This window comes from Chamaea fasciata, unplaced genomic scaffold, assembly GCF_029207755.1.
Source record: "Chamaea fasciata isolate MVZ Bird 193981 ecotype frontalis unplaced genomic scaffold, bChaFas1.0.hap1 SCAF_15, whole genome shotgun sequence".
Taxonomy (NCBI): Eukaryota; Metazoa; Chordata; class Aves; order Passeriformes; family Sylviidae; genus Chamaea; species Chamaea fasciata.
In genome coordinates, this window is record NW_027094100.1 from 13641006 (window position 1) to 13711629 (window position 70624).

The 70624-nt window shown below is 47.5% G+C and overlaps 2 protein-coding genes across 2 annotated transcripts; both read right to left on the reverse strand.

Annotated features, from left to right (window-relative positions):
• Positions 1 to 25900: 25900 nt before the first annotated feature.
• NSG2 (neuronal vesicle trafficking associated 2) lies at positions 25901 to 56507 on the reverse strand. Its single transcript, XM_066197254.1, has 5 exons — positions 56389 to 56507; positions 55604 to 55754; positions 43904 to 44023; positions 29285 to 29395; positions 25901 to 27739 (listed from the first exon to the last, which is right to left on the reverse strand). Exons 2-5 carry the CDS (start codon positions 55730 to 55732, stop codon positions 27548 to 27550), a joined length of 552 nt encoding a protein of 183 aa, XP_066053351.1. The 5' UTR covers positions 55733 to 55754; positions 56389 to 56507; the 3' UTR covers positions 25901 to 27547.
• Positions 56508 to 65368: 8861 nt separating this feature from the next.
• Positions 65369 to 70445, reverse strand: CUNH5orf47 (chromosome unknown C5orf47 homolog). Its single transcript, XM_066196811.1, has 5 exons — positions 70208 to 70445; positions 69541 to 69629; positions 67943 to 68045; positions 65785 to 65831; positions 65369 to 65395 (listed from the first exon to the last, which is right to left on the reverse strand). Exons 1-5 carry the CDS (start codon positions 70443 to 70445, stop codon positions 65369 to 65371), a joined length of 504 nt encoding a protein of 167 aa, XP_066052908.1.
• Positions 70446 to 70624: the final 179 nt, after the last annotated feature.

Consider the following 70624-nt stretch of genomic DNA (forward strand, 5'->3'; position numbering starts at 1 on the left):
CTCCACCGGGCCAGATTTGCTCTCTGGCTGTGTTTTCTGAGGCCTTTTGAGCAGCGGTGATTCCCCCTCCTGCTGTCTGACCCTTGGGTCACTCGGAGCCCCGTGGGCAGCTCAGGTCCCTGGCACACACTGGCCACCAGCTACAGATAAAGGCACCAGCTTTGCTTCTCTGGAAGGGATTAATGTGCCTCCAGAGGAATGTCAAATCCATCCTTTGTTCTGCTCCACTTCATGCACATGTGTTTTTGGAGGGCTTTATATAAAAAAAAAAAACCAAAAAACTAAAGAAATTTTAAAAAACCCATCAAACTCCCCCCCAAAAAACCACAAACAAACAAAAAAACCCCACCAAAAACCAAAAAACCCACCCCAAAACCCAAACAAACAAACAAGCAAAAGAAAGAAAAGAAAAAGAAACAAACAAACAAAAAAACCCCAAACCAACCAACCAACCAAAAAACCCAAACCAAAACAAACAAAAACCCAAATAAACGACAACAACAACAAAATCCAAACAGCAGGGGAGGGGGAGGAAAAGAGCCAGATTGCTCTGCTGTTGCCTGGAATTCTCTCTCCTCGACTTTCTGGAGGGTGGAGTGGAAGCATCAGTGGATTCTGTGGCTGGTACAACCCTCACCCTTCTGTGAGTCGGTTGTTAATAATTATTTAATAATTCTTTAGCAGTTCAGTGTGCAGAGAAAGGAGTTTTGTTGGGAGGGGATGGAGGGGGGGAGAAACTGAATTTACATGCATCACTACAGTGGCCTTTAAAAGTCTTAGCATGAAAAATGCATGGCTGCCCATGCATTATTTATCGGGCAATGAATAGAATTTCCCCGAGATCAGACTGGCAGGTCAAGAGTGACAAATTTGGCAGAATGAAGCCTCGTGTCTGTCAGCCCAGCAGCAGAAAAAGAGGGAACGGGGCTTCAGGAAGGCACAAACCTGCCTGTGGAAGGACGGGCAGGGTTTATCCCAACCAGCCCTCCCTTGCCAGGCTGTGTTTAGCAGGAGAGTTTTGTTTTCCCATTCATCTGGGTTCACATTGGAATCGCTGCCTTTCTCCACAATGAAAAGCCTTTTTTTTTTTTACTGCTGAGTATCTGCGGCTGCAATCTCGTTGCTTTGATCCACGGAGCACCGTTTGTTTGAGCTTTCCTTGTGTTTACTCTGTCATCAGCTTGAACGCAACCTTGAGGCCTTCAGCTGACAAATGCCCCCGGAATTCTCTCCATCTCTCTCGTTTTTGCCTTGCCAATTGCAATTCCCGTTTGAAAATAATTTCGTGCAGTCTCTAGCCCAGCTGCCTCTGGAATACCAATGAAGGACATCTGAGGGAGCAGCTCCTGGGTTTGCTGCCTGCCCTGCTCCTCATTTGGAGACTCTTCCAAATGCTTGTCCCCCACCCCACACTCTCAGGAATGCTGTCATCCCTCCTGGAATGTCACTGCCACTCCAGACCAAGCTTCCAGGCAACGGGGAAGAGCTGCACCTCGGAATGAGGGGATGGTTTTGGAGCTGGATGCTCCCAGCCTGGCATTGCCAAACCCCCTCAGCTAATAATTGGGAGAACAGGTGGAAAGACACCTCAGAAATGCTGGGAATTCTCTCCCAGCTCAGTTTTTCACTCATCTTAGCAGCTGATTATGAACAAGCACGTTTAACTCATGAAGGTCCCATCACAGAATCATTTTTTAACCCTTTTTCCTCTGAGCTCTGCTGGGGAGACCCTTGGTGTAGCAGAAACTTTGGAAGTGCAATAAACAGCTGCCCACTGCTGGAGGGAGGAACAGATCTGCAGTCACAGTATTTTCTTGCCTGCCCAGAGTTTTGAGGCAGAATTGTCCCTCCTGGAGCTGCTCCAGGGGGTCTGTCCCAGCAGGACCCCACTGCACAGGGCAGACAGACCCTGCCACCCCAGCAGCACCCAGGGGAGGAAAATATTCTGGGGATGGAAAGGCAGGACTTAGATGGAAATCATCAAAATTTCCATGGCAAAAACCAAGCGGGGCAAAGAAGCTGAAAAGGCAGGGAGGGACTGAAAGGGAGACAAGGAAATCTGGGGGGTGGGAAGAAGGGCTGAGAAATGAGCAGGGGGTGCTGCTGCTCCTCAGGCTGTCCCCGTGGGCACAGAGGGCTCAGGGACAGGTGTGTCACAGGAAGGGACAGCAAACGCCCCGTGTCCTGCCCCTCCTTTGTGCAGAGGGGTCTGTAGTGTGAGCCCTAACTCTGCACCCTGAAAGGAAATGTAAAACGAGGTTGTGTGGAACACACACACTCTGAGGAAGCGCAGAGTTCATTAGCTTGGCACACTGTTATTCCTGGGTAAGGCCGGCGAGGTTTTCCCCACCATCACCCCTCTCACAAGTGCCATAAGTGCATAATAGACATCCTACAAGTGCAGAAGCATCTCGGTAGCAATCTACTCTGGAGCTTGCTTGGAAAATTGCTGTTTGCTGTAACGGTACCCAGGGGAGCACTGCTCTCTAATATTTGTTTAAAGCAGACTGGTAAAAGTAAAGTAATGCCCTGACTCACTTCTCGAGGCAGGCTGTTCCCCAGAACATCGGGCAAAATTGGATTGCTGCAAGAGCAGCAGCAAATGGCTCTGCTCTGGAGTGAGGGACCCTAAACCAATCCAAACGTGCAGGTAGAGGAGCAGAGCCTTTGCAGGAGGCAAATCACAGCTGGCGTTTGGCAGGATGCTGACGGCAAGGCTGAACGTGAGCTCAATCTCAGCTTGTTGTGCTGCCTGGTTGGGATTTGGGGTTTCAAACACACTCATGGGCTGGTGAGAGCCTCAGGAGAGGGAGGAAGATGAGCACTGGGGAGTCCCAGGGTCTCAGTGCCAGTGGGAAAGCCCAGGGTGAGGTCACTGGACTGGCAGGGATTTCTGTGATGAGGCTGGCAGGAGAAGCAGCAATTTGGGATTTCCTGAGAGGAGCCAGAGGCACAGTTCCCCATACACAGAGCAGCGTGTCCCTGCACTTCAGCGGGTGGGGGAGGTGATGGAAGGGCTGCTCCACCTCTCACTCCTCCCAGGGAAGGGTGAGGAAAGCCTGGGCAGTCCCTGCTGCTCTTTACCCACCTCCCAGCAGTGTCCAGAAAATAACAATAATCCTCCATGGCTAAAACACCCTGTGCATGCTGAGCCTGCCGCTTTCCCACTCTCACAGTCCCTCTGATGGAGGGGACACAGCTCCTGGCACAGCAGTGGCTGTTCTGTGAGTCAGCCTCTCCTTTTGTCCAGCTGATGCCTTTTGGGGCCACCTGAAACAAAATTAAGGGAATAAAAAGCAGTTCTGTTTATTGAAGGGCCTTCAGGTACATTTCAGGCGGACGATGCCCAAAAATCGACAACAGGTCACGGGGTTTCACACTTTTATTGGTTTGGTCCTTTTGCATTTTGGTGGTTAATCTTCCAGTCACAGCTTCAGGTTATGAAGTCATTTACCACAAGTTTGCTCTCCCCCCCAACTCACTTTTATTTACCTTTCTTGAGGCCTCAGGCAGTGAGGTGTCCTTGACTGCCAGGCCTGGAAAGGAATTGCTGCGTCTGACTAAAATGGGGAAGCAGCAGCTCACACTGTGTGTGGAGTTTAGAATTATGCATTAAACAATTACAGGAGTACAAATATATGAAAAACATAAAACCTGAAGTCCTGAGGCATCAGCAGACCTCTCACTGGTGAGATTTCCCCTCACAGATATCATGTCCACCCTCACTGATATCATGCCCACTGTCTCTCCTGTCATGTTTACCCTCTCTGATCTCAAGTGCTGCCCTCTCACAGAGGCCCCTCAGGCCCTCTCTGCCTTTGGAACATCAGCAGAGCTCATCCCTGGCAATTCCCCAGGACCGTGTGTGCCTCTCAGCCTTAAGGTTTGCCAAGTGCTCGGAGATCCCAGCAGGGAAATTGCATTCCAGTGAAATATTGAACTACACACGTCCCTACAACCTTGCTGGTAATCACTCAGTGACCTGAGAGGTTTTTGTTCCTCCCCAGCCTCCTGGTTTCTGTGTACAAACCACGGTTCAGTGGGCACAGGATCATCTGCAGCTCACTTGTAAGGAATATCTCCACGCCACTTCCAGGCAGGATAATAGAATGTGATGCGAAATCTTTTCCTTGCTCCGGTTGTATTTATCATCAATTCAGCTCCCATTTACAGATGCGAAGGGAGAACTGAAATGACTCTCTTTAAAAAAAAACAGATACTGGTGGAAACAATTCTGGGCATTGTTATTGCCATTGCACCGTGCTGTGCTCGTTGTTACCCAAATGTTTCTGTGCAGCTGCTGGGGCTGTTCAGGGCCATTTCCATAATTCACTTCTGACACACGTCTGCTGCTGCTCTTGCAGTGGATTTTCCTCCTCGCCTTTCATCCTTTGGGTGGTGCATTGCTTTCTCTGCACCCTCATCATCCCAGAACAGGTACATATCCCTCCCCCCCTGAATGCAGAACTTCTGCACATTCCAGGCAGCTGTGGGCTCAGGAATTCTCAGTTTATCATTTCTGTGTTGCACCTTGGGTTCTTTCAGGGCTGGGTTTTATTAGGTTATGCTGCATCACAAAACCCTAAAAACCAACTTTTTGGAGGGGAAAGATTTCTTACAACGATTTCTAGATAACAAGTTCTACATGAAGATCTCCAAACGTACATCACCAAACGAGGTTTTTGGCACTCCCTGGACGTGCATAAATATAATTATTGTCACTTTATGGGTAGAGAATTCAAGTCATGAGGGGGAGAGGTGACCTATCTAAGGTCATGCCACAACTACCTTGAAGAGAACTTGATAACATGAAATCAAATATAGCTCTGACCTCCGCAATCTCACTTCATTAATTTTAACCCTGAATGATGCATCCAGAGGGCTCTCCATGGATGTATCACCACTGGAGCTTTTTCCTGTGGATCAAACTCTGTGAGCCACGCTGAGCCTGGCTGGAGTTCTGTGTCTTGGCTACTTAATGGTTCAAAGCACAGAAATCGGTTTTCTCTGGTTGAAAGTGTAATTTCTAACGTAAAGAACACTGAGTCATCCCCAAAAAAGCTCTTCTTTCATGCATTCAGTGAGATGCGGCTGTTGTCTCTGCTGCTCTGAGATCTCTGAGCTCAGGTAACCCCAGAGCTCTCCTTTGAACCCTGCAGAGCTGAGAGCCTGTTTGTGTCCCCACGGCCAGAGTGAATCAGTGCACTTTAATTCCGGAGCTATTCCTTTTGTGTCCACCTCTTCCTAACCTTCAATTATGTCTTCATTCTCCCTCTGTAATTGCCCACAAATTCAGTTGTGTGGCCCAAATCAAAGGCAAAGGCAGGGAGCTGTGTTAAGGTCAATTATCTCGTGCTGCAGTTCTCCTGCAAAGTGAGCAGCTTCTGGTGAACTCTGTTATTAAACAGGAGCTCATTCCATGCTAAACCTGCCCTGAGTGTGCTTTTTTCCTCCAAGGAACACTAACAGGTCATCAGGATTTCAGCCTTGGAGGCAACAAGGCAGCTCAACCCCATTGATCGGGGCTGGGAATTCATCAGAAAGGAATAGTTGATGGTTTTATCTGCTTTACAGCCACTTCTTCTGGAGGGTCTCACATCTGAGCCTATCAAAGGTCTGCAGTATTAATTAAGCCATCCAAGACCCTGTCAAATTAGTGAGCATTTCCCAAATGAAAATGGAGCCCTCGGGGTCCAGTTTGTCCGAAGCCACTCTGAACATCAGTGGGCAAAGATCACAAAAGCCAAGGGAAGGGAAAATCCTGTGGGAACATCCAGTCACTCCCCTTTTAATGTGGGATTATCCTCCAAGAACAGTAGGCTGCACTGTAGGCAGCAGAAGTCTTTAAAACTCCTTAAAAAAAAAATTAAAGGCCTTTGGGTGATTTTTCTGTGCTGCCAAGTGGGAAATCTATCTGAACCTTTATTTTATATCTAAAACAAAAAAATACCCTAGAAACAAAACCTCCTCTTGAATGTGGGGGACTGTTGGGTGATTAGGGAACTTTGTGAGAGACAAATTCTCCCTTCTGGACAGCAGCAGAGATTTCAGCAGCCAGCAGAGGATTTCTGGATTGCATTCCTGAATTGCACCACGTTGCCATGAGATCCCCAAGGAAGAGCCAAAGCTCGTGTTGAACACGACACCCAACAACCCCAAACCCCCTGAGCTGATGGTTTCCATCCCCACCAAGCCCCAGTGATGAGGAAGTTTTTGTGCAAACTGGATTTTGGGGAAAGTAGTGATCAGGGAGGTGCTGGAGCAGCCAAGTGATGGTTTCTGTCTGAATTGGGATCAGTTTGCACCTATTACAGATATTCTTCATCTCTGCTGCCTTCCCAGCTCGGTGCTTGGAGCTCCAGATGATTTTCCTGCATGTTAAAATCCCTTGCTGCGTGTGGCCAGGCAGTGGGGTTTATTTATCAGCTGGAAGCACCTGCAGGGAGCAGCTGCATTTCCCATTCTGCTGTGCTGGGAAGTATCCTTCAGATTTATTCTTTTTAATAAACATCACACAGATGGGGGAGGAAAAAAATCCACATGGAAAATGCTGCTGTTTTCATTTACACAGCCCAGTGCAGCAACTTTTAAGAGAGAGATAAGGAAATTGTACCACTGTGTCAAAATCTACTTGGTAACGGAATCAGAAAATAATCACAGTTTAAGGGAGAACTGCATCAAATTCCAGGAATAAAGGGCACCTTTTCATGAGCTGAAGGTCTCTGAATAATCCATTATCTGGAATCTGCAGAGGATTCAATAGGAGAGCCACTGCTGCATTTCCTTTATACTTACTGGAACTCAATTTCGCTTTGTATTCTTCTTTGACATTAAAATATTGATGTTTACATCACTGCTACACCTCGCTGCCAGAGCTGGGAATGGGAAGACAGTGGACTGCAGATAACATGTAAATTAGGGGGAAAATGAGTTCCCTTCTGGGAGATTTATGGCTCCCAGTGGTTTGTACTGCTTAAAAAAGGAATCTCCCGTTTTTACAGCTCAGGATGGGAATCTGTTTAGGATTTCAGACCTTGACTGAGAGAGCCTTGCGCTTTCTTTTTAATTTCCTCACAGTCGATGTTTCTGGTCAGGATAATCCTGGAGCTGACAGGGCCAGGAAGTGTCGTCTTTGTGACAGGAGAATTCAAATTCTGTGTGATCCACATCAAACCTCCCCACCAGCCACTGCCAGCTCCCCCAGGCACTTCAGAGTGCTCCGAGCAGGGCCCATCTTTCCAAGGGATCACCTGGGATGGTGGGAGGTTATTAAATCGTTATTAAATCATCCCCCTGCCCACGGGATGATTTTTGGGGTCTCCCTCCCAACCCAAACCATTCTGGGATTCCACGACCAGCAGTCAGCCCCCAGGTCAACCCCTCCTGGCCCTCAGCCTGAGCAGCTCTGGGAAAACAGCACATTAATTCACCTCCGCCTGATTTAAAACCAGCATTTCCTGACTGCCTTAATCACTTGTTACAGTGGTAAAGTGCCCTGCTTTAAATAAATAATATTAATAATTTTTATTTCTAATTTAATTTTGCTAAATTCAACTGGTAACTCAATGCCTTTGCCTGTTAAAGGATCCTCTTGTATCAAATGTTCTCCCTGTGTAGGTACTCCCAAACTGTGATTAAATTGTCTCTTAATCTTCTTTCAATGAGCTTAATTGAACATTGTGCTATCAGCTGAATCTCCCAGAAAAAGGCCACCTCTTGACAACTGATTTTCCAAAGAACCTTAACGCCACAAGAGCAAGGGAAGTGTCCCAGTTCCTCCCTCTTCTTTTCTATTTCTGGCCTCCACTAAATAAAAACAAAATACGTGGCGAGGATGTTTTTTCTCCTTTCCAAGGCAGGTTGATGATCTGAGGAGTCAAAACATTGGAAATCCCCCATGGAGCCAAGGCTGGCACTGAATTCAAAATGAACAGGAACAATGAAAGAAATGGAACAAACTCTGAGAAATGTGGAAAGGAGATGTCCTCAAGGATCTCTGGGAAGAGCCATTAAATGCTGACTGGTTCTCTATTAGCACTTCTCCACCCTGTAATTGCTTTTCCCTCTTTGGGGCTGATTTAAGGGATCTCTGTCTCCCTTTCCCGGTGGCAGGAGAGTTCCTGGTGGCTCTTTCTCCTCTCTGAGTGGGAAAATCCTTCCTGGGGATCCTGAGTGCCTCTGAATCCCTCTCCTGGGATTTCCTGGGCCAGGAATCGCTGCCCTGGCTGGGCTGAGTCTGCAGCAAACAGCTGGAATCCCAGTTTAATCCTCAGTTTTGTGGTGTGGCAGGAGCTCACGGCTGGTATTTTATGTTCCATTTCCTCAAGGGCTCACAGGTGCTTTTTCTTCTTCTTTTTTTCTTCCTCTTTTTCCCTCTGAGGTCTTTGCAAAAGTCTTTCTTTGTAAGAGACTCCAAGGCATCAACCGCTGTGTGTTTCCTCCTCTGTAATTCCGGGTTAAACACACGATGGAATGGGATGTAAACATCAGGAGAGCTTTGATTCCCCAGAGAGAACACAGCTCCCAGAGACTCTGCCAGGTGTTTTGTTGACACCTCACCAGGAGGAGCCTCAGCCCAGCAGCCTGCTGACCTCTCCCATGGAAAATCCATCCCATATCCGTGCTCAAAGCACGGAATTCCAGGATTGGTGAGGTTGGAAAAGAGCTCCAAGGCCAAGCTGTGCCCATCCCCACCTTGTCCCCAGCCCAGAGCACTGAGTGCCACCTCCAGCCCTTCCTGGGACACTCCAGGGATGGGGATCCAAACCTCCCTGGGCAGCTCCTTCCAACCCTTTCCATGAGGAAATTCTTCCTGAGGAAGAATCAGCTCTTGAGGAACGTCCCAGCCCGGCTGCAGGGCTGTGAACACAGCTGCTGCAGACATCTTCCTGTTCTCTTAAAAGAGTTTTGTTTGTTGGGGTTTTTTTTGGTTTTTATTTCAAATTTTCTCTTTTTGTTTTTCAAATCTCCAGATTTTCCATTTCCAATCTCCCAGCAGTAAGAATGGTGAAACGCTACCAGTGCCAAATAAATCAGGAACTTGGGAGCGATGCTGAGCAGCAAAATAAAACTTCCGTTCCATTTCGTTGGAATGTTCTGCATGCAAAAGCCTTGATGGAAAAGAAGCCGGAATTGCAGGTCCTACATCTGTGCAGCCCCAGGTGGCTTTGAGGGCAGACTGGGCCTTACAGCTGGAAAAAAACCAAAACCAACCAAAACCAAACCAGCTGTAAACATTGAAAAGTCAAAGATGTGCTGCTCTGAAAAGTTTAAGAATATTTAGAATAAATTCAGGAACGTATCACTGCACACTGGTATCTTTTTTCTTTTCTTGCTGACATGTTTCTCGTTGCCCATTCATCTTCTAATTATCAAACTGGTGGAATAAATCATTGTTCCCAGCAGCCTGGGGTGCAGCTCTGGAGAGAATGGCCTGGAAATGCAGCCCAGTGCTGTTTATCAGGTATTTCCCATCCTCTGGAAGACAAAGAAAGATTCCTGGAAAGGGTTGCTGGGGGTGTTCAGCAAAGTTGTTGCCCATTTTTGGGGGGTATTTTAAGCTCTGAATCAGCCACGCTGCGCCTCACTGCGTTGTTGAGGCTCCACTGCTCATCCTCACCTCTGGAAATATTATTTTTATCCCAGCCGCCTTAAAACTACAGCAGCTGAGAAAAGGGGAAAGCAGGATTCCCAAGGGAAGGGCTGAGGCCGGTTCCTTTGCACTGCCAGTGTCCTTCAGGAAATGAGGATTTGAATCTCTGGTTCTTGAGGGAAACATTTCATCACAAGCTTAAATGCTTTGCTGGGTTTTCTGATTGAGGGGGCAAAAAAAAAAAAGGTGGGAGGAAAGAAGACAGCACTGAGGAGTCCAAAATAATAAAAGAAAAAGGGAAAAAAAAACCCTCAAGGATGACACACAGAAGAAATACAGAGCTGCAAGGAGAGATAAAATGTTGGGTATTAGACTGGGGGGGGAAAGGAGAATTCAGACAGAACTGAAGGAAAATAAGAGCAGCACAGGCCAAAAACACTGGGAATCAAAGACAATCTATCCCTGTCTTAAACACTAATTAATATTCCAGCGAGTGAGAATAAATTATTTGTACTCCACGGCCCATTTCATGTTTTCCTGATACGCACCCGGAATGCTCATGGTTGTTATTGTTATTGTTATTATTGCCATTGCCGGGAGCAGGAGCTGCTTTCTGGGGCTGTCCTGGCCCTTCCTCCTTCCTGCTGTGCCTCTGCAGGAGGAAATGAAAGCAGGGAATGAGACCAGAGGCGGGATTTCAGCCCCACTGGTGCCAGCCCAGCCCTGGAGTCACCCAGGGGTGGTGACACCGTGCTGCAGTGTCCCCACACCTGAGCAGGTGTTCCCAAATCAGGAAAAGAGTTCAAGCCTCACCCTGAGCTTATGAGGAAGATGAACCAGAAACTTCTCAGGTCAAAAGCACCTGTTGGACCTTGCTGTTCCTCAAGGCCTGTAGCTATTTTCTGTATTTTCTATGGAGCAGCAAAGCCAAAAACCTCCCCAAGATCACTAAATACTTAAGAGAGAGCAGGAATCTCTTGGGGCATTTTTGGGGTGTCTTAGCAGGTGTAAGGGGCCTCCCTGCACTGTGCATGGCTTTTACTCTTCTGTTTTCTATGGATTGTTATTTTCTCTTTGATTAAAACCTTTTTGCTTTTTCAGAACACACCCGCTCATTCTGTCTCGCTGATTGCTCTGAAGCCATTCCTGGGAGGTTGCTGGACACCCTCGGAGTGAGTTGAACCCTCCTGGGGCTAAAAACAACTCTGGCCCCACACAGAAATCCATCTGCACAGAGCTCTGGTGCCTTTCTGGTGCTGCTGAGCAGGAGCTGAGCAGCCTGTGCTGCTCCTGGCAGTGTCACTGCTGTCACCAGGGCCGAGGTGGGTGGCACAGCCTGGCCAAGAGCGGGATGCGCTCGCTGCACTCTGCCCGGCAGGGTCACCTCTGCACACCCAGGAGCAGCAAATGCAGGAGCAGGGCTGGAAATGTCGCATTTCCAGGGCAATGTGGGGTGCTGGGAGTGGCACAGATGGGATGTGCAGGGTTGTAGGAAGGGAGGAGCAGCGAGAACACCCTGTGAGGGAATCCTTATAGGAGGGCAGAGTGGTTTGGGTTGGGAGGGACATTGAAGATCTTCTCATCCCGCCCCCTGCCATGGGCAGGGACACCTCCCACTATCCCAGGTGGCTCAGAGCTCCATCCAGCCCGGCCATGGGCACTGCCAGGGATCCAGGGGCAGCCACAGCTGCTCTGGGCACCCTGTGCCAGGGCCTGCCCACCCTCACAGGGAAGAATTTCTTCCCAAATCCCATCTAACCCTTCTCTCTATTAATGTGAAGCCCTTTCCCCTTGTCCTGTCACTCTTGTAAAGTCTCTCTCCATCTTTACTGTTACCCCTCCAGGCACTGTGAGGCCACAATTGTGTCACCCCAAAGCTTCTCCTCTCCAGGTGAACAATCCCAGCTCTCCCAGCAGAGCTGCTCCATCCTCTGCTCATCCTGGAGCCTCCTCTGGGCTCTCTCCAGCAGCTCCAGCTCCTGCCTGTGCCGGGGCAGCAGGTCCCTGCTCCTAGAGCAAGGAAAAGGGGCTGGGAGAGCTGCTGAGGAGCAGAGGGGACGTGCAGGCTGCAGGTGGGGGGGCAGAGCTGATTCGGGGAGCTGAGCAGGGCTCAGGTCAGCAGCACAGGGGGTGAGGGGGGACAGTGCCCTGTGGAAGGAGAATTGTTGGTGATGCTCCCGTTTCCAGGCTGGAAGCTGGAGGATCCAGGTGGTGGAACAGCGAGGGAGCCAAGGCCATCCTGTCCCTCCTGCAGCTCTCAGGCTGCAGCTTTGCCACAGGCAAGGGCACAGGGACACGGGGCAGCCCAGGGACCTTCATTCCAGCACCAACCTGTTGGGTTTTTTATCTTCTTTTCTTCTGTTAGAGCCGGAATTCAAGCACGGGAGTCACAGTTTTGTGTTCAGACTCAGTTCTTTATTAAATCTTATCTAAAATAGAGCCTCACCAGTCGTGAGCTCTAAATAACAAGGAAGAAAATGGCTCTGTCTCTAATTCTTTCCGAGGTTATTTAAGCATAAACTATCCAATAACGAGGTGACATCTATATTATTTATACTTTTAACACAATAATTGACCACCCAAGGCCCACAATCCAGACCTTTTTCTCCCAATTAGAAAGAACACCTGAAACCAAGAAGAAGAAGGTGAAGAAGAAGGACTTGGACAACGCCCTAAATCCCCCATATTGCCCCATATATATTACTATATACCAAAGCCCCAAACTGTAAGTTTTTCACCCTGTGAGATCACACAGTGCTATTCAAACTCCACACCCACGGACCCCCGTGCTGTCACTCAATTTCGGGAGCCTGTTCCTCAGGTCAAATGCGGTGCTGGCTTGAGGGTCAGTGCCGTTTAGCCCAGAAAGCCTGAAATTCTCAGCCTCCGGGGCTCCGACACCAACCTGACCCTCCCGGACACCAAAACACAGCAAACACGAAGGGTGAGGAGCCGATCCAAAAGTCTGCAGCACCGCTCAGGGCACAGGAACTGGCACAGGGCTCTTTGCCCCGGGGGAAGGAGCAGAGAAGGACAAAGGAAAAAAACCGCTCCTCTCAGCCAGGAATTTAATTACATGCCATCTTTCCAGCCTGTCCCATGCCCTGCACCCTCGGGGGGCTTTGCTGATTGCTTTCCTCATTGAAACTGATGCCGATCACTTTGTTTGGATGGTTTAACTCCTTGGCTGGCCCCGGTGCCTCCTTGCTCCTGCCAAGAGGCCGCTGCATTCTCGAATTCATGCTCATGACAGAAGAATCCTGGTGATACAGATGAATTTTCTCAATAGACAAGAGCAGTTGGGCAACCAGGAGGGCCCACCAGCGGCAAAGAGCAGTGCCAGATGGATTGCAGGGCTGGAGGGTGGCCTGGCCCTGGATGTTTCTTTTTTCCAGAGGGTAAATGCTGTTGGGAAACAGAAAATCACGTCCAGGGGTGTTTCCCTTCCTTTCCTGGGGGTTTGTTCTCAGCCTGCCCGTGGCAGCACCAGGGGTGGCTGTGGGGTGCCAGGGATGTGCTAAAGGTGCACAGACAATGTCTTTGGTCTGAGGAGATCAGGGAGACCTTTGGTGGCACCTCCCAGCCGGGATCTGGGGCTGTCCCCAAGGAAGGACAGGGAATTCCTGTCCTTCGCTGCTGCCCGTGGGAATGCAGGTGATCCCTCACTCCTCACAGGGACATGGCTTTTGTGCAGTTTCCGTCCAGCAATCCTCGCTGCAAACCCTGCACGGCTGCGGGTTTGTCCTTGCTTTGGCTTAAAATGCAGAAACTCCAGCTCTGCCCAAAGAAAGGAACCACCTGGGGAATTTTTCCTCTGGGATCCATTAGTGAGATCTTTCCAAGTGATGTTTTGGGCGGATTAGTTCCCAGCTAATGTCCCAATTAGTGCGAATTGGCTTCCTCTGGCCCTCCCAGCCTGGTCCTGGCTGTCCTGCCTTCATCCTCTGCTCCCTCAGGGCACAGCTCTCATCACAGTCCTGGCTTGGGCTCCAGTTTTTGCTGGAATATGAGAAGGGAGACGCCAAAACCTGAAATCCACGGGCCAGGGAACACGTGTGACCTCTGCATTTGTCCCAGCTGCTCGGAGGAGAGGCTGCTGTTTGCTTCATAGCTGTGACAATCTCCTCCACTGGTGGCCAAAGCCTTCCACCAGCACAGGAGAGAATAATTGGATGGCCCCTTTTTTTAAACTGCGCGTAACCAACCATATCGAATTTATCACTAAATGTCACATTTTATCATAATCTAATCACCAGAGAGCAAGAAAAATGAGCAGGCTTGTCCCCATCAATAAACAAATGATTACTCAGACAATAACCAGGTTTATTTTCTTTATTTCTGTAAATGTTTGAAGTCTTATGAAGACGCTCGGGAGGAAGGATTATTATTTATTTTGGCAGCCAGACAGTTCAGTGATGGGAGGTTTAAAAAAAAAGCTGAAGATGTTGATTTAGAAAGGATCCTAAAAGTCTTAACTCATTTTCATGCTGCAGGAGGAATCTGGGACATCAGATTATTTATCAGATTAAAAATGCACTGCCTGTTCCATCTTGTAGCACGCAAGTCCTGTGCAGAATGGCACCTCTGGAAAGCCAGGGAGGGGGACAGGGCCAAAATTTCTACTTCAGCTTGCATTTTTCACCCCACACGGCTGTTCTCCTCCTTCCACATCCCGTTTTTGGAGGTCACGCAGCATCAATTGCTGGTGTTGCCAAAGGCAACCCCTCCACTCACAACAGGAAAAATAGATTTGATCAGCATCAGGGGAAAAAAAAATTGAAATTATAAAATATGGCCACAAGTCTTTAGGATGCTCTGTCATGAGGAAAGTCCTGGCTTGTCCCCAGGGGGGTGACAAAGTGCAGCTCTGGTGGCTGAGCAGGTCTGAGGCCACCTCTGCTGTGGAACTTCACACCCACACACGGCCCCAGCCAAGGCTGGCTGAGCCTCTTGTGGGAAAATAGAGATGTCAGGGAAGGAAAAGCATTTTCCCCATGGTCCGTGTGCCCTCAGAGCCATTCCTCACACCCCCAGACTCCAAGGAACTCTGACAGGCACCAGGAGGCTCTGGGGGCGTGAGGAGGAAGAGTTTGAAGAAGGATTTTTGTGGCAAAAAGAGCAATTCCTCAGCTGGGGTGAGGCACAGCAGAGAAAGGGACTCGTTTTTCTGGCTCAGGAAGAGACACCAGTGACAGCAGTCCCGGGAAAATCGGCCAAATTTGGCTACCAGAGTGCTGGCAGGGCATTTCTGGGTAAACAGAGACACAGGGAATGGGGTTGGGACCCCATTCTTGTGGGGGTTTTATTTCTTGTTGGAACCCTGGGCACTGAGAATTTTAGACTTTCTGTGCTGACAGGCACTGACCCCCAGGCAAACACTGCACTTGACCTGAGGCCAAGTGGAAAAGGCTCCAAAACTGAGTGACAGCACTGGGATTGTGGGGGTGTGTGCTTTAAAGACCTTGGAAAGAGACAGAGACGGAGCCGTTGTTCACTTTGTTAGCAGAACTCACAATTTGTGAGACTGTAACACGGATAAGAATGAATAAACATCCGAGCCCAAACACAAACAGCATCTCTGGAGCATTTAATCCGGGCTCTAACAGAAAAGAAGATAAAGAACCCACATTTTCTCTCTGAGAGCATTTCCCCTCCATTTCCCTGGGAACACAGGGGAAATCCCAGGAGCTCCTCACCCATCCCCAGTGTGTGTGTTCACACCGAAACCCTGAGCAGGAACAGCTTCAATGCTTCCTTCTCTCCCCACAAGTTCTGTCTCTCCTGCCCTGAATTTTGACACACGATCCCAGCCTCAGTGATGGGAAAGAGCAAAAATGACTCCTCCATGTCCCTGCTCTGTTTTGGGTTTTTTTTTTTTCCCTATTTCAAATCTAAGAAGTTCTTAGCAAGAAAAAAATGTTGTTTTTTTCAGTGCTGGTGTGACATATCAAGACTGTTGTGTGTATCTCCTCCTAAGGTTCTCTGTAATTTTCTGTGATTCTGGTTTTCCTGGAAGCTGGAAAATAGAGCCATTAGTCCTCACAAAAAAAGTGAAATTAGAACTGAGGGGAAATTGAAATCTGGGTCTAGAATAGGGTCCAGATTCATGGCTGGGGCTCTTTGAAAACAACCTTTAACCCCTTTAAAACATTCATTTAAAAAGCTTCTGGTAGCTGACATTTCTGTGCTAACATCACTGCAACATTTCTCCTAAAACAGCTGCTGGCTGCTCATGGGGTCTTGGTGGCCTAAATGCTGATTTTTTTGTGCAGCACTGACCTGCAAACAGCAAATGCTCTGGATTATTTTACACTTCCTACAGCCCGGCTGGGGGGAAGAGGAGAAGGGGAAATGGTGACAGAGAAAGGACAGGAATCCTGCCCCAAGAAGAAGAGCCTGCACCTCACCTGGACCACCAAAACAAGCACCAAGAGGGTTTTTCTGTTCTCCTCTTTTTAATTCCTTCATGCAAAAATGAGCTGGATGTCCATTTGATCTTCCCAGGGAACAATGCTTTTTAAAAAGGCAGACTGTGCTTTCTTCTTGCCTTTTTCAATTAAGTTTACAACTATTTTCTACTGCATTTACAAACTACTTCAAAAGCTTTCTTGGAATTCATTCACCCCAGAGTCGTTTGGCTGTAGTACAAAACCCAGAAATCAAGAAAAAAAAAGAAGTGCAGTGAAAAAATAATTTAAAACCCCCCAACAACTCGCAGGTTAATAAGATTTCAGATGGTAGAAAAAAGCAATAGCTCAGAGCTGCTGTGTGAGAGACTTTGGGCCTGTTTATTTCTGTTCTCTCCTTTCTTATTTTAATGCACCAGAGCTGAATTAGCCTTGGCAGAACTCACAGCCCTTTGGGTTTGCTGAGTCTTTAAAGGCCCAAGTGGTGCTGTGACCTCAAAGCTCTCCAGGGCTGCCTCCCTACAAGAATTTCTACGGATCAGATGAGACCTGGGGTCCCCTCTTCTGGGTGGTGTTCAGTAAAATCCTCTGTCCCTGCCAGGCTTCACGCAGGCCTTTGCAGGGTGAGACACTGGGTGAAGAAAACGCCCAGAGTCACCAAGCTCCCATCCTGAACCACCTGGAAAGGTGCAGGAGGATGGTTCACATTTTGGGTCCCGTTTTGACATTCCCTCCCTTCCTCTTTTCCCCTCTTTTTTTAGGAGAGTTCTGGTGCTTGGCTCTGCAGGGCTGAGCAGTGAAACATCAGCCTGGTCCTTCCTAACCCGGAGGGATTGTCCTGAGCAAAGGGGGCTTTGGCATGAGGGGTTTTTCCATAATGGACAGCCCTGCTCAGAGGCAGGGAAAATGTTTGAGGCTGGAGCATATCCAGGGCAGGGAATGGAGCTGGGAAGGGGCTGGAGCAGCTGAGGGAGCTGGGCAAGGGGCTGAGCCTGGAGAAAAGGAGGCTCAGGGGGGACCTGGTGGCTCTGCACAACTCCCTGCCAGGAGGGGACAGCCGGGGGGGTCGGGCTCTGCTCCCAGGGAACAGGGACAGGAGGAGAGGGAATGGCCTCAGGCTGGGCCAGGGGAGGCTCAGGGTGGACAGCAGCAGGAATTTCCCCATGGAAAGGGTGCTCAGGCCTTGGAAGTGCCCAGGGAGGTTTGGAATCCCCAATCCTGTCCAAGGAAGGGCTGGAGGTGACACTGTCCCACCCCAGTCCAACTCCAGGCTGTGTCCTATCCATCCCTGGGGTTAAATGGGAGAGACAATTTGGGGCATCCCCCGTTAAAGAAAAGCACAAATTCCTTTTAAATACCCTGGATCTCATCCTGGTACAAGGCAGAACAGGCTGGAACAAAAGGCAACCACACAAAAAAATGAAATTCTCTTTTTCCTAACCCCCCGCTGGGAGTGGGTGGAAGCGCTAAACTTTCCGGCACTTGGGGGAAAAAAAAAAAAAAAAAAAGGGAGAACGGTGATGTGAAAAGGAGAGTGTCAAAGAAACATCCTCCATCCCCAGCTCCTCCCCCGGCTTTGTACCCCCTTCCACCGCCTCCGCCCGCCGCGGAATCGCGGAGAACTTTCAGGCTTAAAAAAACGAGAGATGTTCTGCTAAAAAAAACCAAATCAAACCAAACCAAACCAAAACAAAACAAAAAACCCCAAAACCCCCCAAAAAAGGTAGTGGGAGGTTTTCCCCGCAGAATTTCCCTCAAGTGCTGGGACTGCACATCCCGGTTTGCCACGGCAAAGAGGAGGAAGAGAAGGCTCCATAAACTTGGAATTTTCGCAGCTCAGTTCGAGACTGCCGCGGCCGCAGCGAGGTCAGGGGAAATGTGTCGCTCCAGGCCTCATCAGCGCTGGATCCTTTCAGTGCATTTCCCCTCTGCAACGCCAGAGCTTTAACCTTGAACGCTAATGCAATTAATACGGGATCAAAGCGTTTGCTCCGCTGCCTGGTGTTGGTATTTTCACAAAATGCAGGTGCTGAGAGCAGAGAATAAAAAGACTTCAAGGAACAGGAGGAATAATTGCTCCTTCTCCTAAACCTCTCTCAGTTAAATCATTTCCTTTCAGTTTTCTTAGCTCTCGAGTAGGAAGATTGCAGAAAATGGACAAAACTATTAAAGAGAGTTATAGGTGGCATAAAGGGACCTTGGAGGGCAGAAATGATGGGGCTGCATTAGGAAAACAGATCCGAGTGCAGCCCAATTTGGGTTTGCATCATAATTTGCAAGAGCTGCAGGTGACTGCAGGAATACAGGCGGGGAAAAAAATCAATGGTGTGAATTATTAAAAACCAGAGGGCCTCTATTAATATGAATTCACTCGGTCCTCAGCATTGCTGGGATACACAGAGTGCTACAAGGAGCAAGACAGTTTTGAAGGGGAAGACAAGAATGAGACAAGAAACTGACTCGCTGTGATTTGGGGTGAGCACAGAATTCGTTAGCAGGGGAGCTGGGGGGAAATCATCCTGACTCTTCCAACGAGCTGAAAATTTCCTTCAGCCACTCTGCTTCATCACACACATCGTGTGCGGCACCAAAAACAAATCTGAAAAATGTTCTGCAAAACTGAAAAGAAATCCTTTGTGCGATTTGCCTGTAAAGCCTGCAGCAAGGCTCCTCAGCATCAGGCAGCAGCCAAAGAAAAGCGCTTGAAACGCCTGAAATTACTTTAAAACCAGCAGTTTTGTACCTGAAAATCAGGCAGGAAGGAATCTGGGGGGGTTTCAGTCAATGGAGGATTTGCTGCTGATCTCAACACATCCAAGAGCTGCCCTCAGGGAATTCCCCTTCCCACTGGGGTGGAGATTCAGGGATGCTCCTTCCAAAGGGTTCAGTTCCCGCTGGGCAGCAGGACTGATCCTGGCTGTCCAGGACCTGAAAATTGTGCCCTTCCAGGACCTGAAGGGAGCCCACAGGAAAGATGGAGAGAAACTATTTACAAGGGATGGAGGGACAGGACAAGGGGGAATGGGTTCAAACTGACAGGGAGCAGGTTTATATGGGATATTGGGACAAAATCCTCCCCTGTCAGGGTGGGCAGGCCCTGGCACAGGGTGCCCAGAGAAGCTGTGGCTGCCCCTGGATCCCTGGAAGTGTCCAAGGCCAGGCTGGACAGGGCTTGGAGTAGTTTGGGATGAAATGGGGTTACCTTGGGATGAGGTGTGGTTAGTTTGGGATGCAATGGGGTTATTTTGGGATGCCTTTGGCACCCTCTGCGTGCAGGGGGGTCAGACAGGCACATCCTGCTTTTCCTCTGCAGTTCTCCCAAGCCAGGCCGGGCTGCGGAGTGTCCTTTGTACGGGACAGGCTCATTACGATAATTAATCCGATATTGCCTCTGTGTCTGCTCTCAAGGAGCACACAGCCCGAGCAGGGGGCCATTAACACCTCCCTGTCCTACAGCAGGACAAAAACTCCCCTAAACTTCCCTCTCCTCCTGCCAGCCAGAATTCGCAGCCAGCGGGAAATTATGGGGAGTAAATCGGATTTTTTTTTTTCGAATTCTGGAGCCAAACCTTGTTCTTATGGCGTTCCCAGCCCAAGCAGGTGAGATTCTGGGCTGGAAAATCAAGGAGGGGATCCCTCTCCTTCAGCTCCGTGCTGTGAGCAGCCCTCGGAACTAAAGGCACACACCTGGCAGCCTGGGGATGGAAATGGTCGTTCCGTGTCTCACAAGTATTAAAAAATGAAGTCAAAATTAAGGAAATCTCAGGGGAGAGCTTTCAGCAGGATACCCCTGGTCTTCCCCAGGGAAAGGACAGCAGGAAAACCCCTGATCAGGTCACCCTGCGGGAAGGAGGGTTTGGATCAGACACAGACGCTGAGTTTGTGTTTTCTCATTCCCGTCTAAAGGAATCGGTGGCCAGAAGGGATTGGGACTGAGAGGGGCTCTTTGCCTTCTGTTCCTCGGGCTGTTTTAAAATCCTGATGCAGGGAGAGGGAGAAGAGCAGGCTCACAGAACAAGGGGAAGGCAGAAGTGATTTCTGTCAGAGCAAGTGGGACCGCGCAGCAGCGGGGGAGGAAAGTAAACTGGAAAAGAAAAGGAAGGAGAAGAAAATAAACCAAAACAGACGGAGCATTTAATCTCAATTCCAGCGTTCTTCTTCGCAGTGGAAGCTGAAGCGAGTGGCCTTCAAACAGCCCAAAGAAATAGAATCCAAAATGAAATTTTCTATTCCCTGCTGGCAGCCTGTGCAGGCAGCTGCTGTGGCCGGAGGGGCTGTGGCAGCCCCCCTCTCCTGCTCCTGCTCCTGCTCCTGCTCCCAAGGCAGCCCTTCTAAGGCTCTCTCAGCCCCCGGGAGCAGCGATCCCTGCGGCACCACGAGCCTCGACCTTCCCCTTTAACCTCGAGGTGTGTTTCTTCACCAGGAACCACTGTGGAATCAGGGCTGCTTCCTAAACCCGGGTTTCTTTCCCTCAGCAGGAAAATCACTGGGATTCCCCAGGAAAAGCCGCACCCCGGGCAGCCAGGGATGCCGGACCAGCCTCCTCCCCGCCCCAACTCCGTCCTGGCGCTCAATTACAGGCTGTGAAATGCTCTCCCTGAAAGTAATTAGCTTGTCTTGTGTAGTCCCTGCTGATTACAGCGAGATCCTCCCTCGGCGCTCACGGGTGTCCAAGGCCAGGCTGGGCAGGGCTTGGAGCAGCCTGGGACAGTGGAAGGATGGAATGAGATGATCTTTGGGGTCCCTGCCAACCCAAACCATCCTGGGATTCTGTTATTAATACGTGCCCACACAAAAATCACCAGCTTCTCCATCACGTAATGCCCAAATTTCCCTGGAAATAAAAGTGCTGAGGTGCCAGGCATCCCTTTTTCCCAGGCAGTCCTGGCTGTGCTGTCCAGATTGGATGCAGCAGGGAAAAGCAATAAACCCGGAGCTCAGAAAGGCACGGAATAGATTTTTCTCCCTTTCTTTGTTTATTTAGCTCGGGGAGGTTAAAGTGGCATGTCTTAGTCGGTTGTTTTGTTGGTTTTTTTTCAGGAAAAAGCTTCACTGGTATTTTTTTAAGCGTGGCCAAGGCACAGAAGGGAGCAGATCGTGGGGTGGGCTGCAGGGAGGGGGGACAGCCTGCACACATTAACGCAATTTGTACGAGCCAAAGACTTGAACGTCTTAATTACTCATCTGAAGGTCTCAGTGATTATGCCAATTGATCAAAACCACCAGAAAAAATTCGCCTTCTCGAGGGATGACATGGAGCAAGGAGGGAATGCTGCATCTTTAAACATGAAGTGACTGCAGTGAACCGAGCCTGAGTCAGCTCAGCTGAGCCGGAGCCCCGCGGGACCCTCTGCTGCTGACAGAGCCTTTTCCTCGGCAAAAATCCCCCAAATCTGCTTCCCTCCCTCTGTGGGGCTCCTCCAGACCTTCAGCCTGAGGAGGAGATGGGTAAGAAATGGGTCCTGTGGAACAGCCTTTACTCGAGGCACTAAAAATGAGTTTGTGCCACCTAAAACCTGCCGGGAGCATTGGGCACCTGCCAGTCCAGGCTCTGCTGGAATCCTTGTCCCCAAGGATGTCCCCAAATCCCTGCTCAGATTCCCCATGGATCCACCTCCCTGGCAGGAATACAGGAACAGCCCTGGCACCCCCAGGGTGGGGTCACCATCAACACCTGGGGGGACGTGGCTCATTTACACCCCTGGGTGGGTGAGGCAGCCGGAATGTGCTCAAGGTAGAAGGGAAAAGTGTTGGGAATGTTGGTGCGTCAAATGTTTTTGGGAATAGCCAGGTTCAGCTTCCCCTTGAGATATGAATTTATGAAAACGTATCTGAAAAAAAAAAAAGAGGTGAAAGAGGTGTTTTCTTTTCTCACTGTTTAGGTACTTTCATTCCTACTACTATAATTCCAAATTTTCCCTTTTCATTTTCATTTTTTTTTTCCCCTCAGCATTTATACTTGTAAATTCCCAAAGATCCTTCAGCTCTACCACAAAAATCCTATTTTTAGCAGGAGAAATCTTCCTCCTCCCTGCTGCAACAATTATTCCTTTTTTTAAATTTTTTTTTTATTGATGGTAGGCAGAAGTTATTTTTCCAGCGAGCCAAAACCCCATAATTCACCCAGTAATTCTGCTATAAAAGTAGCCCCATCCTCCCAGTGGATTAAGCTCTCTTACACACCAGACCAGCCAGTCCGGGCTGCTGCCAAACGCTATATTTACATTTCCAAACCAAAATCTGTTTCTAATACGTTTTTATGGGGAGTTTTGACCCTTTATATTTATTGTTAATGAGCTTTCATCTCCATAATAGCCTTTCATCCCAAAGGATCCCGAAGAGTAATTGTAATAACCTGGCATACAAAACATCCACAGAAATCAATTTACCCAGCAGGGAAATGTGGCCACGGCTGGAGGGGCTGGCAGGGAGGGTTCAGGAGAGCCCTGAGCTGCTGCTGCTGCTGCCACCCAAGTGACAGGGACAGCTCGTGGCTCTGCTCCAGGTGAGCTGGCGGCAGAGTGTGGAGAAGGAATTTGGTGACTTCAAGGTTTGGGAGCTTGGATTTTGGGGCTCCGAGGCCACGGGGAGGCACACACTGAGCCAGCAGGGCCGTGGCACTGGAGGAGCCCCAGCTCCAGCCCTTGGGTGTCACCTGTGCTGGGATCTGCTGGAATTGCTGCTGGCATTGCACCATTCAGCCCAGGAAATCCTCCCTGCACTGAGCTGCCACTGCAGCAGCCTCTGGCACGGAGCTGTGTAGGCTCTTGGTGGCTGGTTCTGGCCACTTGTGCTGTCCCTGCACAGCCTGTGAGGATGGAGGGACAGGGAGCACTGAGGGACAATGCCACCATCCCTCCCTCATGCCACGGGAAGCCTCCACAGGTGATTTGTCCACAACTGCCCGTGCGGGGTCAATATTTTCCTGGGGGCTGCTCAGTTTGCAGGTTCCCACTCCTGCCGACCCCAGTGGGGCTCACGCTCTGTCAGAGCAGGGGAAGCCCCAGAGCTGCTGCTTCTGCCCCGTGGGGAGCCCTGGATGGAGGCAGCAAATCCAGCACCCAGATCCTGCAGATCCAGCGGTGGGATCGGGATGGGGATCCCCGCTGGGGCAGGGCAGGGCACCGCCTGTGCCAGGATGAACTGTGTACCCTGCTGCTAAGAGGCTTTTCCGTGTCCCCTCTCTCAGCTTTTCCCCATCACCATCTGCCTGCTGCAGGACAAATCCCCGCACTAATCCTGCCCAGCCTTCCCCAGCAACAGCGCTTCAGCACTTCCCACCCTCCCGTGCTTCCCGGGGATTATTTTCCATGAGGAAGCAACCCACAACCTCTCAACTGACTTGTCATCCACCCTCCCCGCTGAAGAAACATTTTAAATCAAAAGGATTTGAGCTCTTTTGGCCCTCAAAGGGCACCGGTGCTGGTGAGAAGGGGAACTGAGTGCCAGACACCCCAACCCTGCTCCCTGTGGGATCCCTGTAGCTCCCCCACCACTGCTGGCATTTTAAAAAAAATCAAAGGCCAAAGAGAAGGAAGGAAGGAGTCTTTCCTTCCCCCAGCTCCTCCCGTAAGTCATTTTCCCTGGCCTATTTTACAGGAACTGAAAATCTATTAGAGCAATGGCTTAATCCGGTTTGACTGTAATAATTAGGGTGCTTTAAACCCCCCTGACTAATCGTATAAAATGTGATTGTAGACAGCTCAGTGCACGACCCTTACACTTATCACTGGAGGTATTCTTACAAGCCAGGAACAGCTGGCAAGCACGGGGGAGGATAAAGGGAATGAAAAATCACATGCAAAGGGACGGGGACTGTTCCTTTTCTGATCTCAGGGCAGTGCCTTGAGCTGTGTCTGGGATCCAAAGCACAAAGTCACCTCCAAGACCAGGCACAGACAGAGCTCAGCTGTTCGTGCCCTGTGGGCACCTCCTCTCCTCGCCCTGGTTTCGCAGCAGTCCCAGAGGATTGGAGTCAGCGCTGGAGTGGTTCCCCCCAGGGCACTGCAGATGTTCAGAGAGGCTTTCCCAAAACCAGGCAGGCTCCATCAGGCCAGGAGGATGCAGCGGTTCAGGGTCACGGGGTTACAGCACAAAAGCAGCTCCTGCTGCCACGTGCCAATCTCCTTTTCTCTTGCTCTGCGCCTTTCTCAGCCACAGTTCCTTCCTTCCCTTCTCCTTCCAGGGCTGGGCTCAGCTGAGCTCCCACCTTGCCATCACCACCCCTTTGCCGGAGTTCCTTATTTCCCCCTATTTCTGGTAGTCCTTCCCCAGGATTGCTGCCTGTCCAGGACGCCCTGGATGCCAGCTGAGCTCATCCCTGTGCTGCCAGCTCTCCTTCCACCCTTCCTGCCACTCCAGTGGGGCAGACAAACAGCCCAGCCACCCATCCCTGCAGGACTGACAGCTCCTCCAGGCCCAGGGGCCCACAGGGGAGTTTTTGGGGGGGAGTTCAAACTCTACCATAAGGGAGAAGATCCCCTAAAGAGATTCCTGCTGCAGCAGGGTCAGGCACAGAGTGTGGAGCTGGAGCTGATGAATTTGGCCATCACAGAAATGTTGAGAGGCACAGGGAGGGCTCCTGTTCCTCAGATCACCCTCACCCAGGCACAGCTCAGGAAAACATCGCTCTCCAGAGCCCCTCGAGAGCCTCAGGCTGCACAGAGAGCCCACAGCCCTGATGAGCCCGGGCTGTCACCAACACGCTCTTTAATCAGAGCTGAAAACTCATGATCAACCTTGAAGGAGGCTTTTAAAGACTGAAATAATAAGATGATGCACTACAATTCCAATTTTCTCCCTGTTGCCCTGATTAAAATATGTGGCTGAATCTTGGAAGCTCAACTGCAGCTTGGAGAGAAGCTGTAATAACAATATTCACAGTGGTGAAACTTGCAGCAGGAGTTATTTGGTTTCTTTTACTTTCCCCGAGTCTTTCTTGGTTGTTTTTTTTTATTTATTTATTCTGCTCTATCCAGATTTTGTTCTTTCCCATATTAAATAGGAATGGTTATCCCCACTGACTCACTTATCTAGTAATAGCTGGAACCCTTTTAATTCAAGTGATTTGATTCCTGCGTTTTTCTGATTCAAGTAAACACACAGAGCATTACTGGGCAACTGGCAATGGAACTCCATGGTTAAATTACCCTGTGACTCAATCCTGCACAGCACTGGATCCTTTTAATATATTTCCCAAGTACTCGGTGCTGACCTCCAACACCAGAGTGGTTTCTCTCCTGTGGTAGCTCAATTTCACAACTCTGAATACACTTTTTTTTTTTTTTTCCCCTGAAGAAAAGCTATCCAAAGGTTTTTATAAATTGTTCTTTAGCCTTTGGGAATGAGTCAATTTAATGCCAGGCTATCATTCCATTTCAAAGAAGGATTTGAGGCAACACAATCTTGCTTTCTGAAGTGTGCGAGATGAATACAGCTGTGGGTTTGTTACAAATCAAGCTGCGGAGTTTGGGGACAGAGTTCAACTTTCCCAAAGTTCAGCTGTGGCCCTTGGTTTGTCAGCTGGATTTCCTTTAACCCTCCATTCCAAGGAATGCTTGGCAAAGGAGGCATGGCTGCCAGGAAAAGTCCCTGTAATCCATTGGTTTTCAAATGGGAAGGAAGTCCACTGGAAGGAATTCCCTTTGCCATGGCAATGGAGGTCCACTGTGAAGCAGGAGAAGATGAGCTGCAGTTTAATTACAATTTTCCTATTGGAAATGAGTGAGAACACAGGGAATAAAATCCAGGCATTAAAAGGGGAAAATGGGAAGCTCTGGAAATGCCTCCTGAAATCCAGAGTCACCTTGGGGCTGGTGCAAGCTGCAGCCTCTGCCTGGCAGCACCACACAAATCCCATCTCTCAGCCCAGGGGTGCCAAGAAAACCCACGGGAGCCACGCTCGGTCACATCGAACTTTATTTTAATCCCGTCAGAAAAGTTCAAGAATTACACCAAAAAATACTTCAGTCTCTGCTACCTACTGACAAAAAATACACCACAAAATTATAAACTGTTCAGTGGTTTTGCTGGAGTTGGGGGTTGTCGGTTGGAGGGGGGGTGGTTTGTACATTTTGAGTGAGAAATGAATTTACAGGTGGAAAGGGGAGGGAGGAGAGGGAGTCAGACGATGGCGTTTGGCACTACAGTTTTAGCTACACTATACAGTTATTTCTCATGATGCCTGCAGGGCTGAGGAGTTCTGCCCTCACACACTGCCCAGTGTCTCTGACATGGAGGACAAAACCGCCCAATGCGAGGGAAGAAGGGGCCAGTTCCTAATTTCCATCCCAGTCTAGCCAAAAATCTGAAAAAGCAGCTCAGGCCAAGGTGAGCCTTGCCCTGCCTGTGCATTTTGCTCCTGCTGCTCAGCTCTCCCTGCTCTTGCAGCTTGGAAAAAAGAGAATCCTGGGGGTTTTTTAAAATCCCACCAGCCTGCACTAATCCCGGGTGCCATTTGTGGGGAGAGGATGTGTTACTCTGGGCAGGGCTGGATTAAGCTTGGGGTCTGCTCTGGGTTTGCAAGCAGAGATTTGATTTGTACCTCTCTCTAGTGACCTGGAATGACAGGAAATGCTGGAGGAGCTGAAGCTGAAGGAGGGAAGCAGGAGCATCCCGTTTCATGGGAAAATTAGGGGCTGAAAAGTCAGAGGCTCAATACTAGCAGCATTTTTGAGATGCTCTTCTGATCATAATGGCATTTCTTTGAGTTTTGGTGACCCTCAGGAGAGAGGTCCCAAAGCATGAAGCCTCATGGAAATGGCCAAAGCTCATGCAGGGAATCTATGCCAGAAGCAGAGTCCTGAACTCCTGGCTCTGAGTCCTGTGCTCGAAAGTTTATTCAAGATTTCACTACAGCAGCCTCTGCCTGCTCCCATCCTGCTCCATCTCCAAGCAGCAGCCTGGATTTCAGCCTCAGAGCCTGGCCAGGACCAGCAGCGCTCTGGTGGCTCCTCAGGAACACCAGGAATTTTGTGGATTTCCTTGGGGCACTGCGCAGGGTTTGTGTTTGCACGTGAGCCTGCCTGGGGAAGGAGGGGATGCTTGTGTTTCTCTGTCAGTGAATGAACACTGACACTGGATTCAATCTGACAGCAAAATATCTCCCCTTTGGCAAACCAAACAGCACCAACCATGCCTTTGTACCAGGTTCTCTCTACCCCCCTCGAAAGGATTCCAGCTCTTCCTTCACTGTGTGTGGAGCCTCTGTCCCAGCTTTCCAGCACTGACAAAACTTGGTGGCATTCCCTTTGCTGCTTTTATCCTCTCTGGCTCTTTGCCTAACTCGCTTTTTTTGTTTTTTAATTTATTTTTCTAACAAATAGTTAAAGCAATGATTTAAAAATATTTTTACATCGTTAAGGTACAGTCAACATCAAACATGCCTTTGTACAAAGAGCTCGACTCGGTTACAAATCAACGAGAACAACGCACGAAAAGAAATGACCCACGGAAGCTGATCCCGCAGGCGGGTTGGATTCACTCCTGCTCCGAGGGGAGGCTCAGCCACGCCGGTGTTGTCCCCCCGCCCTCCCGGCTCCGGTTCCCTTCAATGACCTTCAGTCTTGGCAGCCTTGTTGTCGTGGCTGGCCGAGGCCGAGGGCAGCCAGGGGGACACGGCCCGGGAGCTGGTCTGCTTGGCCATGCTGTAGTGGCTGATGACGGTGTAGAACCTGCCCCGGGAGTTGGAATCCTGTGCCGAGTAGTAGGCGTCCAGCGAGGCGGGGATGCAGCGCTTGTGCTGGGAGAGGGGAAAAGCAAGAGAAGGAGAGTGATGCCAGCGGCTTTTTTCAGGGGCTGCTGTTGGCAGTGACATCGCTGCAGCTGCCTCTCGGTGTCCTGGGGATGCGCCGAGCCGGGCTTGGCCTTCCAGACCTGTTGCTATTGGCAACCCCAATGGCAGCAGATCTCAGGGATCCGGGATGGCAGCGGGGCTGTCAGTGAGGAGGGGCTGGGCTGAGCTGGGCTGGGCCGGGCTGAGCAGCTCTGCTCACCTGCCGGGCAGAAATTCTGCAGCTCCGAGGCCACAGGTAATCCCCGGACAGGCAGAGGCAGCAAAAGCTGCTTTGTGCTGCTCTGTTAGACAGGGTTACCCTGAGCTGTGGGATGAGCACCTGGCTGGGGATGGCACAGCCCACAGTCAGCTCTGTTCACAGGTTTGGATTTGATTCTGAAATTTGTGACTCTATGAAGAGACCTCAAACTCATCTCGTTCCAAGCCCCTGCCATGGGCATCACCTTCCACTATCCCAGGCTGCTCCAAGCCCCATCCAACCTGACCATGGACACTTCCAGGGATCCAGGGGCAGCCACAGCTTCTCTGTGCCAGAGCCTCCCCACCCTGACAGGGAAGGATTTCTTCCCAATATCCAACTAAACCTTCTCTCTGTCACTTTGAAGCCATTCCCCCTCGTCCTGGCACTCCAGGACCTTGGAAAAAGTCTCTCTCCATCTTTCTTGGAGCTCCTTCAGGTACTGGAGGCCACAATTAGGACACCCCAAAGCTTTTTCTTTTCCAGTCTGAACAATCCCAATTCTCCCTTTTTTACATGACCTAAGAGAATAATTCACCATGATTAATACACCAACATCTTACTCTATTTTCCAGCTCACATATCATGCCCAGTGTTCTGGGGGTACAGAAGATACACAGGATCTTCTGTGGTCAAGACTCCTGTGAATTCATGAGTTATTCACAGTGAGAAGTCGGTTAATTATTTTGCAAAATATATTTATATTTTAATCTCAGCAGACCAGGCAAACAGTTCTGTGAATATTCAATATGAAATCACTGGGTTTTAGCAATTGTTACATGATTTTGTTCTTGATAAAGGCTCAGGAGCACCTACAGGTGAGCTACTTGGCCAAATTTGGATTTCTTTCACAAAGGACAGAGTGTCAGCACTGCAGCAGTTTGCTTTGCATTACAATGTGTGCCAGTAACCATCAGTTACTTGGGAGTGTGGGAAGCAAATGCAGGATCCCAGCTGCAATAAATCCATTCACAAATATGAGGGATTGTTGCTGAACATCTGTCTGCAGCGTTCACCAAATGCTAATCCCAACAATTACACTGTAACAGTAGCTGATGGAGTCAGATGCACGTCCACATTTCCCAGAACACTCTTTTTTTTTTTTCCATTTCAACACATTCCTGCCAAATGTTCTGTTTGGCCTGGTCAGAAAAAAAAAAAAAGAAAAAAAAAAAAGCAGCCTGGGCTGTAACCATGCAGGCAATTAGAGCCTGTCATTAGCTCAGGCAATTCATCCTTCTGAAGTTCCTTACCTTATAAACAAATCCATCTGGGCAACTGTGGTCATAAGTGAAGGCTTTGTACACCACAAGGAACACTATGCAGGCAAGGAATGCAAGAGCCAGGCTTATGAGGATGGTGACCTAGAAAAGAGGGATAATGTTACTGTACATATGTTAAAATGGCATATGAGCAACCTCATAATTAAATGACTTATAGGAACAGACATTCTAACAGACTGCAGCCTTCACTCCACCGTGCAGTACTTAACTAAGCATGGTAATTGACTGAAGGCTGGATCCAATATCCTGGATTCCCACATCGTCCCCATCCCCCCACGGGCTTCCAACATTCCTGTGTTTAACCCCTTGCACATGTACAGATTCTGCTGTGTATTTGGTGCTCTCGGCGCCTTTGTGTTGCCACGCTCTCAGCTCTGGCCCAGCAGCAGCCAGAACCCACATTCCAGGTGTGAAGTGTGTGGATGAAGTGCCCACGGCAGATCCCAATTTTCTGGGAGCAGAGGCAGCTGAGCAGGGAGGAGCAGGGAGGTTTTTGGAGCTCACAGCCCTTTGTGCCTCCTGGGCAATCCCACCAGGATCAGTTGTGCCCTGCAGGAGAAAGGGGATCCCTCTCTATTTCTCCAAGCTGGAAAAGGACAATATCCTGACTACTGACAAAATCCCACAGCACGGCCAAGTGCAGATGCTGGTGCTGGAGGTACCAGCCACAATTCCCTCTTTGGGGAGCAAATATTCCCCCTCTCCTCATTGCCCAGCAGGACACCCTGCTGCACGTGTCTGTTTCTTTGCTGGAGCTCCCTTCTCTCCAGCTTTTCCAGGTCCCTCCTAAATACTTCATCCAACAGCAAGTTTTCTGTCCCTGCTCCATGTCTGGACTGAGGCTCTGATCACTGATTTTTGCTGGGCTGTTTGGTGCTCAAGGACTGAGCAAGGAGCTGTAAAACACTCCCATCCTCCCCTTTCCCAAAGCTTCCTTGGTCCCATAATTCCACGAATGCAGCATAAACGGCTCTGGATTCCAAGTGTCTAACTTAGAGCTGGCTCTACCAGGATTTTGCAGGATCTGATCTATGCATCCTATCTATCTATAGAAGATTTAACTTGCAGGAGAGGTGATGGTAGAAAGTGGGAAAACACCGAGAATTCCTGGAGCAGGGGGGACAGGCTTATCAGGAGCAGCAGCTAATAAACAGCAGGCTGGTTTTAGGTCAGAATTAATTGATATAATCTTATTTTTGCAACAGAAATATTAGGTAATATTAGTAATAGCATATCTGTAAATATTATTAATTGCTTAATATTGGTTCACATTGAAATCTGCTCTGATTCTCCCCTTCCGTCCTGGGACCAGTGGGATTTGCAATCCTGCAGGGAACTCCAGGGGCCACTGGAATTGGTGGCAGGGCAGGAATTTCCCAGCAATCCCCCAGAAAGATGAAGTGCCTGCTGAGGGTGTTCCTACACGGCCCCCTGGGATGACTCCTGGAAGATCCAGAGCTACGATTCTGGTGGGTAAGACAAAAGAGTGGAAGCAAATTTGTATCCTTGGTGTCAAATCTTACCCATCACATCCAAAAGTCAGGGAAGAGAGAGAGCTGCGGAGACTCTTTATCTAGCAGGAGAGATTCCTGAATTCCTTGTTAAATCAGAATATTTTAGAAAAACGGGTAAAAAGGTGAGACTGAGGCTAAGAGGCTTGGCCAAGGACAAAGAGTTCACTGAAGCCCCGACCTGCCTTTTAATGTTCCTGCTTGGATTAACCTCTCCTCAGGGCCTCATCTGCTGCAAAATGGGTCAATTAAGCCAAAGGCAGCAAGAGAGGGAGCAGCATTTACTGCTGGATCCAGGAGAACACTGTCGGGGAGTCCTGGAGAGGGATCTGTGGCACAAAGGCGGTGCAGTGTTATGAACTGCACGAGTCTGATCAAGAAAATTTGGGATCCACCTCCCTCTCAGGGTCCCAGAGGGGTGAACAGAAATATTTCAGAGCTCCCTCACCTGAGGGAGTCTGTCCCTTTTCATGGTGATAAAGGCTCAGCTGGATTCAAGGCAGATGCAAATGGAATTTGACATGATTTGTGTCACTAAAAGAAGTTGTATTACACATTTTAAAAAAAATTAACTCCCTTTGAAAGAGTAAAAAGGAGAGACTTCCTGGATCAAACATGCTCTGCTTTTTCCAACAGGAGACCTGGGAAAAACAGATCCCTCCCATAAGGAACCACCACAATCCTGAGGATAGGTCAGCAGAACACACGTCCATCAACTCCTCCTCATTTAAAAGGGGAGCCTGCTACTTCCTCTAATTCCAGTGTCAATACTGAACCCACGATGACAATGACACAAGTGACCTTTGAGGTTAATTTGAAGGGGCTGGAGCAAGGTGTTCCTCTTGTTCCACCAAAGCCAATGCTGAGGGGCAGCCCTGGCTAGGAATTCAGAAAAAAATGCTCAGCTCTCCAGTTTGGCTGCTCTGCCCCAAACTGAATGTACAATGAGAAAAGAAACGTTGTTTGAAACTCAGCCTTCAGAAGAGGAAAAAACTGAGCTGTCTGGAGTGAGAATAAATGTGTCTTCATGGCTCTTCTGCTAAATCCCACGTGCCTGCACAGCCAACGGAAAGAACCACTAGAATTGCAATTTGAGGGGTTCCTTCCTCTTGTCTGCCCAGAGTCCCTAAAATTAACAAATTCCCCTCCGCTCTGGCCAAGTGCTGCCAGCCAATCGATTCTGACCCAGGAGCAGGTCCCTGTGCTGAGCTGTCCCCTCCCTCCAGGGTGTAGCTGAGCCCATTTTCCCCCTCCTGCCTTTCCTGCACTCGCACAATTGGTGTGACAACATTACACCTGCTGATGAACGGCGGGAAATTGCTCCAGATGAAATGTCATGTAAGATGGTAAAACTCAAAGGGGAGGGAAGAGAAATCCACCCCCGGATATTCTGCCATGCCAGAGCTCAGATCCACCCCTCCAAATATTCCGGAGCATAGAAAGCTTCATTAGCATCCAAACACCAAAGAATCACAGAGCTGCAATACCTAATAAACCTCCACTTTTTCTTTTATGATTAACACGAACCTTGGCAATCTCGAAGCAATATAAACACTCACAGAGGGGAAATAAAATTTAGTGAGCAGATAAAACCTAGAAGTGCTGCAGGCATGAATCTGTCACGTGTGACTGCTCGAGTGGGTGAAAGAAGGGGAGGGAATTGCCTGCCCTCTCCTCAAAATCCCACATGATTCCCAAAGGTTCCCTGAAGAGGGAACAGAGAAGAGAGAACATCATTACCACACCAAAAACTCTGCCCCCATCCTCCAAAAAATGTGGGAAGAGGCCCTTAACATCCATTAAGGATGATGGCAAGTTCCCACCAACAGCAGCACACTTGGGGTGGTTCCCCCCTTTTCCCAGAGATAAAGAACATTTTTTTGCATTTTCACACAGCACAGATGAATGAAAGGATCCATCCTCATCAGGCAGCAGGACATAGGTGCCAGCAGGTTTTGTGCCAGGCAGAGGATGTCTAATTGCAGTGGTGTTCCAGCTAACCTGGCTTTCATGCAGCCCGTGGAAGCATCCTCCCTGCCCTCTTTCATTTCATCAGCTGCCCAGGATCTCCTTTTTCATCAAAAATTCCCTTTTTCCCCTCTCTCACTCCAGTACAAAGCCTAATTTAAAAGGCAACCAGAGAACAATGGCACGTCCAAACAGCAGAGCATTCATTTAACAGCTTTTCCCCTTGCAAGGTTTTTAGTTTTATTCGTTATTTCTGTTATATATAATCATGGAATGGCTTGGCTTGGAAGGGACCTCAAAGATCATCTCATTCCATGGGCAGGGACACTTTCCACTGTCCCAAGCCCCATCCAGCCTGGCCTTGGACACTTCCAGGGATCCAGGGACAGCCACAGCCCCTCTGGGCACCCTGTGCCAGGGCATGACCACCCCCACGAGGAAGAATTTCTTGCCAACATCCAACCTGAACTTCCTCTCTTTCAGCGTGGGTGGCACTTCTCAGATATCAGGCATGATTTTATTTCTAGACCTGGTAAATCAGTGTTTGACTCTGGACACTTTTCTCCCTGCTTATATGCACTTAAACCAGGAGCAGAGCCAAGAAGATGCCAACCAAGAAAAGCCTTGCTGCCTACAGGAGAAGCAGCCAGGCCCAGAGAAGAGGTAAAGATCATCTATCCCAGAAAAATCCCTACAAAATTCTGCACCATATTCCTCCTTTCTGCAGCTGTAATGTGAGTTAGGGACCTCAGAAGCCTCCAGTGCCTGTTTTTGTACCTGCACTCTTCTCAGCCTTTTCACAGAATTCCAGTTTATCAGGAAAGGATTCCACTGCTGCTGCCATGTCTGGTTCTACAAGATACACTCAGCGTTGCTGGGTATTGGGAAAGTTTGTGACCTTAACAGGCAATTCAGCTGAAGAAGTTCTCTTGGTTTTAATTTTTCTCTTTGTAGAAGAAGAAAGGCAAAGAACAAGGCAGAATTTGTTATGAACAAAACTGGCAGATATTCTGTCAAGGTTATTTCAGAGAGGAGCTTAAGAGCCGTGCTCGGAGAGGCAGCAAAGCTTTTCCTATAGTTTATGGCAATTCCATTACACCTGGAAACCCATCAATCCCTGACAAGCCAGTTAAACTTGCAGAAAAAAAAAATCACAAAACCATCTAAGGGCATCCAAATACATCCATGCACTCCTGAATCCATTATAAGGATTCCTGCTTGACAATGAAAAATTCAGGAGGGCAATTTTTTTTCGCCTTCATCCCATAACTTCTTCCAGCTGATAATGAGATGGAAGATTGACACCATCAGATTTCCACTTGGAAGGTACAGTTAAAGGATCAGGAGCTCCTGCATCCAGCTATCCTGGTGGCTTCTGTGTATTCCAGGATGGAATCCAAGTGCAAAGCACCCAAATCCAGGTTGTTACTGAGAGAAAACTCCGGTGCGCTGGCAGGGAGGGAGCCACAGGCTGCCAGGACACTGAGATGGATCAAGGAGGGGATGAGGAACCCCCCAAACACACCCCAGGAGGAGCTGCCCCACTGCTCAAACTCCACCAAACAACTGTTATGGTGCCTTGCTCAGCACCCAGACACCCTGATCTACCCTGGCAGTGAAAATGATCTGACTGCACTTCTTCAAAAATGTCATTTCGCTCCCCACTGTTAGAAATATTTTTGTAATAAGTTGCTGAGTTTGCTGATCTTCCGGCAACAGCTTCGCCTCCAAAATTTTGAAAGGCTAACTGCAAAAAAAAAGTGACACAACTGGGTCTTCAGATTTGCTTAGTACTGCTCAAGGAGATGTAGGATTTGTTCTTTATTATTACAGCACAGCTTTATTCCAGATGGTGTCCAGATTCTTTGGAAGCATTGTTCAGGAGATGCTTTGTAAGAGGAAAATGTCCTCAGCCATGTCTCTGCATTTTCAGGGCTATGGGAAAATACTCCTTAGTGCTGCAAGGTTTCTTAATGAAGTTTTAGGCTGGATGGCATTTTTTGGTCCTTTAACTTACAATTCATAACCATAAACCAATTTGGCCCCAGTTGTCATAAGAACAGACGAGGATGGGATCATCCTGGGGGGCAGAAACTTCTCCCATCCGCTCCTGGGCTGAGCCCCAGTGGGCAGCAGGAAAGGGGTTAGGATTCTGTCCCTGTGCCCAGGTGAGACCCCACCTGCAGAGCTGCCCCAGCACAGGCAGGAGCTGGAGCTGCTGGAGAGAGCCCAGAGGAGGCTCCGGGATGAGCAGAGGATGGAGCAGCTCTGCTGGGAGAGCTGGGATTGTTCACCTGGAGAGAAGCAGCTTTGGGGTGACACAATTGTGTCTGAAGGGAACCTACAGGACAGATGGAGAGAGACAATTTACAGGTGACAGGACAAGGGGGAATGGGTTCACACTGACACAGAGTAGGGTTAGATGGGATTTTAGGGAAAAAATTTTGCTGTGAGGGTGGCGAGGCCCTGTCACAGGGTGCCCAGAGAAGCTGTGGCTGCCCCTGGATCCCTGGCAGTGCCCAAGGGCAGGCTGGATGGCGCTTGGAGCACCCTGGGATAGTGGGAGGTGTCCCATGGCAGGGGGTGGCACTGGATGGGGTTTAAGGTCCTTTCCAAGCCAAACCGTTCTGGGATTCTCTGCTCCACTATTCCATGGGTTCCATTCAGCCCAGCAATCAAAGCCCAGTACACCCCCAGAGTTCAGAGAGGCTCATTTATCCAAGCACCCCAAAGCCTCAGAAGAATCCACTCTAAACAGCACTGGCTGTCTCTGAGGCAATTTCCCCTCCCAGCCATGTCCCTCCGGGCTCTCCCATCTCTGCACACCCCAGCCCACTGTGACAACACCAGAGAACCTCTCTAAGCTGGCAAATCATAAAAAGAAACATCTCTTTTCCAAGATAGCCACCAGCAATTCCTCTGCTCTCTGCACCTCCTAAAGCCGTGAGAGCAGCACGAGTGTGGAAGGAGCACACCGTGTTTCTAAGCAATTTGTCAAATAATTAAATTATGCACACAATAACTAGCTGGCTCAATTATATTAGCCAGTCTCCATCATGTAATGTAATTTCTAGTGGCTGTTTAGGCACTAATAGCCTCAGATCTTTTTAACAGTGTCTGGTGCCAGCTGTGGGCTGCGTGACATCTCCCTGTGCCAAGTCAAACCCCTTGGATGGAAAATTCATGGCTCCGTTTCCAAGCCCCCGTTCCTTATGGAAGTTCTAAATGCCATTTTAAATGAGGCTGCCTCGCCAATGAGGATCAGTGAATTTCCATTTAGGTGAATAAAAAGCCCTGTTGGATTTGCTTTCTCTTTTCTCCCATTTAACGCCATTAAAAAAAATTCCTTCATGGAGCAGGCAGGTGTGGTGAGATGGGGTGATGCTGTTTCTTGGTAATAAATCCAATACCAAATAAATACATGGCCATTTTAGCAGACCAGACAGATTTATAAAGGTTTTTTTCCCCTCCCCCTATAAAAATATTTTCTTTCTTTTTCAAGTGTCCCTTCCCACTGGAACTGGGTGATCTTTCAGGCCCCTCCCAGCCCAGGCCATTCAATGATTCTGTGTCTGTTACCCCCAAAAGAAATGGAGCACAGCCCCCAAATTAAACAAGTGAACTGCTCAGAAAGGAGCTTTTCCTCCCAAAGCCAAATCCTGAGAACACCTGGCAGCTCATTTCAGGAGCTGAGCAATGTTGGAAAGAGGCTTCCTTCCAGATCCCTAAATTGAGGTGTTTTTTCAATTAGTGGGAGTGCAGCAGACAGAAACATCCTCTCCAAGCCTTCCTGACGTGCAGCCCTGCCCTGCTGCCCTGGCAGAGCCTTGGCTGTGACATTTCCTCTGGTCACTCCATGTGGGACATGGCAATGGATGCCTCAGCTCATCACAGGCCCTTTTTAAATGCATTAACAGGAACACAAGATAAATCAAGTCATCAATAAATTGTCTCCTTGCCTGCCCTGTGCCTGCCAAGCCTCAACCTCTGCACAGTCTCATGAATGCAAAATCGTCCCCTCTCACTCCTCCCTGGTGTTGGATTTGGTGCAGGGAAAGCTTTGGGAGCCCTGAGCAGGAATGGATTCAGGGATTAGCTCATGGCAACACACCTGGAGCTGCGGGTTGTGTCCCCTGCTCTGCTGCTGCCTTTTCCTGACACCCGACATCCTTCCAAACCCAGCTTCAGACAACCCCAGCGAGGGCCACCCAAAGCTGCAAACATCTTAATTCTCCAAATCTTGGCTTCTTCTGAGGCAAAACCACCCAAAGACCAGCACCATGCCGCAGCCAAGGCTGGCCCTAGGGAGAAGCTGAGATGAGAAATTACCTTCTTCCAAAGGTCAGGCTTGCATGAATTAAAACACCTCTGTTCAGTGCACTCCTGTGCCTGAAGGAAAAAATCACCTGGAAGTCTGTTCCTTCAGGAAGGGCAACAAATTCACCTGTATTTCAGCATTTATGTCTCCCATCATGAGCAGGAAATAATATTTCTACATTCATGGTCCAGTGCACCCATTTCTCCTTAAAAACTTATTATATGGGTGCTTTATGGGAGAACAAAGTGAGGGCTTAGTGAGCAAAGTGTCCCCTGGGTAACTTATGAATTAAAAGCCTTTCCATTTTGAATTAGAAGGATGAAGCTTTATTGCTGCAAATGACTTACAAGAGCTACTCTTTTAAAAGCAAACAACAGAACGGAATAATCGAGGTGATTATGCTGCCTCCAAAGGCACGAGGCCAGTTCCATTAGCTGTGGATCCGACCCAACAGGCTTTAACACATCTGCAAGTACCAACAAGAGGCAGCTCAGCTCTGCTTAACATTCAATCACAGCCTGGGCTGCTTTAGAGAGGGTGAAACATTGCACGGAGAAAATTGTGTGAGTGAAGCTTTGCGCTTCCTTGATTACTATTTTTTTTTTTAGCATTCAGTGGTCTGGCTGTAAGACTCTAAATGCACATCCCAACAGGCAAGAAACTTTGGTTTGGTTTCACTCAGCTGAAAATATTCTTTCCTGCTCCTCCATCCTGCTCGGTCTCTGTGGCCACACCAGCATTAAATATCTTTCATTTCACCTCAAATGCTGACAGGAAGATTGCCCAACACGCAGGTTTCCTGTGGGGTGGCAGAGGCAAGTGCAGAGTGGGGTTAGGGGCAGAGATGCAGTGTAGGAAATCCTCCAGGCCCAATGGGAAGTGCAATTACATCCTGTAATTAACACCAGGGCTACTTCCATGTGGTGGCTTATGGAAATATTTTCAAGCATTTTGCTCCAAAGCCAAGGATCAGTTGAGGTTTCTACTCTGTAAATCTTTTTTTTTTTTCTTCAATATATCTTCGTTTGAAGAATGAACTTTCAGCAGGTGTACCCCACAAAAGTTTAGGCGTGTGAATATTCTCTGTGACTTCCACCTTTAGAGATTTTCTGCATGACAATTCCCTTTCTTCTTCTCTCCAAAAATCAGTTAAATGGACAAAAAACCCAAACCAAAACTGAACAAATCTCTTCAGCTGATTACTCTGTTAGTGCTCACAGAGGGCAAAAATAAAAAAGAGTGGAGAGGTTTTTCATGACTTTGTAAGAGAGTATCTCTGTGTGTAAAACTAACATAAAACAAGAATGCACTGTAAGCAATGGTCCATTTCCTATTAAAAAGAAAATATTTGGGTTTTTTTTTCTTTGCTTTATTAGGTGGTCCCTAAGCCAGTAAAGAGCATTCTGGTTAAATCAAAATCGATTTTTCTTGTGTGATTTAGACATGGACGTGACGTTTTTGGGCCCTTGCCTGTACAAAAAAATCAAGGAATTAGCTGGGAATTCTTACAAAACCCCCAGAATTCTACCCAGACAACCGTGCAGGGTTGATGGCAATACCTGGGGCTGTGATCAGACAGATCTGAGCCACAAATCCCCACTCAATTCATCCTCACAGCTCCTGATTGTCACCGACGATCACAGACGGCTCCATCAGTCTGCCTCACGCAGCCTGGGAGAGCCGCTGGGACAGATGTGACCTGTCCTCTCCTCAGAAATGCTCAGAAGAAGGATTTCTGAGCTCAGGCAGAAGGATGAGCAGCACCATTTCTCACGACGAGTGAGAGCCCGAAGCCACCCAGGTGTGAGTTTGCATCAAGGCCAGGCAGGGCTGGGCGGGGGCTTTTTTTGGGAAAGGAGAACCGGTGACCTTCTGCATTGCACTGGAAAATATCCAGCCTCCAAAGAGGCAGCTTTGGGCTGCTGCACTCCCTCCTCCCCTGTGCCTGCCGGGCACAATTCTGCTTTTCCTCTGCCTTGTCCCTTGTTCTCCTGGATCCTGGAAACGGCGGCTGAGCCCCAGCGGAGGGACAAATCCCCACGTACAGCCCTGGAGCAGCGTTCCCATTAGTCGGGGTAATGGGATCCTCCACTCGGCAGCTCCGATAAGCGATGGGATGTGGCAGTTGCCATGGTGACGCTGGTGCTGATAGGATTTAAAAAGCAGAGGAGTCCTTTCACCAGGAGTTACACCTGCCCCGTGGGAACTCAACCATTCAAGGAGACTTTCAAACGTATTTACCTGTGAATGGGTACAATGGAAAGCCCCAGCCGTTTTTTTCTGGGATTTCCTCGCAGGAAGAACTATCAGCATAAAGCGACAGCCTACAGGTGAAAGCAGAACATCCCAGGAGGAGTTTTCAGGGATGGGAAGTTTGGGAAGGGGGAGCAGGAATGGCATTTTTGGGGCTCCGTGTGTGCAGCAAAGTGTGAATTCCCTGGGGATTTGTGGCTTAAATCCCTTCCACTGGGGGAAGCAGGGCAGCATCTTCCATTTAGCAAAGCTGTTACCAACAGGAAATTATCCCTGGCCCAGAACAATCTTTATTAATTATGAGCCAAGCATTTCAGATATTGGCTCGGGTTTGATCATGAACAGTCCCTGCATCACGGTGTTTTGTAGGATGTGGTGGGGACAAAACGATTTTGTTCTAAACCTTTCACATTAAGTCGGAGGAAAACAATTGTTCCAGCATGAGCATTTCATCAACGGAAGCATTTGAATGGGTTCCACTGCATTTTAAGGACCTGATGAAAAGTGTGGGCAATAATTACATCCACTGGTCCCTCGATCTGCGTGTGTCAGAGCAGTTTCAGGGTGGAGGGAGGAGTGGGGTGACCTAATGATAAGAAATAATTGTCACTGCACACTCAACAGGGACAGATGACATAGCCAGTGACTCTGAAAATGCACCTTGCCAAACTGCACCTAGGAGATTGAAGGTCCCAGTCCTCATCAATAGTTGCAGATGATTTCTCCAGGTAGATGAATTGCTTGCAAAAAAAAATCTTTAATATCTCGACTTCTCCCCCGTACACCCACTCCCAACTTGTTCTCTTAATGACAAGAACTGAGTTTAATTATTCCAACTCTGAAAATATAAACTTTTTAAAATTCCACGAGAAGGAAAGAACTGTAGAAGACTTGAGAAGCCAGGTAATTATGGGAGGTGACTATTACCCAGCTAATAGTCAATAAATCATTACCTTCCTGAAAATAATTAATAGTCCCATGGCAGTGGTGAGAAAGGGCTCAGACTGATGTAAGAAAGAGACCAGTTTGTGTAAAACCAGTCAGGGGCCAGCAGCTCCAGGCGTCCACACGATGCCCTGTAAGCCTACACAAAAAGGCCACTCCAGCACCTCTTTGGTGTTATCTGAATAAATCAATGCTGCTGGATGATTTCTGTGCTGTCTGCACTGGTTGGAAGAGAAAAGGAGTCACTGGAAACTCTGTTCCCCTGTTCTCTCCCCACAAGGCTTCATTTGGTGGGGAATCTGCTTAAAAAGCAACAGGGATTCACTCTCTTTTCAGGACTGATAGAAGTAAGGGCAGAGTGATTCCTCCCATATGAGATCGTTCTCGAGAGCTGTAAGATGGGCTGTCACTGGTGAGAAGGAGCAGTAAGCCTCAGATGCCGAGGGTTAGAGCTGTCACCCCACGGAGGAATCACAGACACATTTACAAACCCTCTCTAAGGCCCCTCAGTGTGGTCACAGGATGGCCAAGCCCAGGAGCAGGAGCTCCCTTCAAAGCACTGAAAACGAAAGGTGAAGAGCAGCCCCCCTTTCTCCCTCAGCCTGGGAAACCTCAGCTAAAGAAGATCTCTGCAGCTCAGGAACTTCCTAGAGGAACACACTACTCCAAAGGTAGAAGCAGTCTGGAGAAGGCAAGCTCTATAAATCACTGCCTGTCAGCTTAGAAAAATGTTCTCTCGGCTTCTCTGTGGAGGAGTAAAATGAGCAAAGAAATTTCTTTCCTGTATGGATGGTTCAACCATAAGGTTATTTTAACATCATTTTCTTGTAACCCATCTACACACAAGTGTTTAAACAGTTTTGTAAAGGATGTATGGGCTGAGTCATGCAGCTGAAGAATCAGCCTAATTGGTCAAACATCCAGGACGCCCTGTGCTGAGCTGGAGAGAATCATCATCTCATCTATTAGGGGATGTGACAAGAGGCAGGAGCTATCTCAGGTTCCTGGAAGAGCTGGTGTGAAATAAGAACCGTTGCCTAGGGACAGTCTCTTCTTTATGATAATTAAAAGAGCTCAGATCTGGGCTATTCTGGATGGATGAGAAATATGCAAGCATAAGCTGAAATTCTGGCTCAGGCTTGTTCATGTGAGAAAGTTGTCTAATAATTCATTAGTTTCTTCAATAAAAGATACCTAAGAGGCAAGAGAAAGGGCATCTGTGGACTTGGCTGGCAGGTTCACGTGGTCTCCAGTTTTTTTCCAGACATCTTGGTCTTCTGTAGCACAAAATCACAGAACCTCAGCCTCTCTTCCCAGGCAGCAGCCCCAGGACAGGAGGAAACGGCCTCAGGCTGGGCCAGGGGAGGCTCAGCGTGGACAGCAGCAGGAATTTCTCCATGGAAAGGGTGCTCAGGCCTTGGAAGTGCCCAGCGAGGTTTGGAGTGCCCGTCCCTGGAGGTGGCACTCAGAGCTCTGCACTGGGGACAAGGTAGGGACTGGTCACAGCTTGGATTCAATGATCTTGGAGGGCTTTTCCACCCTCAAAAAGATAATATGGTGGTCATAGTTATAGCATCTTTCTTCAAGCTTTTAAAGATGTAGCCAAACTGAGATCATAAAAGTTAGGTATTTACTGTGATTTCCTCTTACAAAAAAAGCCCAAATGTAAGATGATTTCATCAGTACCAGATAATGGAGCAGCTTAGAACCAGAGGGCAGAGTTTTTAATAACTTCACTAAAAATATGCACCGGGACAAAAACGCGGTGCAATAAAAAAAGTACAAAAGGTAATAAATATTAGCTATTATCTCAGCTCATTTTGTCAGGGAATAATCCTACAAATTTAACGGGATACATGGAAGCCTTATGAAAAGCAGGCAGGGAGAGGCTTAGAGCTTTATCCAGTATTAGAGCAGAGGCTGCCTGGTGAACAAGTTGACATTGAAGAGCAGAGAATGAAAATCATATGGATTTTAGGGAAAGGAAATAGCTCCGAAATGAAACTGTGATGCTGCCAGGCTCTACAGGAGGAGGCCCAGCTCCCACCTCTGCCAGGGCTCCACAGCTGGAGCTGTGAGAGTGATGGGAAAACTGCACCGACAACAGGATGGGAAGAGGAAAAAACGCAGGAAAGGAGAATTTGAATGCAACAGCAAGTCGGGAATTTGAATAGGAAAAACGAGATACTCAGCGGAAGGAGTAGATGAGATAGGATTTATCCACGAGCTATGTATTAGCTGGGTGTGTAAGGAGGAGATGTTCTTTCTTTAAATAACAAAGCCAGATCTTTCCGTGGTCTCACTCTGCCTTTCACACCCTCCAGGGCTGCAGGATTGAGTGCTAAATACTCACTGAGGCAGCAGCATTTACAACACCAACAAGGCCATTTACTGCGGGTTAAAGCCATCAGTCCAGGAGACTCTGAATTTATTGTCGGTTCTCAGGCACATCGTGTCGGGCTCTGATTTGTGTGCGACACCGGAAATGTCTGAACACCCCAACACGGGGATTTAACCGTGGTTAATTCACTTTACTCTGCTACAATAGGCAGTTACCGCTGGTGGTAAATAGTTGCTACACACAATAAGCTCAGGTGAGAATTCATTAAACATCAACGGCAGGTAAGAAATTTTAGATCAAATTGAAAAAAATCCCCCCAAAACCAAACCCAAGAACCACAAACATTTATTCCCACAAACTTTTAAGAATAAATTCCGCTTTGGAAGGAGCAGGAATGTCACCAGGCACTGCCCACTTTCTCTGTTTTCTCCTCAAAATTATTGCCATTTCCTCTGACTTCGAAAATGAGCAATCAGATCTCACATTTCTGTCACTGCCATGCTCCGTGGTTTAGAAAAAGCACCAGGTCTTCCCAGTGAAAAGGGAGGAAAAACTGGCAGCTACACATTTGGAGTCTAATTTTAGGAGGAACTGAGCCATTCTAATGTGCTGCAGTCAACAGGAACCGACTGCACTCAATAATTCATGAGTTTCTTTCCATGTTTGAGCAGAGCCTGTTGAAAATTTCCCAAGGAAACGTTTTCCATCAGAAAATTCCAATTCCTGTGAAGCAAAACTGCTTACAGAACAGGATATGCTTGGATATTTCTCTAATACTTTTTTTTTTCTGTGCATTTTGAAGTAGTTTTTAATCTGTAGTAATAAAATAATTATAACAAAGTATTTTAAATATGAAAAGGGTTGTCTGGCCATGAGACAAAAGGAATTTTAAAAGGCTAAACAAAATGTTTCAATCAGTCTTCACTGGGATTTTTTAAAATTTCATTTTAAACACCAGTGTTTGAGAAGAAAAAGGATTCAAACTTGGTTTATTTTCAATTTGGGCTGGAATATATTTTCATCCTTTTCTTGGGAAAGAAAAGCATTTTCTACTTGAGATGTAGCTAAGAAGGCATTTTCATGCCTGTCCTAAAAAAAAAAACCAAACCTTTACACTCATGCAGATAAACCTCCCTTTGACCCTGGTGATGAGTGGAGTGTTAAATTTGTTATGTCTTTCCTGTCACTTTGATTCAGTTATTTTAAAATGAATGGCATTTGCATCAGGAGGCAGCAGAACAACCATTTCTTACCTTTAGTCTTTCTGTTACCCCATCAGTGAAACTGACTGTGAATTCAGCAATTTTGGGCACTCTGAGTTTTCCTTTGTTCTTCTGGTCAGGCTGATATTCTGTTCTTGTTTTCACAATTACCTGGAAAATAACAACACTTTTAAGGCTTTCTACCCACAGCAGAGATTTTTGGGTTGTCATCAAAGCTTTTCTATAGAAACCATCCCCTGGACCTACACAAGCACCAGAAATGAACACAAACCCATCACCCCCTCAGGAATAAGAGAGGCAGATAAATCAGCAGATACACAGAACTAGGACAGTGAGCTTATCACACTGAGCCTTAAAATAGCTGACAGCAAAATGTTTGACACCCACTTTTGTTTAGGAGTATTTAATTTTTTTATCATGCTCAACAGGCAGAACAGCCTAAGCTAAAGAAGAGCCTCACTAATTAAAAGCTCTGTCCAAACAAGTTCTGCTGAAGCCAGTTTAAATTTAGGCCATTTGGCGTCTCATTCATTCAGGTTTCAGATTTATCAATATTTATCTTGTATTATCACCTTGGCTTTTCCCCTAAAATCTGTGTCTGATTAATCCAGGTCCTACTAATCTTATAAAATGAGGTGCAGAAGACCCTTCCATTTTCTGACTGCCCATTTTGAGCTGCAACCTGGTGGAAATGAAAAACTCCAGGAGTGGAGGATGCTCCAGATGAGAGTGACAAGAGTGATCCTAAAGCTCTTAGTTAGAAACAAAACCGTGGTGAAGGATTGGAACAGATTAAGTGATTAATGCACAGGGTTGAGTTCCCAGCTAATCAAGGACTTATTTCCAAATGAAGACAGCAAAGTCTGCTTTGGACCAAAGAGAACCCCAGGTATTTAATCCTCCTGCATTTAATGCACGTGGAAATCAGAGCTGAGAGAAAAGCAGTGAAGAGTCATAAGCCAATTTTCTGGATTCAAATGCAAATCATTAAAGGCTGATGAATATTTACATCCTCCAGCGAATCCCCCTCAATAGTATTTATTACAGGAGCACTTGCAATATTAATACTTGGCGAGAAGAAGGGACAAAAAGCCACTCAAGTCCATTTCTGTGAGCAGTTGGGAGCTCAGGATTTGTGACGACACGACACAGAAGGTGGGAAATGATCCACGAGGAGACACTTGACTGGGCAGGTTTGGGGTGAATCCTGACCCTGCTCTGAGCCCACTGTTGAGTCAAACCCCATTTTGCCCACCCTGTCCAACACACCGTGGGGCAAAATAAAGCCAAGATCCCTCTGCAGCCAAGATAAAGTGACCCAGGTCAGCTCTGAGCTCCAAACAAGCAATAACCTCATTTTCCCCCTCAGAAGGAGGCAAATGCACCCAGCCTCGTGCAGCTGGCCAGCCTTCAGTCTTCTCCCTGGCCTTTTGTGAAGCCAGTACAGTAAATTATAGAGCATCAGCCAGCAGCACCTGCCAGCCAGTGTTTAGAAATTGCTCTTTCTGTTTTCAGACAATATCCAATTCTCCCAAATTCATGCTTCCTGCTTGATATTAATCTTAGCTGCAGACAATTTTTTAGAATTTATATGAGAGCTTTTCCACAAACTGTAGTGCTGGGTCTTAATGAAACACCATGAAGGCAGAATATAAGAAAAAAAAATCAAATTAAAACCTTTCCTTGTTTCTAGCTATAATTTAATTTTCTTCATCATCCACACCGATTTTGTGACGGTTATTTTTTCAACTGTTCCACTGCACCAATAAGCAGGAAAGTTTAGATCATGCTGTCTGCAGGGATACAGAGTCTGAAAATGAACCCACACAGCCCTTCCCTTCACCAGGCATCGGATTCAGGTCCAGCAACAATTCTATCTCATCTGGGAATAAACACGCAAGCTCAGGCCCCAGCCACATCAGAAGGGACTTGAAACAGAGTTTGCTGACTGTGCCAGCACAGAAAGTGTGCACAGAGCCACCCTGGGCAGTGTTTCGCGCAGGTATCAAAAAGCTTTGCTAGAAGAGGGAAGAAGCACCTTTACTAAAGGGCTTTTAGCACGGGAGAAGTTAAAAACCTGCTCTCGAGAAGTGTCTTTGTCAGACACCCGCTGGAATTACTCAGCAGAAGGAAGGGCAGGCAGTGAAATCTCCTTTTTTAGAGGAGGGCACAGAAATCAAATGACAAAGGTCAAACAGAAAAGTGAAAACCTGCAGTCGGGAGGACCATTCAGTATCGTGGCAGCAACGATAAAAATGCAATTTTGCTGAGGGCATGGGGTGTACATTGAGAAGAACAGAGCTCCTTCTTGCTCAGTCCCCCACAGGCAAAATAAATCAGCCTGAGCATGGATCCCACTCTTGCAGAGTTAAAAGTGCAAATTTACAAAAAGGAACAATCAATCTTCTAAAGAAACCTTTCTGCATTTTTGGCTTATGCTTTTTCTGTTTTCATTTTCCGGCTTTCTGGTTTGAGTTGGGTGGGAAAGATTTGCCTTCCCCCGTTCCCTGCCATCACTCCTTTTTCACCTTCTTTTTTCTATTTTGTCAGCGAGAAAAAAAAAAAAAAAATCCTGGTGGTGAAGTCTTCCAGAAATTCCACCCAAATTGCTGTTGAACACGGAGTAATAAAAGCCTCCTGACTCGGCAGTCGGGGCAATGATCAGCGCTCGTTTATCAGTTGCAGGCAGCCCAGATCCCACTGTTCCCATGCAAACAAGGAACATCCATCTCACACCACGACAGCTTTCCTGGGAGAGCTGCTGCCGTTTATTACAACCCACAGCAACATCCCCGTCCCCTCTCCTCGGCTGTTCTGCCTGGGAGTTGTTGTGGATTGAAAACAGGGAAAGGGAGGGGGGAAATTGGGGTCCTGGGGAGGCTGCAATTCCAAGGAAAGTGAAGGGAAAGTTCTCCTCCTTCCCTCCTCGGGGATGTTGGCACGTTGGAAAAGAGCTGCTCTAAGGGGGAACTCCCAGATAGATTTAGCTCAGGGAATCTCCCTGCAGATTATCTTGCTCCTGTGATCTGTTCTCAAAAGTTTTCACACCATTTCCCAGAGATCCAGCACCTTAAAGCTGCAGGAACGGAGCTGCTCACTGCACGTGCAGCATGGGGACACCAATAAATGACCCGGGACTTTCTTCATTTCACATCCAAAATAAAGTTCTTTCTTCTTTGAAAGTTGCTCCCTAGATGGGGTTTGCAGAGTGGTTGTGAGAATATGAGAGGAGGGAAAAGGACTCCAATGGACCAGAAAAAATCACAGCTAATTATGGGAACCCACACTGAAGTCCTTGCAGCTTCCTCCTTAACCAGGTTGGTTTAGAATTTGAGCTAATTAACCACCGATTCAGCAAAGCACTTAAGCTTTCCCTTAATGCAAGTAGTCCTGTTAACATCAGGGGATGAGCCGGATATTTCAAGTTAAGCGTGCCATCTCAGGGCTTTGGCCCATCGGAGCTGGCTTCAGGCTCCTTCCCACAGCCAGTTCCAACACGGATGTTTGGGGATCCTGGGGAATTCTCCATCAGTTGCTCGGGGGTTTTTCACACAGCATGACCCCAGCATCCCATAGTACTCATGGAGGAGTAGGGAAAAAAGACAAAAAAGGAATCTCAGTGATGTGCTGAGTCCCACTTGGTGGCTGAGGCAGGAGTTCACACCACTGTTGGTTCGCTGCTCACAACGCAATGTTTCCTCAGACTCATTAATGAGACACAATGGCAGCTCCAGCAGATTCTCCATATAAATAGCACATTTTTGGGGTTAGGGGCTGGCAAAGCATATCAGGGTGGGAAGGCAGTCAGACAACCTATGGAAAATGGCAGCTCTCTGCAGAATTGTCCCCTTCATCCATCCCAGGTCAGCAGATGCAGTAACATTCCGTGTCTGGAAAGGTTTTGACATTCTGTTCTCTTCCTTGGATCTTCTGGTTGCTCATTCCAGTCCCTCAAACACTTCTGAAGAGCTCAGGGCAGCCTGCAAGGAATGGTCTGAGGAAATTGTGAAACCCCAGCACAAGAGGACCACGAGCCACATCCATCACCCTGCTCCACACAAAGATGTTTCTAATGATGCTGTTTGCTAATACATTTATTGAGCCCCCAAACCAAAATGCTCTTATTATTCCAGGCTTGATGCCAGTGCCACGGCTGGGATCAATAGGAAATCTTTCCTCAGCTTTAATGGATGCAGGACCATGCACCCTCTCTGGAGTGATGCTTTGGAAAATTATAGGTGTGCTGAGGTGAGAAACAACAGATGAGAGTCTGCCTACAGCAGCAGGAAATCCATCATCGACAACCTTGAGAAGGTAAACAGTGGGAGAGTGCTGGGAAATCCAGGGATTTGGGCTGCTGAAAGGGAAAAGAAAGCAAGCTTCTAACCAAGTGGGCTATATTAAAAGCATTTGCTGCAAGAAGGAAGGAGCAGAGTAGATGTGAAATGTGACAAATTGAAAAATATCCCATTAAGCATGGAACCTTGAAAAGGATTTTCCAGCAAAGGGATGAAGTAAGTGTTTCAGAGAATGAACTGATATGAATTCTGAGCCTTGTCTCCAACTGGCTAAATGTAACATCATTTATTGCCACTTTATATTTGCGTTTGAGCTCTATGGTTTTCCCTGAAGAAATGAGTAATAATATTTAACATAACTGGCATTGTGAAAACTTTAAATTATTCATTTGGAAAAGGACATGCAGCCCTGCTGTAATTCCCACTCCACTGCCACGGTGCATGTAATATATTGTGGTTCAGGTGCTGCAAAGCGCAGACCATAAAAATTTAAAATACTACTCCCTGGGATTATTAATAATGAAGAGTCTCTCGGTCCGAGTGGCTGTCAGATTGACAGAAGTGATAAACAAAATGTGTTGCTGCTACCAAGGAGAAAGGTTCCCTCCAAGTTCAAAGCTGGACTTTGTAGTCCCACAAAATGGTTGTAACACCGCCACCCGATTCCAGGCGGATTAGTCAGGCTCCCTTTTAAATGAAAATGAGACTCAGCTTCCTTCCTTTCCACACCTTTCTCCATTTCTTTGCAGAACCAGAAGGGAAAATATCAACTTCTCACTGGCACCAATGTCGTGGTTTCCTTTGCTACCCAACAAAGCATCAGCAGCTGAGCAGGACCTCAGGGTGCAGCAGGGGCCAGGTGACAGCAGGTGTCCCCAAGCCTAAAGCTGGCACTGAACCTGCTGGGACTGGGGCAGCTTCTCCCCTCGTGTGCTCCAAGCCAGAATCCTCCACCTGCACACGCAATTCTCCAGCTAAACCCTCACACAGGGCCAGCCCCAAGGGGCAAATGAGATGTGCACGCTGGCAACAGCAGCTGAAGTTAAAATACTCCAGCATTAAAAGAAGAGAGGAAAAGAGATGGGGAAATCATGTTTGAGGGCTTAAAACAATCTCTGGCCTTGCAGGCTTAGGATGAAACATTTATAGGCATGAGCAGCTCCATGCAGCGTCTCCTGTACCTCCTCCTGACTGTTGCCCTGGCTACTGCCGGAAACAGGATAAAGTGGACAAATCTGAGATTACCTGGCAATCCCCATGCTGCAAATTCCCAGATTTTTTGAGAATTAGGTCTTTAAAGCTTCCCCAAATGGTTACAGCTATGTCCCATCCTACAGGAATGGCAGCTGTGCGTCCAAATCTACAGGATGGGCACATCTCAGCAGGCAGACTTCCCAAAGGCTGAGATGAAAATTGGCATTTGGGATGGAGGTAATGGCATCCTAGTCATTATTGGAATACATAAAGTGCCTGAAATATCAAGCAGCAAATAAAAATATGAAAATTTTTTAGAAAAAGATGCCTGGGATCAAATCCATAGCCCCTGGAGAAAGACAGGGTCAGTACTGTGCTCTTTTTATATACCCTGTATCAGCTCATCTAATGGGTGTTGTGCTGGAAATGAGTTTCACAGAGGGTGGTAGGAAAAAAGTGGTCTCCTGACTCGGTGCCAGGAGGATATTCCAGGCATAAGGAACATGCCAAAAGGACAAAGACAGCAAATGTAATCAGCCCTGGCATCACCAGTGAAAGGCAGCACAGAATGCAAAGGCTGCACTGGGAGCTGAAAGCAGCTGAGAAGGACAAGGCACAGCCCCAGGAACAAAAGGGGCTCGGAATTTATTCAGCCAAGTCTCCTTATAAACCCCTGGGTGCCCATAACCACCAGGAACCCACAGGAGGTGGGGTGAGAAAAAAAAAAAATTCAGTAGGTTCATCCAGGAGAGGGTTTAGCAAAGCAGACAAAAAAGAATCAATCACAAACTGGCCAGGGTGAATGAACTGATTTCCCTTCGGCTGCCCTGATTCCTGCCCAGTTCTCCTTTCCAGAGCAGTAAGGAACTGGTGTGTGGGGTTCACTTGACAGTCTTGCTGAAATCACTGCCACCCCCAGCAGTGGGATTTCATGGTAGGAAAAAGAAACAGGCTCAGCCAAGCCTCCATAGCCCAACAGCCATTCCCTGTGTCCATTCCTGCTGTTTCTGCAGGATGCAGCTCCAGGAATTGCAGTGCAGACATAGCTGGGCTTAAGAGAGGTAATGGAGCTCACAAAACCAGGCAGCTTTAAAGCCCCTAATTCGGGCACTGACGGCAGAGCAGTTAAGGAGGGAGATTTGTGCCCAGGCTACACAAATCCTGGGATGTTCAGAGTGAAGCTCTGCTGCAGCAGCTCATTCTCCGGATAATGGGAGACTGCTGGAAGCTGCTCCAGGTCCCTGTGAGCACCCTGTGAGCAGCTCTGGTGGAGGGGTTGGTGTGTGAGAGCAAGGCCAGCACAGAGGGACATCCAAACAGGAGCGGGAACTGCCAAGGACACGAGCAGGGCTGTCCAAAAGGCACAAACAACATCAAGGAGGTTCCCCAAATGCTGCTCCACGAGGATTTATTACAGCCTAATGAGCCTAATGAGCAGGGGTGGTGTTCAGCTGTAATGCACACCCAGAGGACAAAGGAATTTGCACGGTGTAGGAGAGGGATGAGAAGAAGGCTCAGACTTTGCTGTTTGTGGGGGGATGAGGCAGAGTATCCCAAGTGGAGAAAGGAAACGATGGGGGAAGGCAAGACAGCCTGTTCCTTTTCATTTGTTATTCCCTTCCTTTGTTTTATCCATGTTTTCTTTCCCTTTGCATCCTCCTCCTCCTCCCTCTTCCTTCCTGCCCTTGCCCCATCCCTATCCCTGCCCCATCCCTCCTTTTGCCATTTGCTCCACCCCAGCCTCAGCAGCAGCAGAGGAGCAGGAGCCGCCTGTCCCCGGCTCACGCAGAGCTCCCGCAGCTTCCCAGGAATGCTGAGCCGGGAATGCTGAGCCGCCTCCAGCCCCAGCTCCCCAAAAGCAGCCCCACGCTTCCCTGACAGCTCAGGGGGCAGCCTGACACCGGGATCCAGCACACAGCTCCGGGCAGTCCCCGAGGTACAGGAGCACTCAGCCAGCTACTCTTTAATTATTCCTGCTCAGCTGGCCAGGACCAAACGTTATTTTCTGTGAAACCAACAGGGACGGGCTGCGAACACCAGGGACCCCCCTGATCTCCAGGAACTCTGTGGAAATGCACGGCCTCAGCCACCCAGAGAGGGATGGGGTCGGGGGCAGAGCACAGGGTGGGAAGAGCATTTGGAAAGAGCTGTTACATCTATTATTTTTTGCTTCCCAGCGCTGGTGGCAGGAATTTGCCACTAGAGAAATTAATTCTCGAGCCTCCCGATGCATTCAAAATAAGGAACAATGGGCTACATGATAAGCCTTCTGCAGCCTTCACCACAAAAGAGGTGCCGGATGTTTTTTACAGCCTGACAAGAGCTTTTCATGCACTTTTGTGTTATGTAAAATTAGGATTTTACTGCCAGAACGGAGGTATTTCCTGCTAAATTATACTGAAGCGAGCCAAGGGACCAAGGGGTCCCCAGTTGTTGGTCTCATTTAACATTTCAGGGAACAGAATGGTCCCTGAAAAGCTGCACATCTTTCAGCATTATCATTGCAGGGACACAATCACAGCTGAAGCTGTTTGTCTATGCCTTGGAAAACAAGTTAACAGCTCCTCTTTTTCCCTTTGGTCCTAAAAGATAAAACACTTCTGTTGGGGGGTTTTTATTTTTTTGCTTTTCGAATCAGAAGAAATGAAATTCAGAGACATAAAAAGCCAGGTCAAGGGCTTGTCATTGTTGATGGGGCTGTTATTGCTGTTACATGGATGGATGTCACCAAAAAGGCCACGCAGAGATGATTTAGGAGCACCTGACTCTGCCTTTTGCTCCAGCAAGGGAACAGGGGACAAGGGAAATGTTTGAAGGATGTCAATAAATTTAAATGCACAGCAGGCTTAGCACCTTAGGGGGACAATTCCTGTCCTGGGTCTGTTTGTCTCCCTGCAACTACACAAGTGCTGACAAGAAGGATGAGAATGCTGATGCTGCAGGAGCAGCACGAGCAGGGGACATCCTCCTTTGGTGGGAGAAGGAATTAGACATTCCAGTGGGGTGCAATTTTAAAAAAGAAAGGTTGCCAAATTGAAATCCTGCCTGCATTTTGCCAACAGCAGCCAGGTGGAAGTCAGAGGGAGCTGCAAAGCTCCCAGGGCTTTGGAGAACAAGCCTGTTGGGAAAGCACCCCCAAAAGGACAGTCAGGAAATTTAAGCACACCTTTAAGAGTTTTCCTTTCTCATCCCCCCATATGATTTTTTCAAGGAACTATCTGAAAAGAGCTGGACTTCAGGGGTTACATCACATCGGCAAAAGTCTCATTTTTATATTTCCTCTGTGTCCTTTCTCTGACAGAGGAGCCAGACACACAAAAAAACTTGGCACGAGATGATGGAAGCTCTGGTGAAACACCTACATAGGTTAACGCTGAGAGTCACTTTGAGTGACTCCCAAAGTGATTCAGATACAAAAATGTCCTTAAAATGAAGAAAGAAAACAGGAATTCAAGGTCCTTAAACCATAATTTTCAGTCTGTAGATTCCACTGGCTTTGTGGGGTGCTTTTAAGGATACAACGAACAACAGGTTTGATGTTCTTTAACTTGCATGCAGGTATCTAAGACTCAAGTGAAACAAAAAGCCTATAAAGGAACAGAACTTGCAAAGACACACCAGATAAAGGCATTATTGTAGGGACGGCAGCTGGGCTGCCCAGCACAAGCCCTGGCCACTCTTGGATCACTACCCAAAGCTGTTACTCCTCCTCCCCTAGAAGGAACAAGGACAGAGCCCTGAGCTGCACCCAAACCTCCCTGCCCTGGTTTTGATGCACCCTGGATTGCCCTGACCCCAAGGTTAGATCCAGGTCAAAAGCTCAGAATTTCCTCAACGAAGATCCTTTCTGACAGCGAAGAGAAGCCCAGAAAGGGGAATCCTTAGCAGGGTTGGGGTATTTTTGAGGTTTCACTCACAGTGGGCTGCCAGGACAATGTGTGTGGAGGAGCTGGCCAGCAGCACTGCTCCCTGTGGCTGCTGGCAGCGGGACAGCAGGAAAGCCCCGCTGAGCTGGGAGCTGTCCCCTCACACTCCTCACACCCCACACCCGGCTCTGCTCGCTCCTGCAGCAGCCCATCAGCCACAGGCTGCCTCATGGTCTCATTTTCCCAGACTAAAAATCAACTGCTCGCAGGTTTTAGGAAGAGACGGGGAGAAAAAAAAGTCAATTTTAGGTGTTTTCTTAACCCAGTCTCCTGAGAGCAAGGCAAGTCCAAACAAGAATACGCCCCGAAAGACTTGAAACCCATGTCCAACTCCTCCTCAGGGGGACAGCCTGCCTGAATCCAGCAGCAGCTTTTCTCTCTCAAGAACAAAGCTGCACAATTTGCTCTTCTCACCTAACCTCTGCCCAAAGCTTTTTCACCTCAGGCTCAGCTCTTTAAACAGCCCCGGGGTGAACTCACCCCACCAGAACCCCTTCTATGAGAGAGCAAAGGAAACAGGTCGTGAATTATTTTGCTTTTATCATAAATAACCTCTCCTCCTGGTGAAGGGATTTCCAGCCCGTTAACTCCGGGCCTGCTGCACGGAGGAGATGAACCACAGCCTGCAGAAATCAATAGCTCCGACTCTAATGAGTTCTGAATCACGCTCAGCACGCCCGGAGATACATCCCACACTTCCCAGCAAAGAAAATGATGGATGTTGGTAGATGCATTGGCAGTAATATATGCTAATGAAGGTAATGTAACCTAACAACACGTGAATTATTGATGTGGGCATGTTTAAACAGAAAAATCAGCGAGGGATCACACCACACCGATCCACGCCGGTGTTTGTTCCCCAACAGGCGGCTGGAACTGTGGCGGTGCTGAGAACACTCGTTACCACTTGATCAGCTTGAAAAGATCTTTGTTGGGCAATCCGTGTCTCACCTGCTCCACGAGTCATTTAAATGCCACATTGTCGTGTGGCACCGGGTGATCTCAACGAGCCCTTTGTACTGCCATCAAAGGAGCCACTTCTACACACCTACAGTTTCCCCTGAGCTTTTCAGACATTTATGACAAATCATACGGCTTTGCCCGAATTATTTGGCTTAATCTTATTTATCAGAGTCACAGATAAGGGCTGGCTTAGCCTCTGATTCACAACAATGCATAGAAGTCCAACTGTCCTGAATGCAGCCAAGTTGCTCCTGATTGCCATGAGGCACGTGGAGAATGGAACCAGTTCCTTTGTCTGGCACGGCTCTGGTTCCCAGGATGTCAGGGCAGTTGACTCAGCTCTATCCTAAAATAAACACGGTTTGTCTACCTAGACAGGTTTAGCACATCCATCACCGTGTTCCCCTGACGTATTAAGGGAAAATTCATTTTGTACCACGGTAAAAGCAGGATACATGTTCAATAACCATCAGTGTTGATTTTGCTGTTATTCCATTATCCTGCGAGATCTAATCATTCCGTCTGTACTTTGGGGTGGGCTGGCTCCACCTCTGTGGTATCTGGGAACTACATTGCAGACAGGCTTTGTTTTGGTGAGGGCTGTTGGGGAATAAGGATTTTTACAGTCTCATCATGTCCTCACCAGGTTATACTGATATGCATCATCCCCACAGGGATGTAGACAAAAGATTTCCTAGTTCACGCTGCAGCCAAAAAAATCCCAACACAACCCGCAGCCAATCGCACATTCCCGGGCGTTTTAGTGCTGCATTCAGGTGTGTGAAGAGTTGAGAGGGCACGGGAGAACAGTGTCCCCTGCCCGGGGCCAAACGAGTCCCTGGGCTGTCCCCCAGGAACTCAGCCACTCTCCCCAGAGAAATCAGCATCCTCAGTGCCCAAATCAGCGCTGCAAAGCCACAGAGAGGGGAGGGGAAAAAAAAAAAAGAAAAAAAAAAAGCTTAACTGAGATAATTAAAACAGCTGCTTATTTCGCTAGAGTTATCACATTACCTCCTCTCAAAGCAGGCCATTAATCTTACTGATAATAACATATTGCACACTGCTCCTCAGTTTCCCCAGCGCTTGCAAGAGAAACACACCAAGCTTTTTTTTTCCCCCCAGTTGTATTTATGAATATTTGGGGTTCTTTTTTTTGAGGAGGGAGGGCGCTTGGGGGTCTGCTGTGTGCTTATTTGCCATGTTAAAACAGATAAACACACAGTGAAAGATAACCCCCCTTTTATTTATTGAATAAACGTGCCACAATTCCCATCCCCAGAGCCCAGTGACAACCAAGGGGCACGTCCGTGTGCGCAACCATGCAGGAGCGCATTCTGATTTTGTTTTACCTTTTCCGGAGCCGGGAACTGCAGGTGATTTACTTCCAAAGGCGTGATCAAAGGAACTGTCTGAAAACCATCTTCGTTGGATGGCTGTTTGTTGTTCTTGTCGTTCAAATTACTCCCCAGCTTCACCATCCTTGCACCCGGCTTTCCAGACCTAAACCGGGGGAGACGAGCAATGTCACCGGGGCAGCGGGAAGGGGACAATTCCTGCCTTGCCCTGCTCGCTTTGGGTTCAGGTGTCGGTCCCGGGGTTTCAGGGAATGTCACTTCATTTCACTAAAGCATTTCTGCCTTACACAGACGCCCCACAAACACCCTCTAAACCCCACAAACAGCCTTTAAACCTCAGAAACAGCCTTTAAACCCCTCGCTGTCAGCCCAAACACGGCGGATCCCAAAGCGCCGGGAGAGACACCAGCACTGGTGGGAATGCCACCAAGACGACTGGGAATGCCACCAGCACCGCCGAGAATGACACCAGCATCACCGGGAATGTCACCAGTGCTGGCAGGAGAGCCACCAGCACCACCGGGAGTGCCACCAGCACCACCGGGAGTGCCACCACCGCGGACACGCAGCGGGACACGGGGACACGGAGCGTCTCCCACTGACCCCAGGAGGGTTTTTGGTACCCCTCTCCCATTTCTGCGGCCCCTTTGAGGGTTCGGACCCCCCTCCCCTGCGCATCCCGGAGCACTCGGGGGGTCCCCCGTTTCCATTTCCCCGGGAGCGCCGGCGCCGGAGGTCAGGGCGGGGGGGTTCTGCGGGGCCACGGCTCCGTTACTTACTGCCAAGCAGGCGGCGAGAGGCGGCGGCGGGGCCGGTGTGGAGCCCGCGGTGTCCGCGGGGGGAGCGGTGCTGAAGGGACAGCGCTGCGCTCGCTGCGGCTCCGCCGGTGACTGAGGCGGGCGGGGCGGCGGCTCCTTCCCCCCCCCGCCCTCGGCGCCGCCGCGGCCCCGCGCGCCCCCTGGCGGCCGCGCCGCGCGCCGCGCACAGCGCCCCCTGCAGGCCTCACCCACGGCCGGGGAGCGGACACCGCCGCCCGCGACACTGCCACGGCACCGCCCGGCCACACACACACGCACAGCACCGAGCTTATCCCGGGCGGCTTCACGCCTGTTGTCACCCTCTGGCCCTCGGTGCGTGTTGAGCGCTGTGTCCCTCACTGGGGTGTCATGCAATGATATGGGTTCGTGGAATGGTTTGGGTTGGAAGGGACCTTAACGATGACCTGGTTCCCCCTCTGCCACGGGCAGGGACATCTTCCACTATCCCTGGGTGCTCCAAGCCCTGTCCAGCCCGGCTTTTAATACTTCCAGGGATCCAGGGGTAGCCACAGCTTCTCTGGGCACCCTGTGCCAGGGCCTCCCAGCCTTCACGGGGAACAATTTCTTCCCAATATCCAAACCTTAATTTCCTCCCTTTCAGTATGAAGCCATTCCCCCTTGTCCTGTCACTGCAGTTCCTGATGCAGGGTCCCTCTCCTGCTTCCTTGCAGCCCCTTCAGACACTGAGAGGTGCTGCGGGGTCTCCACACAACCTTCTCCAGGCTGAACATCCCTACTTTTTCTCAGCCTGTCCCCATAGGGAAGGTTTCCCAATCCCTTTTTCAGTTTCCTGGCCCTCAGCCACTCTCCCCCACCCAAATACCTGTCAGGAGGCTGGAGCCAGCTGGGAGTCGGTCACTGATCCCAGCTCACAAGAACAGGACAAGGGGAAACAGCCCCAGGTTGCACCAAGGCAGGTTTAGATTGGATAACAGGAAGAATTTCTTCACTGAAAGGATGGTCAGGCAGAGGCTGCTCAGGGCAGCAATGGAATCACCACCCCTGGAAGTGTTCAAAAACCATGTAGACGTGGCATTTACAGCTTAACCGAGGACCTGGCTGTGCTGAGTTAATGGTCGGACTCAATAATGGTCTTGGAGGTCTTTTCCAGCCTTTGGGATTCTGTGATTCCCCAATGCTGGGATGGCAGGACAGGACCACAGCCACCATCTCCTGCAGCGGGAGGCTGAGCACTCCTCTTGGAGACACAGGATACTTTGGGATGACTTCAGCCTGATTTGTTTATAAATTTAGAATTTGCCTCCAGAGCTGGCAACTTGGCATTTTTCACGAGACCTAAATATACTCCTTGAAGGCGTGAACTGTTTCCATAATAAAGCCTTTGAGAATTGACTTGTGAAAACTCATTTAAAGCTGTATTTTGGCAGAGTGAGGGGAAGTGCTGACTGCAGTGGTAGAGCTTGTTCATAGTACAGTGGGAAGAGCTGAGAGGAAGGGAGTAGAGAAGGGCAGCTAAAACTACCTGCTGCTAACATCACCTTACACGGCCCATTAAAGATCCTGTTTCCAACAGTTTCACCAGTTTTTCATGCTTGGGTTGGAATTTTCTCTATCACATTTCTTTATCAGGCCAACCTCCTACAGTAAATTTCACCCAAGAGGTTTTTTTTTTTTTTTTTCTCTGGGTTTCAGAATAAAGTTGTGCCACAGATACAACCTAACCTTGAACAACTTTTGCTTGGAGTGTTGCAAATTTTTGGCGTGTTTTTTTTGATGTTCTCAGAATATCTGGGGCAGGGGAAAAAAATCAATCACATCAGAAGGTTTAGGGAGTTCACATTCAGGAAATTCAAGAATGATTTCTTAAGCAGGGATCCCCTTAGATCTAATCCATCTGAGATGTGTTACACTGCAACTCCATGCAAATGGCATTGGGGTTTTCCACCTTTATCTGGCAATTACCAACTTGAGGGCTCTGTTGAAAAGCAAAGTGATGTCTTTCACAGCTTTCAAATGCATCCTGTGATTTAAAAACCAAATAGTTTTCACCCATGTCAACACTGGCAATGAATATCCTGCTTAGCCAAAATATTACACTAATGACACCTAAGCTGATGCTTTGACTTCAGAGAGGTCTTAAGCAACACTTCACAAACACAGTGATGTGAAATCTCTGGAGCCACCTGTGCAAACCCATGGAAACTGGGGTTGCATCATGAAAAAATAAGATTGCAAATAAGGTTACCTGCTTGTTCCACACCTCTGCTCAGTTGAGCTCACAGAGTTTGATGTATTAACCTTTTTTGGATAGGCCTGAATACTTTTCATGGTAACAAACCTCAGGGGCAATGTGGGGAGTCCCCTTCCTTCCTGTGCATTGCTCCCACTGTAGAACACCTTTCCTGTAGCTGCAGATCTCCTGATAACCAACCAGAGCTCATCTCTGCTGGAGCTATTCCCTGTGACCCAGAGAACCCAGCTCAGCATGGCCAGCACTCCAGCACTGGCACCAGGAACCACTTTTCCCCCAAAAGCCTTCCAGTTCTGCAAGAACCTGTGAAAAATGAGCAGATGCTGCTTTTACCTTTTGACTTTTCAGGGTGGAAGCACATTTTAAGCGACGTTTTTCGGTGGCACCATCTGAGAATTTTGGCAGTGTGGTGGAGGGAGATATGCAGAGAGAGATCCAAAGCCTCCCTTGGAATTACATCCAGTAACCTCCATTTCCTCCATGAGGCTGAACCAGCCCTGTGACTGCCTAAGGGTCAGTGTGGCCCATTTCAGTTTGAAAATACTTCTTTGCAAAATCCCTGTCTCACAAACAAACAAACAAGCAAACAAACAAACAAACAGACTACCAGGACTAAATTTACTCAGCAGGATGCCTCATGGCAAAAATAGATGTCTGAAGTTGCCAGCAAGATCCCAAAAAGTGAACATTCTGTAGGGACAACATTAAAGCAAGCCCAAGTGAGTATAAGAAATCAGAGTAACACACAGATTTTCTTACAGAGCCAATTCAGAGCCTGACATTTCCGCCCACACAGCACAGCTCAGTGACAGGCAATAAGACACGGCAGCAATATGAGCAACAGGAGGCTCCAGAGGAATAAACAATATATTTCTTCTGTCAACAAAAATATATGCCTCTCTTTATTCCTTTCCTAAGTCTCCCACAATTATTAATGCACTGGGTTTGTGTGGCAGCGGGGCTGCAGGGGTGGCTTCTGTGAGAAGCTGCTGGAAGCTTCCCCCGTGTCCCACAGGGCAGCTCCAAGGGGGTAACACCTCTGGAAAACAGATTTAAGAAGGGTGGGGTAAAACTGTCCAACTGCAGGCAGGAGAGAGGAGTGAGGATATGTGAGAGGAGCAGCTCTGCAGACACCCAGGATAGGAGAGAAGAGGGGAAGAAAATTCTCCGGGTGCCAGAGCTGAGATGCTCCTGAAGCCCACGGTGAAGCCCAAGTGAAGCTGAGCCCAGGAAGAAAGGAGAGTTACAGGGCTTGGGTACAAACATTCCACTGTATTTCCAATTCTGCAGCTTGTAAACAAAACATCAGTCACAGCACAGTTCAGCCTCTCCCCACTTCAAGCCTGAACACATAAATCAACTTCTCTTCAATGTTAATGAATATTATCCTACTCACTTGCTCCTTGAGCTATGAAACACTTACTGTCTCACTTCATAAAATACATTTCCTGCACATCAAGCACTTTTCTCTATAACATTCCTGCTCATTAGTACAAGGAACAATATTTTATCTGGTTTCCTATATTGAAAATGTGGGACCAGGCTTTCAATGAAAGCCCTGGAAAATGCATGAATGGGAAGTAGGGGTTACTAAGAAGAGAAACTACAAAACTTCAAGGCACTGAGTGAGGACAAAGTTTGAGGAAGTCATGATAGTCATGATAGGGCAATGCTAGGAGTAACATCATCCACCTCAGATGGTGTTTGTTTCTCAAACATTCACCTGAGTTTATGTCAAAATTAGTCCAGTACAGCCCTGAAAACCAGTACCCAGTGTTCTTTCCCCTGGGAGATCACAGACAACTCAAAATTTTTTACCCTTTCTGTAGCTGAAGGAATTTAAATACAAGGAGGCGTAAAAAGTGACCACAACTGTTCTAAGCTGGGTTTAACTACTCACAGTCACTGCTGTGAGGAGTTCCTCCATTCCACCGAGTTCCACCAGCACCACCTGACTCCCTGTCACACACAGTAGGAACCAGAAAACATACAGCAGAACAGGGGGAAAAACTAAAAGCCATGTGAGTTTATTATTCATTTCAAAATGCAGGAGATTACAAAGATTCTAGAAGAGAGGGAACATTTGTCAATGCCATCCTGAGCCTTCCTGCACAGCTCTTCCACTCTGCCTCTGTTCCTGCTCAAACAGGACTGCCAGGAGTGCAATAAATCTCCCACATTCCCAGCACGGAGGGATCCTGTCATGACCTCTGGGAGATGACACAAATCAGATTTGTTCACAGCCCAGCCCAGCAACATCCACAGCTCAGCTGAGCCCCTCGGGTGAGACACAAACGTGGAACCCAAATTTAGAGAAAGAAGAAGAGATCCTCTCTTAATCTGCTCCACCTATTCAGCACAAGAGACACAATAAAAGAGGTGCCACAGTCACTGGGAGGACAAAGCACTCAGCGTCTTCCAGGGGGTGATCACCCTCCCTGGATCAAGGCATATTCCTTTTTTCCTTAGGGGCCTCTATAACTTTTCTCCCAACAAAATGAAACTGCAGCTACCCACATTCATTTTCCCTGGGCTGAAGCTTTCACACGTGCATTTCTCTGCCTCAGATCAGAGGGTCCTGATGCTGCCACTAACGAGTGAGAAACATCCTGTGAATATTTATTAAAAATCCACTGTGGCTTAATATACTTCAATAAAACTTGTTCTTTTCCTCCTAAAGTAAGATTCCCCTTAAGCCATAGGTTCTCCTGCTACTTCAGTTTGCTGGAAAGCCCATGATGTTAAACCCATCCATGGCTGCTTTGGTTTTTATGCAAATTCCAACCATCAGAGTTATATAAGTGCTTATGCAATGAAAAGAAACATAATACACAAACCTGCCCATGTCACTGAGAGTTATTTACAAGAGCTATAAATCAAAGTTCTGTTTTGCTTTATATTTAAGGGCCTACTGCACAGGCAAAATGTCATATATGCCCAAAATTTGCTATCAGTCACTTTCCCCTCCCAAAGAAAAAGGAAACTACAGCTCAGCTGCCTGCTGAAGGCTATTCCTTAGTCAGAGTCCATGCAAAATTGTATTAGAAGCTCTGAAGTTAAAACATGAACACTGACTACCAGGGAGGGCCCTAAAGACAAAGACATTTTCTGGATGTAAATGTTCAGTGAAGACAAAGGTCACCTTCTACTTTCCCCAAATCAAACCATGTTGGAAACTCTACATCCTGCTCTCAAGTTTTGCTTCAGAGCTGAAATCTTCTCATGGAAGGAATCAGCAGTGAAATATTATTAACCTTGGTGGCTGATTGTGTTGTAATGGCCACATTGTGATAACTTCAGAGGCCATGGGGCTGCAGAGCCCCAGTAGGTGGGACACAGGAATCTGATTCATCCCAGCTCCAAAGCAGATGGGGCATAAGCAGAGGAACTACTGGGCAAGCCAAGCCTCCAGCCTGCAGGAAATGAGGTTTTATCTCAATTGGTGGCTTTGGGCCAAGTCAAGCAGGAAACAAACCCTTTTGAAAATGCCCACTAACTGGAAATTCCCAGAAAGGTCACTTCAGAAACATCAAAACACTTCCAAAACCCCATCCCCAAGTTCCCAAGGCTGCAGCTGATGGGTGACATTGTCTCTGGCAGCAGCATCAGCACACAACAGCTCCACACAGTAGGCATGGGAGCTCCTGAAGCTCCTTGGCTCCTGTGCAGGGGATGCTGAGGACACCCTGGGAAGGCAGCCCAGAGCCACAGCTCCACGGCAGGGAGGGCAGGAGCCCCAGCAGTCCTGCCTCAGCCAAGCCCTCAGTGCTTGTGCAGTTCAGGCTCCCAGCACTTCCCTGCTTTCAGCTTTACAGCCTTTGGAAGCGGTAGCCCAAGGCCACCAGCTGGAGTTTCGAGCCCCAGGCCATGGACAGAGAACTCCAAGGCAGAGTTGCCTCAGTTGAGCTGCTCCAGGAACCAGGCAAGAACTCCTCACATGGGAAAACTTCAACCAAAACATGTCCGGATGTGCTGTTTCCAGCTAAACTTTGACCAATTAATCTCCAGCTAGCATGGAACAGTGATACAAACTCCACAGGCTTTACTTTCCACTGCCTACCTTCAGCCAAAGTCATTTGTATTTATGACACACAGGGAAAAGAGCTTATCCAGACCAGCTTTTGGATCACGAGATAAGTGTCTGACACCATTATTTACAGATAACAGAAATTCAGCACCAATGCCTTTGGCTACTCTGTGTGCCCTGACTGCTCCATTCCACCTCTGTATCACAAGGAGCCTCCTCAGATCTCCTGGCAACTGTTCACAGAGTTAAAGAGTTCACAGAGATAAAGAAATGTCAAACTTTGAGAATAAGCTGGAGTTTGTGTTCTGTACAGAAAGGTGAATTATGCACTGAGAGCAAGGCAAAACAAAGACAAAGTGTGACCTCTGTATTTGCACATCTGCTTCAGTTCACACTCCAAGGGAGATTTGTTATTAAAAACTTCAGGTAACTGATCTGCAGTTTGAAGAATGTGAAGGAAAAGCTGCGCTGCCCAGGAGCCACAGCAGGACAGTGTGACACTTGCCCTTGGCTCTGCAGTGAAGATTAAGGTCTTCAGAGAAGAACCAGTTCTTTTCTTATCTCCACTCTGTGATCCAGTGCCCTGAGGGTCCCTTACTAACTTCTCCCTCCTTTTAACAAAGAGAGTTTCAGTGAAGTTTTTCATGTTTATCCATCCCTTTTTCCCCTTGTAGAGCACGTTACTTACTTGGAACATGTGAGATATTTTAATGCAACACAGCAATTACATTTCTTTTGCATTTTACACTTAAATGATCACACAAATTTATAAAAAAAAAAAAAAAAAAAAAGAATGCACAGAGGTCTGAGTGGATGGGGATGGTTTACAGAACTTGAGCTGGGTTCTTCTCCAGGCCCTTTTTTCAGCAGTTTAACTGCTCTGATGACACTGTACCTTTGAAATCTGGTCACTACAGCAGAAAGCCGAACTTCATTGCCCAAAATGTCAAAAACTGAACCCGAATCAGCATTTTTTTCCCACCGCAACAGCTGTTCTGGCCCAAAGTGATTTGAAAAATGTAAGAGACTTCCAAAGTACTGCCAAATGAAAGTTCTTGATTAGTAGATCCCAACCAATTAATTCTCTCATCACCACCACACAGACCCTTAGACTGAAGGAGGTACATAGGGATGATTTAGGGCCATACTTACCTTTTATAATTTCTTTTAAAACAGTCCCACAGACAGAGGTCTGTATTTACCCAAAGAATCTTAATGTGTTGGCTAAACTTCATGCAGAGATTTAGGTTAATGCACCTCATCTATCCTGTTAAAGTAGCAATTATGCATCTGGAAGAAAAATATTTCCAGGGCCCCTGAAGCCTTTGCCTGTAAAGTACCAACTGCAGCTGCAGTTTACAAGAAAAGAAAAGTTAGAGCAACAACTACAATTGGCAAACCAGGATTATAAACTAAATATTCCCAATGCAGGCATTTCATTGATAGAACTGTGGGGACAGGGAGACCATCTCATTTAGGTCAAAAACCCCCTCAACCCCCCCAAAATCCCATGTGTGACTCTAAACATGTGTTTTGAAAATACCAAAGAACTGTGACATTTTTGCTCTGCCAGAAAAATGATCACGTCTTGACTGAATACTTTGCCTTCTCATTTCTTTTTCCAAGCTGAAATGTCAACTATTTTAAGTAAAATCCGAATATTACCCAGCCACAAACCAGAAGAGAACCTTGATGCTGCAGCTGCCCCTGAAAAGGCACATTCCAGTTCCACACTTGCAGTTTTACCAGGAAGAAAACAGAGATGAAACCTTTCCAAGTGCTTTGCTGCCTAATGACACAATCAGCAGCATGTTATCAAAGCTCAGCACTCTGACACTGCAGTCATTATATCTGCAAACACCAAGACATTATGGCAGGAGGAAACAATCCTTTTATTGAAAGCAAGGACGACTCATTGTGACAGGTGAATGTTTTACTCCCAGGATGAACCCCATATACATAACCATTTTTATGCAGTTTTCATGTTCCATTTACACAATTTGCTGGCTTAAAAGGCTTTAACAGTCAATCCAGGGTTCAAGTATTAAGCTGCAGAACAGAAGAAAATTAAATTGTGTTGTTGAAGTCAGGTAGATAAACAACACCTCCTGATTGTGATGGTGCCATTGTGTGCCTCAGGATGAAGAGGAGAGAGAAAACATTCACCTGGTGTCATATTCCAAATATTCGCTGAGATTCATGGATAAATGGATGAAAGAACAGAGAGGTCTATTGTGTAATATTTTAATATCATAAAGTCAAATTTATTCAAACCAGGAAAAAAGGAAAGTGGGGTTTATGTCTTGTGTGGAGTTCTGCCTTACTGAATTTGTGTTTATTATTCTGACAAGGTATGAAAATAAAAGATATAAATACAGAGACAACAGTAAATGTGTATCTCTTCTTTTGCAAGCAAACTGTCACAATATTATGCTCATTAAAAAGCTTTCTGAAACTAATAGCTCAGTGAAACACCACACTTAATGGCTTGAGATAAATATCTTGCAAGAGAGCTGTTTAAGCCACTGTAAAAACAAACCTCTTAAACAGCAGAAGCACAAACACCAAGCAAACAACAGAGAACCTGTGTTCCCTGAAGTCACTTTGCAGACTTGCACTGACTCCAGGAAGAACTGGATCAAAATAAAAGCTTTCACTTTGTTTATATTTCCTCTGGGGCTGAATCTTCCTTTATTTTCTTGCTACACCCAGCCAAAGATGGACTCCTCCTACAGAAAAAAATAGTGATAGAAGTGAATTGGGGTACATTCCCATTAATATAAAAAGAAAAATCTCTATATCAAGTGGGACAAATAAAGACTGTTCAAATTCTTCAGATTGTACTTCAGCCCATCAGGGAAGGATTTATCACAAGAAGGTGGTAAAATCCACCTCCCTTTGCCTTGGCAAAGCATAGAGCCCTCCCTGTGAGGATGGAGCTGCTCTGGTCCCCAAATCACTGAAATCTTGAAAAAAAATTGAGCTCAGTGTCAGTAATACTTCAGAATGCAACTGGGATTTATTACAATAACACTAAGCAAGATCAGTGCATGTTTTTAATATTATTAATTTGCTTATTTTAGGGTTTTTTTTGGCCTTTGATGGACTGTGTACATACCCTGTCCAGGTATGCCCCATTCTGTGACCTCTGGATCCTGTCAGAGCCTGCAGAGAACATCAGGTGGAGGAAAATCATCATTTGCAGTCACAGAATGGAATTTAATCTTAATTGCAATATTCCAAGGAGTAAATGGGTAATGTTAAAATTCAAGTAGACTTTTGTTCTCTCAAAAACCCCTATTTATAGAGGCAATAAAATGCAGCATTAATTTTCTAGATTTATTAATCCAGGGGAAAAAAAATAAGATCAGAATGAACCCAGTTTATTCAGATTTGTTGATCCCTATCTAAATATCTTCTACAATTATTCCATTTGCTTCTTGATTAATGAAAATTTCAGATCAATAGGAGACTTATCTCCTAGATTTGATGTTGTGCAAAATCTGCTAATTAGAAAGAAGGTATTAGAACTGATGGTTTTCACTGAAATAGGACTTAATAGGAGGTTCTCAGTTAAAAAGCTCCTGAGAAAGGAGGAAAATTACAATTAAGGACAGAGTAAGAGGGGAGCAGAAGGGATTGGTTGGTTGGTGAGGTTTTTTAAGTCACTGGAAATGATATATAAAGAAAAGGCTCTTTCTCTAAAAGAAATGAGTGGCTGAAAAGGGGCAGGCCCTGTCCATAAATCCAAGGTGAAACAGCACATGGTGATCCATAACAAACAGAAAAGCAGCCTTTATGGTAAGAGGGCAAATCCACCCAGGAAATCATGTATAAGCAAGATTTTAGGTTTTATTTCTTACAATAGCTTGAAATCTAATAAACTGTTAAAGATTTCTTCTCTTTTCTTGACATTTGTTCTTATTTTTCTTGAAATCAAGCAAACATAAATCCAGGAAGGCTTTTTCTAAAAAAAAAGAAATTCACTCTCCTACACATCCATGGATCTTACACATGGATATATGTCCAATATATACATTAACAGCGTTGCACAAGCACTTCTGCAATGATCTCAGCTCACATGGAACAGTTTCCATGGGAGGAGAGATTTATTAGATTGGAACTTCTTAGCTCAGAAATATGACAGAGGCCAGTGGAACCTTGAATATGAATAGCACATAATGAATAATTAATATCATAACTCTAGAATTAATCAGGAATTGGGTTTCAAGCCAACAGAAGAACTGTTTTTGCACACAATGCAGAATATTTGCACAAGAATTGCAGAAGAAGTTGTCTGAAGCATATTTCAGTGGAATTTCTTCTCCTATTCAATAACATCCACTGGGGTAGAGATTTCTGTTCTGAACCAGAATTGCACTTCTTTTGTTCTCATGAATAAGATTTTTGAGGGAGTATTTTCTTGTCATGTGTGTGGAAATCTAATCCAACACTTCACAAAATAAGACACTGGCAGGAATGGTCCTGCATTTTGGGATACACCCCAACATGCCCCCACGTGGAAAACTTCCATCAGCACCAATGCAAGGGAAGGAAAAGTGCTGTGGGTGAAAGCAGCATTTTTTTAACTTGCCTGGTGGCTCTTCATGGATTAGTATATTCTTTTTCCTAATAATTCATCCAGCTGTGAGGCCAGAAATTCCAATTCCATTTGTAAGCATACACTGTATTATCTTAAATTGTGCAGCAGCTACAATGCCTCTAATTGAAATTGGCTGAATGCAGAGCACCAGTTTTAATTCCCAAGTCATTTCCTAGTAATGAAAGAGCTGCATTCAGGGCACAGAGTGAGAACATGTTCGATGGTTTTGTTAAATTGTGTTACAGCAACCTTTGGGGAGCATCTAATTTATTTATTGTATGTATGAAATCAACCACTATTTTCCTATGTGGAGAAATAAATTATTATTCATACAACTGCTGCCTTGGACCCATCTGTGAATAAGTTTAATTACATATTTCACATGTTCAGAAAAACTTGCAGGTGTTTTATGTGCATGTCTTTAATGTCAGGCTGCAGCAAACACTTCCACCATCCTTCCTCCAAATTAACACGTACAAAACCCTCCGTGAAACAAAAGGGACTTTTCAAAAAAATCTGGGAGTGCCTAAAGCATGGAATGAATTACATTTGTGAGTTGTAAAGCCTACTACTCAAAACAGACAGCTGAATGGACCTTAAACCTTGGGGTCTCCACTTGTATTAATAATTTGTTTTCTCTAGTAAAATAAAACATTATCAGTTCATTTCCCACCTTCCTCATCAAACTGGCTGCAGGTCAACAGTCGACTTCTGAACCTTTCATTTTCCTCAAGCATTTTTGAAATCACTTTCCAGACCTTGTGCCAGACTTTGGACTGAAAGATAAAATGTGAAGCATACAAAAAGTTTGCATTAAAACATCTATGGGGCAGAATTTCGAATTCTCCACAATGACTATGAAGTCCAGCTGGGTTGTTTTTTTTTTTTTTTATTCAGGACTAGGAAAGAAGGGAAGAAGGGATATAAATGTGGGATATATGGAAGAATCACCTCTGTTTAAAAGCCAGAAACATAAATTCCTCCGTGATTTTTCACATGAGATCTCCACCTCCTTTCTTGCCTAGAACTCTTGTGTTTATCCGGGACTTGAGAAGTGCCCTTCTAGATAAGCAAAGCTCATGAAAATGTGTGTAGAGCTGTTAAACTCTCTTCAAAGTCATCCAAAATGGGGGGGGAAAAAAAATAAAAAAAAAAATTGTGCAGTTTTCCAGGAGCAAAAAGTTTCCCACGTGGTCCCCCAGCAGCAGCATAATTGAGGCCCCGAACTCAGATTCCTGAACAGCCTTGCCTACTTCACATCAACACTCCTGCCTATTTCATATCAAATCCATATCATTTTGTTTTATAGATGTTGAAAACCTTCATTTTAGAGGCATAAAGCTCTGCCTGTAGTGGGCACGTTTCAAACTTGTGCATTGAAAAGATTAAATTGGAATTGTGGACAAAAGCATTCAGGCAGAGGTGGCCTAACAAATAGAATAATATACTAACAAATAGAAATGGCTGTTGACATGCTGATGTTTGGACTTTTGCTGGACCTCATCTGAGAAACTTGTTTAAATCTAAAGATAATTCCTTTCTCAAGGACATTTATTGCTAAAACCTTCTATATATTCCTCATTGTTTCTGAAGACTATTCAATGCACGAGGAGAGCCATATTCCAGGATGTTATTAGCTGTTCCTCTGCAGTTGGTAGCATTTTGCTGTTTTTAAATCAACTATCTATGACACGACTCTTTTCTAGTCCAGCTGATTACTTGTACTTCACACATTACAGAATCTCGTAATGAGTTACTGCTTAACAAATGTCCCTCTTAAAATTTCAAGCATTTGTCAAACTACTGAACAGGAACAGAAACACATTTGTGAAGCAGAAAGTAATTCTGCGTTGCTCCAAGGATGGTGTTAATAGCTCGGGTTCCTGCCTTCGCTTATTTGTAACCCGTGGGATTTCTTTGTTTAAAACATGAGAGGAAGAGGTGCTGCAGAGCTTTTTCCTGCTGGGTTTCACCCCCAAGGTGTGCTGCACCCTGGCCCCAATCCAGCAAAACATTTCAGTACAGGCTTTAAGTCAACAGCATATTCTCATTTTTCAAGGTAGGCACACACTTAAGTGCTTTATTGAATAAGAGCCAGAATTATAAAGCCTCCAGGGAGGGAAGATAATACCATTTTTTCTTTTCTGTAAGTAAGGTTTTCAGTAACAGGCTACCAATTCCATCTTTTAATCTCCCTCATGCTCTCACACACAGAGAACAAGCAGCTTTCTCAAATGCCAAGGCAGCTAATTGAGCTGCCACACTTGATACCTTTTTCTTCTTTCGCTTAATGACTTTATCAACGTTTCTTGAAGGGTTGGGAAAGTCAAAGGTGTCAGCCTTAGCCTCTCGAGGGTCACCTAGAAAGAGTTTAGAAAGCATTTTTTGAGAATTTACAATACGTTCCTAAGGAAGATGTTGATCACTGGCACAGGTTGCCCAGAGAAGCTGTGGCTGCCCCATCCCTGGAAATGTCCAAGACAAAGTTGGATGGAGTTCTGAGCAGCTTGGTCCAGTGGGAGGTGTCCCTAGGAAGGGTGTGGAACTGGATGATTTTTAAGGTCCTTCCCAACCCAAACTACTCCATGATTCCAGTGGGATCCTAATTTCTGGTCACCTTACAGGGTATCAATCCTTATAACCTGCAGCTTGTCCCCTCCTACCATGGGGCAAGTGGGTATCTCTCAAATGCCACAAAACAGATTTCAAAACTGCACAGCACCCACACGTTAGACAACAGGCTTCCGGGAGCTTTTAATTCCCTCTCTTTCCCAGAACTGGACACAGCAATCGACGTGTGACCTCACCAGTGCCCAGAGCAAGAATCACCCCCGGGTTTTGCTGGCCCCGCTGTTCCCGGTACAGACAAGACAACACTCGAGCCACCTCCAGCCCTCGGAGAGCCCGGCACAAGGGGCTGTCCCGGGGTCTCACGCACCGCTGCTGGGCCGGTTGCCGCCTCTCCCCTCGCCGCCGCTCCCCGCTCGCCCGGAGCTGGGCCCGGCCCGCGGCTCCGGGGCGGCCCCCGGGGGGCTCTGCCCGGGGCTCTGCCGGCAGCCCCGGCCCAGGCGGATCACGGTGCCGCAGCGGTGCGAGCCGAACCTGTTCACGTACACGAGCGGCACGGGCGGGCGGGCGCGGCGGCCGCGCTCCGTGTGCGGCGGGGCCGCGGGCATGAGGGGAACCGCGGCTGGGGGCTGGGAGGGTAGCCGGGGGTCGAGGCTTAGTGAGGAGAAACGAGGGTCGGTGAGGGGAACGTGGGCGGAGGGGAACCGGGGCTGAGAGGAGCCGCGGCTGAGGAGGCGGCGAGCGGGGCCGGGCACCGACAGGTCGGTGAGGGGAGCCGGGGCTGAGG

Bases quoted from the DNA above. Each gene is read 5' to 3' on its own strand.
- NSG2 (XM_066197254.1), bottom strand. From the start codon at position 55,732: ATGGTGAAGCTGGGGAGTAATTTGAACGACAAGAACAACAAACAGCCA. The intron at 44,024-55,603 runs GTAAAACAAAAT...GTTATTTTCCAG, and splicing joins AGTTCCCGGCTCCGGAAAAG to GTAATTGTGAAAACAAGAAC. The intron at 29,396-43,903 runs GTAAGAAATGGT...CCTCTTTTCTAG, and splicing joins GGGTAACAGAAAGACTAAAG to GTCACCATCCTCATAAGCCT.
- CUNH5orf47 (XM_066196811.1), bottom strand. From the start codon at position 70,445: ATGCCCGCGGCCCCGCCGCACACGGAGCGCGGCCGCCGCGCCCGCCCG. The intron at 68,046-69,540 runs GTATCAAGTGTG...TTTATCTTTCAG, and splicing joins TTAAGCGAAAGAAGAAAAAG to TCCAAAGTCTGGCACAAGGT. The intron at 65,832-67,942 runs GTGGGAAATGAA...TGTTCTCTGCAG, and splicing joins CAGCCAGTTTGATGAGGAAG to GCTCTGACAGGATCCAGAGG.